Genomic DNA, 72089 nt, shown 5'->3' with positions numbered 1-72089 from the left:
GGGGTTCTCCTCTTCAAACTGATACCCCTGTCACAAAACACTAGTTAAACTGCTGAACTCAAAGTGTTCAGAAACAGATATTGCTGGGTTTTTACTGAAGCGTGACATCTTTACCTTATCATAAGAGGAGCTAAGCAGCTGGTCGTAGTCAGACAACCATGGATGACTTTCTGCATCTCTCTTGGCCATCTCCTCCCACTCCTGCTGCAGCTTCTCCCAGAAATCAACATCACTCTGACAAAATCCAACATGTACATATTGTTACTGTCTGCTTTGTTTGCACCAGACAAGACAAATATATTGATTGATTTCGAGAAAGTTTATAAAGTGAAGTATTGAATGATAAAGAACCAAGAAATCAGCTGGTCAAGAGCAATGGAGGATTTTTAGCTCAATCCACCACAATCAGTGAGTAAGCTAGCAGATAATCAAAAATCCAATCCTCTCCTGGACAGTGAACATACCATACCTAAGCATCCAGGTCCTTTCAGGTTACAAGAGAGAGGCCACAAAATTCAGGAGATAACAGGAAGGCTAATGGAAAGCCGAGCCTTCAACCTCTGTCATGATACGTACAGGATTTGAAAAGGTTGGAAGCTTTTTGGATATCCCCTTCAAGAGGCCCTTTCAACAGACACATCTGTCCCAAAGCACAAAATGTTTGCTTCCCAAAAACAGCTAAAATAATATTTTAAGCATGTCAATCATTTAAAAATTACTTGAACCTAAAATACATATATTAAATCATGGTAGTTTTGATACTGTTTTCAATAAATATTCTATAAAGGCTCCTATTTCAAGCTCAAATAAAGGACAAAAATAATTTCCTTCAATTAAATGTATGCACATATTCATTTTTAGAATAATTATGCCTTGAGATCACAAGATCTGATGCATCAACATATTTTCATGGTCAAATTAAAGTTTAAGGTCCCACTCTAGATCCCAAGGACAACAATAGCATATTTAAAAGACTAATCCAAATAATATTCTATGGATCTTTTTAAGATAAAAAATGCCAGAACATAAAAAAAAAAATCCGTAAAAAAAAAAAAAAAATCCTATGTCAATAAAACACATTTTAAAGAGTATCACTGTTATTAATTAAAAATATTATATTTATAATTACTAGAGTACTGAGATGGGTCAATGTTCAGCAGCAACTCTTTTAAATTCATCCTTGGTTTATGTATTTATTTAACTGCATGTAGGGCTGAAACTAACTTATCATTTTGTAAATTGAGCTCTCAATTTTCTTTCTATTAAATCTCACAGAGGAGAAATTCACTGGTCACATACTATGCCAATATGTGACCAGGGAATTTCTCTGCTGTGAGATCAATAAAGCTCATCTAATCTAATCTAAAATTAGATAGTAGATGATTCATTGTTGGAGATTTAGCCCAGAATTTGAACAAGTCAGTGCGAAACCTAAGCCACCCGAGTTCTAGACGGAGCATATTTACAGACCAAGGAGGATTTTCATATTGATTGCAAAATGTATACCAAATTCTTACTGTTTAGCTTGATTCTACTCTGAAATGACACTTTTTAAGGTCTGAATATTCCACTCAGCAATTAATTGATAAATAAGTTGGCAGTTGTATAGATCTGATAAATTGTACCAGCCCTAACTGGGTGCTTTAAAAAGAGAACAGGGATCATAAATCGAACACAAAACTATATTCATGCTGATCTAAGAAACACTTCCTCATCCCTTTTAACTCTCCACCTATCTGAACACAGAGGCTTCAACAACTTCCCTCCCAATTAAACTGTTGGATTTACATTTTAGTTTCCCATTTTTCCATTCTTCTCGTACCTCCACTGCAGCTTTGGCTTGTTGAAAATCTGGCCCCACTGTGGTGAACTCGTCCACCCAGGCTTCAGCTGACTCCTCTGACACCTGAATAGCAATGGAGAGCAATGACAATAGGTGCCACGAGTCTGTAGGGGCTGGCTAAGCAAACTGTTGCAGGAATGGATGGTGACATTTATAAAAAGGAAAGAAGAGCCAGGAGGTGAATGTAAAGGAAGCAAAGATGAAAGTGAAATAAAAACTATAAAAGATCATTTCTAGTTGTGCCACTACATCTTCCTGATTTCTAATGTTTTTAATAAAAAACAAAGATGCTTAACAGCAAGGATACTAAACACTTAATGTGTCCTAAAAAAAAAAACAGCTATTATTTTTTTATATTAAAAAAAGCCTACTGCTGCTGCTGCGACCACAGAGGTCCTACCTGCCTGACGACTTTGGCCCACTGCTCTGCTTGTTTAGCTTTAACTTTCTCAATCCTCTGATTCTTCTCTGGTGGTTCCAAGGGAAGACTCCCTCCCCCCGTCTTCGTCAAGAACTACGATAAGGGCGATGAGGGGAGGCAGTGGCACACAGATTCATGTTTTGAGGGGTAGGAAGTGGTTAATGGGGATTATTTTTTTCCAGGAAGGGTGGGCAGAATAAGTATAAAGTTAAAGCAACATTCAACAAATGGTAGTTGTTAATAAAGGGAATGGAATATCAGGAGTTTAGGGTAAAGTTAAAATGGGAACAATATATTTAAAAAATTATGCCATGGAGGGTGGTATACAATCATAGCATCAACATGGAGGGCATTTAAATCGAAATTATAAAGCAAAATATAGCATAACATAGAATAAGTAAGAAAATAATGTCTGAATAATATGATCCAAGATAGAAATACTGAGATCATTTTTTAGAATTTGGACCCCACTCTTTAAGATATTCATTTATTCTTAACAGCAAGGAAATCTATTAGACAATTTCTTTAGAAATAGTTTAAGATAGGCAGTCTGCTGCGTCTCAAGCTTGAACAAGTAAAAAAAAAAAAAACTAAAACTAAATTAGCAGCATCCTTGAAAAGAAGAGCTACCTTTAAGTGCATCAAAGAGCTAAATGTAAAGGTGAATCATTAAAGGTTAAACTGTATTTTTTAAGATAACACAGCAAGTTAAAGCTGATGTTGGCAGACATATCAGCAATTTAAATCAGTGAAACAATTTCAAAATTTGCCATTAGCTACAAAATCAAAAGTGATCTAAGCATAGATAATCATCTTTATAAATTCTTTCTTGTTACTAGGTCCAATATAAGAGATTTATATCTATATTCATCTATATTGAAAATACTGACAAGGAATTCCTAAATTGTATGTTTCATATGAAACATTCTTTATGTTAATTAATAATAAAGTATCCCTTATTTTTTGAAAACTAACTGATGAATCAGTTGAGTTATGTTTAGGAGATATGTAAGTTTGAAAAAAAAACAAAAAAACAATAGGTTTCAGGAAAATATTGTGCAAGTTTCAGTAAATACAGAAAAAGTTTTACAAAGTAACCAGAAAGTAAATTGCATGTTTTTAAAATAAATTTTAAGTTCAAGGAAGGTTAACAGTAAAGATTTTGAAACTTGCTTACAGGAAAATGTCAGTAACTATTGGGAAATTTGCAAAAGGTAACTTGTTAGTTCTAGAAAATAGCCTGTAAATTACAGAATATTAATATTTAAGTCCCTTGAAGTAATCCCTCAATTGTAATAAACTAAAATTCGCCAAAGTAGTTTTCAAGTTACAAGAAGGCAATCCCTAAGCTTCCAATAAGAACCTGCATCTTCTGCTCAAATATTGAATGTAAAAAGGATTTCCTTTTTCTTTTAAAGTTAAGTGTTAATTTTCATATCCAATTCTTGTTTTGTTTATATTCTATTGTTTTTTTCATTAAATATATTCCAGAACATAATGATATTTAACAGAGATCCAAAAATGTGCAATCCTCTTTTTATACCTCTAAGAGACTGAAACATCTGCTGCCAAATCAGGAACAGACGGAATATTGGAACAACATGGAAACAAACCGAGCTTTTCTGTACTCGCACAGAAACCAAACCTTCCAAGCGATGATTTTTAGAGATTGTCTCACTGCAAAACAAATTTCATCTCCTAAGCTGTGCAGCCTTGAGATTCATATTACAAGGAGACTTGTGGCTCTATTTGGTTACATTTGTGGAAAATGTTACACAGATGAGTCACTTGACAAAGCCTACGCTCTACAAAAATGAACCAATTTGCTCCCCTGATATGCTGTGTTCCCAGTTTAAAACCATTCCCTCCTCCGTGAGCAGTGACTCATACCTGGTTGAGGTTGGAGGCCCAGTTCTGAGCCTCCTCGGCCTGAACTTTATCTGTGAGCTGTCTGTCTGTTCTGCTCTCCACTGTCACACTGCCCTCGCCAATCTGCCTAATGAATCGCAGGAACTAAACAACAATGAAAAAAAATCTAATTGGTAAGGCTCTGCAATAAGATGAGCTCTATTGCAACAATGACATAAAAAAACATATTTACAAAGATCTATGCAGCAAAATGCAAAAGAAATGAAGAAAGAAATGGTAAAAGACACTGAAGAAAGGATGAAGATATATAGATTGAAAACAGCCAACCTCTGTGTTTTGTAACTTTGGGTCATCAACCTTTGAAACGAGCTCATTGGCCGTCTGCCTCAGTTCATCTCCAGGCTGATACTCCTTCGTCCTGTCAGATGAACAGGAAAATATATAAACATGTCAACATAACTCAAGCAGGAGGTTCAGGAGAAGTAAGACTTTCATTTTCTTGTGGTTATGAAAGCTGGAATAAATGGAGTCAGGCTGAGGACAGAACTGCATTGTTGTTTGATGAATGAGGCCAACGAAGGCTAAGGCTCATATCCTCCACAGCAGCTTTTATTCATGGCTAAATTGCTTTTGCAGAAGACGTTTCTCATAGAGCAACAGTTTCAGAATAACAATAATAAAAAGAAAAAGTAGATAAGGCTAAAACTTGGATGAATGATATTTCAGTGGACTCGTCGATGTTTTCAAGGTTTAGTTTTGATTTTAGATCTGCTACTGTTAAGTCTTTCTGTGCACCTCTCTCTCTTTTTATGTGTGGTGTTTGAGCTCCAGGTTTTTTGCAGCTTTCACTGTAGAAAAGCCATGTATTGTCCGAATGGACTCAGAGAATAGTCTAATCTCACCATTCGGTCTCCTTGTCTCCAAGGTCCCCGAGCCACAGCTTCTCCTCAGACTGCTCCAGATACTCCTCTGCCCAGCGTCCTGGATCTGGAGCAGAAAAAAAGGGAAATGTGGCATTAAAATGGCATCAAATCCAGACATTATACAGAGCATTTTTAAAAATATTTTTACAAATAAAAATCTCTCTTCCTGTTGCTCTACTTTTTAATCAAACCAATACTTTCACTAGAATTTAATTGTTCTTTTTACATTTTATTTGATGTATTAAATTGACTAATTAGAGACATCTTTTAATTATGGCTTTCCCTGAGATGGACCCATCCGCAATCACACAGTTCTGCTATTTATCCAGTACTGATCAGGAGTTTCAGGCATGCCTTCCTCTGTTGATGTATTGCTTATAAATACAGACACAGAGCGAGAGTTGTGTTTTAAATGTCAAATGAGTGTGGTATCGTATCCAAGATGTTCTCCATTTCATAAACACATTGACTAATAATACTATTGTGGTCTAAAGTCTGTTATGCTGCTCGACTCTTTGGCCAGACGGCTGTTTGCTTAGTGTTAGAGCAGTAATTATTTTGATGCTTGTTTTCGAACTTTATCGGGGGGGAAAGGCAACCAAGTAAACAAAGAACATTATAAAGAGCATCTCCACATATGGCAAATGGGGGTAATTGACATCAATGAAAAGGGCTGAAACCAGGGTACACATAAAATGATTGAATTGACATAAAATGTTGAAAAGGGTTTTTTTAAAGTTTGGACAATTCAACTAACTTCTTTTTAGAACTTTCTGACTGATACGATATATGGCGACACCCTGTAACTACAGGAAGGTGCTTTTGAGGCTCTTCTTTAAATTCCAGTTTGAAGAAAACAGCTAAACAAGATCTCACCAACAGATTCTCACAACTGAGCTGTGGATCTCCAAAGCTTGTCTCTAAGTTTTTAAGTGGCTCTAAACTGCTTCTTTGATTGCTATCTAGGTATGAATGTAAGTTTGAATAGTGCTATGTGAAGTGTTCCAAGTTAGTGAGATGTTTTTTTAACTAACCCTGCTTTAAATAAACTTTATTACTGAGAAGTGCTGGGTCCTTCTTCCTTGGTTTTAATGATATTTACGTTAAATTACACACAGGTTGACTATAAACTTATTACATTTCATCGCATCTGAAGGCAGTTGGCTGATTTAGATTTTATTTAGATTCAAGAGAGTAAGAAGATCATCCATCCATTTTCCGTCATGCCTATCCCTACTGGGGTCAAGAGGGGTGCTGGTGCCCATCTCTAGCTGTCTACGGTCAAGAGGCGGGGTACACCTAGGAAAGGTCGCCAGTCCACTGCAGGGCAACAAAGAGATAAACAGGACAAACAACCATTCACGCACACACTCACACCTAAAGAGAATTTGGAGAAGCCAATTAACCTAACAGTCATGTCTTGGACTGTTTGAGGAAGCCGGAGTACCTGGAAAGAACCCATACATGCACAGGGAGAACATGCAAACTCCATGCAGAAAGACCCCCAGCTGGGAATCGACTGGGACCTTCTTGCTGCAAGACTGAGACTAAAACAGACTGAAGTTTGCAGACTTGAAGAGTTCAAGAGGCAGAGTATGCTACATATGCTTATTCTGATCCCATCATAAAGACGAGACCTATATCAAACTGATGGCGACTCAAAAAGCTGAATTGCACATCCACTGTTGCTTGAGGTTCTGAAGTGAAACCCAGATCAACAGAAACTCAGATTACCTGCAGCTTCAGCGATAAATTCCCTCGTCCAATCAGAATCCACCGCTTCACCAAGAGCATTGGTGGCAGCAGCAGAGTCAGACCCTGAGACAAACTCTGCAGCCCAGTCGCCTGAGAGGGCCAGCGCTGCCACATCTGGTGCTATGAGGTAAAAAAAATAGCAAACGTTATGCATCTTAAGGCAGTTTGCTGTAATTTCACCTTATACCTTAACAAATACTTTATATTTTTGTAATTTATACCTTATACCTTAACATATACTTTATATTAGTTAAAGATGGAAAAGTACCTCTCTGTGGAGCTTGTCTGTAGCTCTGTTGGTCAATCTGCTGCATTTCCTCTAAGAGCTGACCCATGTCAAATGTATGTGGAGGTCGAGGTGGAGCTTGAAGAAACTCACTCACAAGCTGGAGCAAAAAGGAGACATTATACGATATCAAGTCTAGAAATATATATGTATATAAAAAATACAGAATTAATCCGCTGTCTGGAGTCAGAACAGCATTGAGCTTAAATCAACACTCACCTCTTCTTCTGTTGCAATTTCAATGGGAGTAGGAGGAATCTAGGAGAAGGTAAAGAAGCCATGAAAAATAAATTAAGTTTATTTGAATAAACTGTGATCAAATGATGAAACAGTAAATAAAAAAGTTTGTGTATCACATAATAAAAAATCAAAAAAACAACAACTCACTGTCGGCGTTGAGCGGTGCCGCCATGCCCCGTCCTCTTTGGTCATGTGACTCTTCAACTTCATGAGAGGATTGGCTCCCCCACATTCTGCCTCCACCAACTCCCGCATCGCCATGGCAACACAAGGATGAGGCAAGGCTAACCAGATCTCCTAAAAGCTAAAAAGAGAGTTTGAATGATTTCACCTGATCATTAGACCTGGTGAAATAATGAGGTTTTTATTTATTCGCATCTTCTTTTTTTTGCCTTGGTGATCATTTGTTTCTTTAGCATGATAAAAAATATAGTTTTCCTATTGTATCTTAGTACAGTTTACATCCATTAAACACTTCTTGCTGTTCATATGTGCCCCCATCTGATTTATTCCCAAGCAGTTTCTACTGCTGCAGCTGCTATGCCCACAAGTGTTCATATTATATTCTAATAGATTATTAGTCAACCAAGAAGCCAATTTTCTCATGGGAGGCAAGATGGGAATTACCATAAAGAAAAGAAAAAAATTGGTATCACTCAAAAAAACAAAAATAAAACATTATCTTTTCTTATTCAATTAAAGAGAAGGGTAGTTAAATAAGACTGATACTTCCTGAATTAATTTAAAAGTCTTTATCCGTCTTATAGCAATTAAAAGCTCATTATTTTTTTCTGGGAACTCTTTCAAACTTCCCACTGGCATTTTGACTAGGGATATTGAGCAATCAGACAGAGATTTTTTTGTAGTTGGTAGAAGAGCTGAAAGAATTAATCAGAATAACTGATTATTGAAATAATCTTCAACTAATTCAGAAATCGATTAATCTTTAACTGAAGTATACAGACTGTAAAACATGCCTTTAGCTGAAAGAGCGATCCCTTTAGAGCAGTAATTTTAACAAAATGATTTAAAAAAATACATAAACATTTTGCTTTTTTTTGTTTAATTGCATGTCAATATGCTCTATCCAAAACTCTTCAAGTGGATACATTTTAGTTTTGCCTGGTTTAATTTCGTTAAAATCTTCTTATATAAGTATAGTTCAATTTAAACATGGATGTACATTCCCCCAACCTTTGTCAGATTTCTATAAATTAAAAATGTTGCATTAATGTCTATTTTATCGGTTGATACGTTCTTATACTCAGTTATGAGACATTTTTTATTTTGTAAAATGAAAAAGTTCTGATTTCTTGTATTTGACCTAATAGCCAGAAAGCAGAGATTTTTAATGGAGACCAGCCAATTTGATATCTGACTGACACTTCTCTAAAATCAGGCTGTAAGACAGCTAATAAAGTATAGTATTGAGAAATTCATAAGGTAATCTTTAGAACAGGAACTCATTATTACGAGTCATCAGGAGAAGGTACACAATAAGTTATGTTTTTTCAAAGTGGACAGAATAGACTAATGTAACTCTGGAGGGTCTAAACCCTGCAATAACAGGCTTGTGTCACATCAACCAAATCAAACCCCATCTGCTGTTTTGCATGACATTCTCTGGCCTTATGTGAGGCATTAATAATGAGGACACGAAGGCCTGGCAGGCACGGAGACATTAGCTGCTTGTTTCAGCTGTTATCAGATCATTCTGAGCTTTTAATGCTCCTACAATATTTTAAAGAAAGGATAAGGCAACAAAAGCAATGACTATTATTTTAGGGAGATGGTCCTCTAAGTTCAAACTTATTTGACTGTTTTTACGTGATAGTAGAAAAGGTTTCCATCAGAGATGCACCAAGAAACGATATTTAGCTGCTCTGGCTCTAACAAGTGGTTGAGAAATCTCCTTTCTATCAGTTAAAGAACCATACTGAATGCAGGTTGTGGTCAGAAAAAAAAGATGTTCTTATCTGAGGACACTGTTAATGGGTGAATGTCAGTGATTTTTTATAAAATAAAGCAAAAAAAAGCATAAAAACATTTAAAAGAAAGAGTTTTCTACAACATACATCACTATGTCTGTTCATTCAGGCTGCAACAGAGACAGAGGCCGTGTCTCAATCCAAACATAATGCAAATTTTGAACAAATTTAAACAATCTTGACAAAATGAAAAATGCAAATTCAACATGTTTTCTATTGGTGGAAGTTAACCAGGCGTGGTAAATAATGTCGTAATGTCGTCTTATGTTAATGTTACGTTTCTCAGTAATTAATAAGAAATAGAAACAGCAAACTAAGGCAGATCACATATTAGTAATTGACCAAGCTTTTTCATGAATGTGTAGCAATCGGGAAAGCTGTACTTCCTTTATTGGGTCAGATAGTATTAGTAATGTTATACGGCATGCCATCCAAGGATGGTGAGAGAGAGAAATGGGAGCAGCAGCAGGAACAGCTGGTCAGTCACGTGAGGTAAATGTATAAATCAGAACCTATTTAATAAATGTGTTTCTATCTCCTCTTGTGTGGATTTCTCTGGTCTAAACCACCATAAAGAGAGAGTTAAAAAAAAAAAAATCATTTTGAAGGAAAAAAGCAAGTTCTGCTGTTTCCATGCGATACATCAAAATGTGCAAAATAAAGGGATAATGGAAACATAGCAAGATAGAGAGAGCAAGACTTTGAACAGATAACAGAAAGGCCCAATGCAACTCAGTAAACTTGGTCTGCAATGTTTACATCCGTTTGTTTGTCAAAGAACATGGTTTGATTCTAAAACGGCAGTGGTTAGTTAAAAACCTCAGAGTTAAAATAAGAATTGTGTTTTTCTGTTATTGTTTTTATGTCTAATACATGGCACTAAAGACTAGTGTGGAGTCCACAATCATTTTGTCTGTCTACAGAGACAGAGATATGGTATGACTTTAGCTCTTCCACCTGAAATAAGCAATTAATTACCTCTTATGGGTCATTAATTAGGAAAGCTTGAAAAAAAATCAATAGAAAATCTTCTCATATCTGTTATTGTTTTTAGGGCTGCAACTAACGATTATTTTACAAATCGATTAATCAGTCAATTATATTTTTCTGATTGATTACTAAGCAGATAACCAAAGGTTCCTTAAAGAAGACTTTTCATGAAATAAACCAGGTGAAACTAAAACTTTTCCACTTGAGGAGTTCTGGAAAGAGTCTACTAACATAACAGCCATTTTTTTTTCAATCTTTATTGCAAATTGTTTACATAATTTTTTACACTTTTGATAAAATTACTGCTCTAAGTGGGTTTGCTCGTCAGCTACAGGCATGTTTTACAGTTTCTATACTCCAGTTAATGATAAACGATTACTGAAATAGTTGACGATTATTTCAATAATCGATTAATCTGGTTAATGGTTTCAGCTCTAATTGTTTTACAGTCTTCTGAAGAGGATGCTTATTGTTGTCCACTTTAATTGTGTGGTTATTAAAAAGATGGGAAATAAACTGCAATGCAATATTCTAATCAGTTTGTTTCCATTCTAAAACAAACAACATACAATTATATATATATATATATATATATATATATATATATATATATATATATATATATATATATATATACATACATATATGTATATATCTATACTGGCAACTGAGCTTCAATTTCCACAATTAATTGTGTGGAATTCCCTGTCAACTATATAAACATGAAGCCCTTTTTTTCCCCTCCACTCATCTAATATGACATAGAGTGCCACTCCACATGTAGACACTTTATTGTTCTCATTGTAGAATGTAGTTCAACTGATCACAAAGCTGCTGCATTATGATTAGGCTCAAACTAAGAGGATTAAAGGAAGATATTAATGCTCACATTATCACAGATAGGCCACAGTGACACTTGTTTATACACAGCAAATCTCCAGTTTTTGTTCTCCATGCCCTACTTTTTCATGCAAACTAAATGTTGAAATGTTAATGGGTGCAAAACTGGCAGTATTCAACCACATTTAAGGTGCTACCTGAAGCTAAGTGTAGCTTCGGATCCAAACAGCAACGTTAGTATCACTTCTATATATCTTACTCTTAACAAACATCGCAAAATAAGATAATATGAAGAAATGTATAAATACGTGTGGGCCGATTTTGTTAGCTAAGAAGCTAAGAACAGAAGGCCATGAGAATCGATCATTCCTGCAGTGTTAACCTCGAGGAGGAGCATAAGCAGGCGGGTAACGTGATGTTCATCTCACCGCCGACAGCTCCGGGTGAAGCCCAACGACGGTAGCTCAGCTCCGGGATATCTATCCACGCCTTGTTCGTCTCCTGTTTCTACTCCGTTAAAATAAGAAAATCTTCCAGCAAACGTCGGACACCTTTAGCGCCCCTTTCTTTATTTACCTTCCTTCTTCATGACCTGTGAAGCCATTCACCCACTGAGTCTGGAGAGACACTGCTAACGTAATGAAGCGTATTCTTCAAACGTTTACGTAAGAGCGTGTCAGAGGACGATGGGCATAAAAAGACGTACGTTTACGTAAAATATGTGCTGAATGGAACAAAGTCCTCAAACGAGCACAGGCACAAAAACACATGGAGAGCCTATCGGAAGTGGCGGTTATTGCATAAAATAATTAAATTATGGTGATTTTAGTGTTGATAATGTCTAAGAAAATTATATGAAAACTTTACACCAATAAAAAAAAAAAAAAAGGCAATGGCCATTTCTGGTATTCTAGTATTCATGGAAAGTTAAGTGGAAGGAAAAAGTGTGGTAGAAAAGGGTAACCCATAAAAAGTAAAACTACAGCTTCTTTTTTTAATTAATTAACAAAGTGTTTGAGTAGGTAATTGGAGAAGATAAAATATTTTTGAGAAAAAGCTTGAGCAGATGGGAGCGAGCTTTGTACTTTTATATGCTGCTTTCTCAACACAGTGGAAGTTCTGAAAACTGAAAAGATAAATAGTTTGAGAAAATAAATTATAAATAAGTAGTTTTATGTATTTTTACTGCAAGTAAATTAGGATTAATTAGGACTGAACCAAATTAATAACTTATTAAATATTTCTCAGCTATTCGGTTAATGATTCAAACAGCTAAAATGTTAACAATAATTTTAAACCTCGACTTTGAAATGTTTTTTTTATACTTTCTTAAGATATTTTTGATGGGTTCAGTAATAGTTTAGTTTTACCTTTTGATGTTGGAAAATATTTAGTTAGTTTTATATAGATTCAGAACTTGATTGTCAAAAAAAAATCAAACCTCTGTTAAATGTTTAAAGTATTAGAACACATTGGCTTGGGACAATACAACAAGATCATAATGCCCCAACACAAATTATGGCATAAAAGAAATTAAATGTATATAAACTTAGTGTTGAAATATCAACATGTTGTCTGTATGGGTGTTTACTTATCCCAGATGGATAGGAAGACATGCATTCTCCATAAAAATCAGCATTTTAGTGAAACCAGATGCTATGTAATAAAACAGGTAGTGAGGGGATAAACGTTGAATCTGATTTTTTTTTCATGTTGAAACAGTCTATATGTGATGTTTTTTTTTTTACTGAAATATTCTCAGTTAAGTAAGTATTCATTTTAATTTGCCTTATTAAAGCTTTTATCATTGTTTGACTTTTTACATTAAAGCAAAAACCCTTGATGTATTCTATTTGAATTGTTTCACAATTAACCAAATAGAAGTACAAGAAAACAAAAGTAGGATATGGTTATAAGAATTATTCCAAGCTTTTAGATTCACACAGAGAGCTGGTAAATACATGATTTAAAAATGAAGAGCATTGCACAACTGAAAATTTGCAGAATATGACCAAGGGCACCGTTACCAGTTCTCTATAGCAGTGTTTCCCTACATTTTTTGACTTGTGTACCTCTTTGGGTATTTTTTCTTACCATGAGTACCCCTCTCAGTCAAAAGTTTGCTGATTGTCAAAAAATGGAACATTCAGTAATTGTTTATAAAATTAAAATTATTTCACTTATTTTTTTTAATTTGGGCATTTTATTCTAAAGCATTGCATAATTCCATCGCAAAAAAAAAAAAAAAACATAAATATGAATATGTTGCCTGGAAGTTAGTAAGGAATTAAAAGAAATACAAGATAAAATCATATTATACACCTGTATTTATAAAACTGGAGCTCCTCTGAGTAACTCCCTTATAATCACATTTAAACTTGATGAATTGGGAACCAAAATTATAGTCAGGCTGACTTTATTAGTTTTGCTTCATCAACACCTGAACCCACGAAAGCTTAGTGTGAAAAACAGCCAATTCCAGGTTGTTCTCTACATCCAGTCTGTTCCTCTGCTTGGTTCGGATGTGTGTCAAAGCTGAAGGGGAACTCAATCATATAAGAAAAACCTTCTTTTTGGTTGATAAAAGCTTGTTTTGTTTTGAAATTACATCCTCACAAAGCAAAACAGATCCCATCCCTATTTTTATATTACTACCTTAGAAATAAAATATTGAAATGCACTCACGGACCAGTAGGGGTATGAGTACCAATTTTTTCTGTCCCGCTTCTACCAAGTGGGGTCGTGAGGGGTGTCTGCTGTCTGCAGGAGAGAGGTGGGGTACACTCTGGACAGGTCACCAGTCCATTATAGGGCAACACAGAGAGAAACAGGACAAACAACCATTCACGCCAAAACTCACACATAAGGAGAAATTAGCCAGTTGGAGTTCCTGTGAGAGGAAGCCAGAGTACCCGGAGAGAACCCACACATGCTCAGAGAGCGCATGCAAACTCCATGCAGAAAGAATCAAACCTGGAACCTTCTTGCTACAAGGCTGCAGTGCAACCCACTAATCCACTGAGCAGCTCAGTATGAGTACCCCTGGTTGGGAATCACTGCTTTAAAAGAAACAGCAGACACTCACAGCTCAGGTTGCAAAATCCTTTGACAGGATGCTTGTTAGCTATGCTTTCTAAAACAAACAGAAAAATGTCCTGCATGAGGAAGTGGCAAAAAGAAAGCTGTTGTTGAAAAATGCCATGAGAAGTTATACATATGGAGGCCAGATAATGCTGTGGAGATGGCTTTCTTCAGTAGACACATAGCAGCTGGTTAGAGTTAAGTAACGGAAAGATTGATGGAGGGAAATACACAAATTCTACCATTGCTTTACACTGTGGTGGAACTTAATTCTCTAGGAGATAATGCCCTCGAAGATGCAGCCAGAGCTACATGGAATGCTTTGGATCAGGGGTAACCAATTAAATCTCACTGGGGTTCGATTAAAGAAATCAACAACCAGTAAAGGTCTGGAGAAATGTTTAATTATAATCCGCTACTTTAAACAGCATTTAACACTGAAATAAAATGCAGGTGTTTATGCATTCAAGTTATACATTGAATTTATAAATAAAATATAAAAAAAAAGAATGTTTTACCATTTTAGATAATTTCCTGACTCCCTTTTTTTTTTTTTATAAAACACCTGAATTGACTGTTTTTTCTTTCTTTCTTTCTTATTTATAGCTTAATGAGAGCAGTGGGCTTTATTCTGCCCTGCAAGGCTTTAAACCTGGGTTTGAATGGCAACAAAGCCATTCTCAAGCACATATCAATTTTGAGCCTGGATCCATATTTATTTTTGATTATGTTCATGGTGGAAAATCCTGCTTCACAGCAGTAGGTTGAACCAAACATACTCAAAATGTGCAGGGTCATCTTTGAGCACGCCATTTCCCTTTTCTTTCACCAGTTCACTGCGCATCTTCCAGCGGTCTGCACTTTCTCTGCTCTCTTTTTCTAATCATCTTCCCCTTCTTTCCCATTGTCTAGCTTGCCATAGGTTTGCCTGCTGTGTCTAAAAGTACGGTAGCTTGCAGCAGCGACCCTGACTGGCACAGCTCATTGTCTAATTTGTATCAGGTGAAGCCTGGTGCCGGACGCTCTGGAGGGCTTTACCATATTAACAGGAGAACCAGCGCAAGTGACGTTTAGACACTGTCATTGGACAACATGCAGTAATTTATAAATGGTTTAAATCAGGTTGGGTCCAGATTAGCAAGAAGGTGGGTCTGGATTCGGACCGTGGTCCACTAATCCTTGACCTCTGGTTTAGATGAAAGCCCATTCATGTATTAGAATGGTCTAGTACAAGTGCAGACTATTTGAGAACCTTTGGCTAAAATTCTAAACCGTTTTTCATAGAAGCCTCACCTATTATATTAATGTTAAGTTATGTTGCAACAAAAAATTGGACATAAACTTAATTATGTAGATGTTTATAGCTGGTAGAGAAGCACCACTTTTCAGCTGCATTTGCTGTTAAAAGTGGTTAAACAAAACACAAAATATATATAAAGGAATGGAACAAAATATTTTTTTTAATGTTTGAATTTCTAAAACACAATAGTTAAAAGATGCAACAACAAAACAAAATTAAGAGAAAAGCCATTAATGAAATTCCAGGTTTCAACCTGACCAAGACACTGCTGTGGGAATTTAGGAGAGCGTTAGATAAATGAAGGCCTGGAGACCTTAGTGAACTAAAGCAATGTTGGTAAGAAGAGTGCAACTCAGCTCCTAAATATCATGTGACAGATGGTTAAAATCATAAAGAAAATGTTGTCGCTAAAGCAAAAACTAAGCCATGGGTGGTCTTAATTCTTTCTCTATTGCTAATATTTGAAAGCTTCATTTTTTGAGAAAAGTGGAGGACATGACAATAAGTTTTTTTTAAAGAGACCCTTAGATTAAAAAGTAACACTTTCTCATGGAGACGTCATATAGTGTTTTTATTATGAATTTTGCAATGTTTTCTGACACTTCTCAATAACAATTACTCAGCATAATCCATGTCAGCATGGTATCATTAATTACAGGTAATGTTCAAATAGTAATGTAGTAATAATATAAGTTTTTAACCAATGCAATTTTTATTCCTTCTTGAGGTGACACTCAAAACAACAGGCTTTATTTTTTCACTGAGAGCCTTATAGCACTGCACATTAATAGGCTTCACAGACAGACAGCAAGAGACACAGAGGGAGAGATTGGGGGAGAAAAGCTGGGAGGTTGGAGGAAGGGAAAGGTGAGGAGAAGCACACAGTTGTACGTTCACTGAACCAAAGATGACAGATGGAGAAGGAAGGAAACAGAAACATAAAAAAAAAAAAAAAAAAAAAAAAAAAAAAAAAAAAGCATTTTATTTTGAAATGTTGAAGAAAACAACCCACCCACCCAAGATGGAAGTATACGAGCTCGACAGGTTGAAGCTCCACAACAATGTGCCCTCCTTATTTTGGTGACGTATAATGGCAAATTCTTAAGTTACAACAATATTACACACAAATTAGGATACACTCATCAAGCCAGAGATGATCATCCTTATCACTAATACTACTCTTTATTATAGGTATCAACATTATACTATTTTCTGATTCTGGAAAGGTGATTCCTTGTATGGAAAAATAAATCATAATCTGCTCCCTCTCAGAAATGTGCAGAAAAAGAGAAAGAGTGAATGCGATAATAAGAACAATAGCAATAACAATAATATCGCAATAGTCATTGTTGTATGTACAGAAAAATTCATTACAATCAATACAATCAAAACTGCCCTAGCTGAGCGGACATTCTGGAAACAGCATGGGAGGTGTGGGGTTATAGATGGTGTTTGCATGTGTTTGTGTGTGTTTGCACTAGAGTGTCGTCGTGTCTAGCGAGTAAAACGATGACGAGTCATTTATAGGGAGGTCAGAGAGGTCAAGGTGCTGTTTTCTTATTCTCTGGTACAAATTGCAATGGTGTGAGGACTCCCGTTCAAGGGTGAATCCTTGATGACTCTGATTTGTAAGTGTCCACACGACACTTCAAGGCTTTTATTTTGGAGTATTGCAGAAGTAGCGCTTGTGTGAAAGGCTGAGGTCTGTGGTTGGTTATCTGGAGCTCCAGACAGAATACTGCAAAGTAAATCAGTCTTAAATTGGATCTCAAAGGTGTTCATCCCCTTGAAAATAGCCAAGTTTTTAGGACCCTGATTATTCCCATTCTTTATCTACATTTTTACTGTGTTGTTTATTTTGTAAATATGACTAAAATCAAGGAAAATTAAGAAGCTGCGACAACCTGGTTACTTTCATGAACCCGGAAAAATCACTTTGTTGAGTAACATTTCACTTCAATTTCAAAATTTCTTCTCTACCTGTTATTGATGGTAAATAAGAAATAAAGCTCAGCTGTCATAGAGAGATTTTATTTGCCTCCCTTGGATACAAATTAAACCTTAGTTTGTAAAAAGTTTTAAAAGCATCTAAATGTATAAATGTATTGTTTAATATATGGGTTTAAAAGTAATTAAACAACCTAATTTCTTTTCAATATTTCAAACTTTTATTTTTTTGGTACTGTGCAACAGCAAAGAAACACCAAAACCACAGTGAGACATGGTGGTGGCAGCATGGTGGAGGGGCAATTTATAATCAAGCAGAGCTTTTTCAAGATGGAATTGTTTTCCAACCAGTTTTAGATGTTCCTCAGCAAAATCTTTAGGCGGCTCAAGATACGACTGACTTAATTTTGACATCAAATTAGAAAAATAAAATAAAATAAATAAATTCGAAAATTTATTAGATAAGGGATTGAATCCCTTATCCAACCAGGTTATTACACATCTCTCACTTTGTTGTACTTTTAATTACCTTGTTTGTTATTTTAATTTTATTGTAGGACAATGGTAGAAAAGGGTTTGAATACACTTTTGTAAAAGGGGATGTTTGCAACTTTCAGATCCACTTTATAACATGAATGGAAATAAAACTGCAAGGAGATAGAGGTGTTTTTTTTTTTTTGGATATTTATGTTACCAAGCATAATGTCTAACCTTCACTCGGTGTATAGAATAGATGACACAAAAAGGGAGAAGAGAGCTTGTGCACAGACTTTTTGAGTCTAATAAAGAGGTTAAAAGATGTGTCAGGATCAAGGATTGTGTCTTTGCTTAAGAATCGACTCAGAGCCTTGTTCCCGCTGACATTTTGCTTCATTCTTTTCATTCAGTGAAGGATAGAATACAATCAATATTTTTCTTTATAATAAAACAGTCCCTTTCAACCAGCATTACACTATACAGACACCATTTTGGGATTTAGAACTAGTGCACCACATACGATTCTGGTGGGGTTTATTTAGGCGGGTAAATTACATTAACTGTATACATTGTGCCATTGAACATTTAGGTGGAGAACAACAGCCTGTTGTCGGCTATAGGTCACATATGGCATTTGAGCGTCAAGAGTATTACGGTGATTGTGTTGTGCGAAGTGTTTGTAAGCATACATTCCTTATACTAGTGCCGTCAGTTTGATATTAAAAGTGTCGGAGTGTATGACTGGGGAGCTGATTTATGGAGAGATACAGTGCGGCTCAGTAGCGACGGGCGTTTCCGTCTCTGCCCTCTTTCTTGATGATGATTCGCTGGTCGTCGCTTGCCTCATCAGGGGATTCCGCTACCTCTTCTTCCTCCTCCTCCTCTCCCTCTCCCTCCGTGTCGGCAGAAACACCCAAACGAGACTCATAGGACTGTTAAAAAAAAAACCCACAAAGACAGTGAGGATTAAAACCAAAATAAATTTCTAAACATCGAAGGAACCCGTCTCTACCTCCATTGGGTTGACAATAATGGTGAGTGCTGAGTCGTCCCATTGGCTGCTGCCCTCCTTAGCCCCGCCCCTGGCGCCTTCACCTCGGCGATGGATGGAGCGAATTCGGAAGACGCCAAGGATCACCATGACAACCAGGAAACCCACGCAGACCATAATAATGACAGTGGCTGCTCCTGGAACAACTGCAATGTACAAGAGCAACAGTTAAATATGCCTTGCTAAGAGAGTCATAGGAAAACCACACAGGCTTTTAGTAAAATTCTTCACAAATATTTGAAAAGTGTGGTGTGAAATTTCACTCAACCCGTTTGCTCAGATACCATAAAGAAAACAATCCCAAAAAAACAATGCAGCCTTCAGTCTCCTAATTAGCATTTGAGTAGAGATTTGTTTGGGAAAACTGATAACCAACCAGCATCTTGAAGAATAAAGCAGAGGAATAAGAGATGTAAAATGTTTAAAGTAGGATTTGGTAATAAAATGATTTCCCAAGATTCAAACATCAATAAGGAACCAATTAATTCATCATTTGATTCAATTGGAAAGAGTGGGGTACAGGCTTAGTGCCCCACTTACATTACCTTACTAATAACTTTGATATTTTTATTGATTTCCACAATGAAACAATATGGCATATATTTCCTTTCAACCTAACAGGGGGAGTTGCATGGAAGAATATAATTAATGCACTAGACAAATCAGCACATGATAATAATAATAACAGAGGATAATAAATAAATGCATCTATTTGTTAGGGCTTGTGCTGTAGATCATATATAAAAAAAAAGAAAATTTAAAAGGAAGCTTCAGAGATCCTCTGCTCAGATTCAGCTCCCAGCATGACAACTATATCCACTGGTTTAAAATGTTCTGGGCCTCAATCAAATGACAAATGTAGCTTCAAAAACTGACGTCATTAACAACTCTCCATCCAATCCTAAGGATTCCTTCTAAGGAAAACAACAACAACAAAACAAGCTACATATGCAAAGTTTAGAGACATACCCCCTAACCTCTTGTGGCTGTACTTAGAGCAAAAGATAAAAACCACCAAAAACAAGGGTGACAAAAGCAACCTCATACCACAGTTTCAATGTTTTTTCTTTTCCTTCAAAATTATAAAATTTTTTGTTGGTATATTGCATGAAAAAAATCAAATTGTATGTTTTTATAATGTGATAAAATGTGAAAAAAAGCTTCAAGGTGTTAAGATAACATTGGCAGCAGTACAAAACATTTAAAACAAACAGAAAAAAATGAATTATCACTACAGTGAGCAAAAGAATTGCAGAAAACGTTTCCTGCTGCTTGAAAGGTTCCCATTACCTGAATGAATTTTGCTCTATACAAATCCAATGTTTTTTTCAATGGCACCTTCTAAATCCTTGAGCTGTGTTATTAACATTTTAGCACAAACAAATGCAGGTCCTGCCAGCGAACTCACAGGATAAAGGTTTCTATTTCTGTGCTACTCTAATTCAGATGCATTAATATCCTGGTGACTCAAGGCAAGTCAAGTTTATGTGTAAAGCACAATTCAGTACATGGACAATTCAAAGTGCTTTATATGAATCAGACATTAAAATAGAAAAAAAATTACTGATTGAAGGAGCCAATTTGGTTTTGCTTTAAGTGTTATTTATAGACTTGGTCATCGGATGTTCAAAAACTACCTGAAATATCATTAAAATTAGGGCACATTTTCTTGTATCTCGCTTCAGATCAGCTGATTAGTTCTTCTGAATTAAATGAAATGAGCATAATTAATATGTTACTACTCTCAGGCAAAATTGATACTGCCTTCCATTTATAAAACATGAAAATGTGCCTGAAAAAAGAAGGCTGAAAACAGCCTTTAAATAAAAGATATCTATTAAACCTTGGAGCCACTCGGGTGAGTGAATCATTAGTGCAGACAGTGCATACGTGTCATGTAGCATAAGATTAGGTAATATTTGTGGGTCATTGCAGCAAAATCTGAGTAGCTGCGATTCAGGCGTGGGGTGTATATGTCACTATATATACCCCACCCCAAAGACTGTAGCAGCTTGGCTTAGTGTTAATATAATATATAATATAAGGGAGACGATGAATGTTAATCAGCATCATAATCCTACTTATTTAATAATGCAGGGTTGATATTTAAAAGTTTTGTTACACCATTTAAAAACATATGTGTGGGCCGGTGTGTGTGTGTGTTTTTTACATGGTGGGGACCATTTTCCATAAATCTTAGCACATTTTGGGGATTGTGTGCTCTAGCGGGGATCAATGTGTGGTCCCCGTGGTTACATATGCTTTTTTTAGGCTTAGGTGTTAGATTTAGGACTAAGGTGTGAATTGAGTTTAGGTTAGGATTATGGTTAAGTATGAACTCATAATGGTTAGTTTAAGAATCACTGTTAGGCTGTAAGAATGTGTTATAAATCAATGGAAGTCAATTGAATGTCCCCACGAGGATAGAGAAACACACTATCATGCACACCCGCAATATGCTTGTGTGGGTGTGCCTGTGTCTTTTTCCTCTGTTTCCACATAAAAAAATCCAAGGAAAGCAAACCACTGTAGCATTCCTCATTTGACGCTCCTCTACCCTTCGGTTCAGCTAGTATACTGTATGCTTCACAGCAGTTAAAACCTGCTCAGTATTTCACTGCATGTTTCTATAAATTCCAGCAAATCTTACGTTTTTTTGTGGCAGCTGTAACTGTTTAAGTGCTGAACTAGTGGAGCGAGCTGTGATCGGTCCATCATCAGTAAGCCTTCCTGCCAACCTGCCTGCTCACCTGTTCACCCTCTGACAAAATCTACCTTCAGGACCGAGTTGAACATCAGTTTGGGTTTCACTGTTTGGTATTCAGCTCAGAGACCATGGCTGCTTACTACAAGCCTCTGTGATGCACTCAAAGTCACACTGGCCTACATGGAGGCCCAGTCAATTCTCAAATCTTTCAGGAGATGCAGTTTTTTGGCATTAGTCATGTAAAACAAGATCAATCACAATTGTAACTAAAGAAACACTTTTAAGCAATTTGTATTTAGTTTTAAAAGTAAATACTGTACGCAATTCCAGTTTAATCATGCTTTCACTGTAAAAAAAAAAAATTTTTGGTATGTTAATGAAAGCTTTAAGGGGTGTTTTCAGGTAAGAAATTAGCCAGAGAATAGTTTTTTAAGGTGACTACCTGAGTTGCGATGTGGGTTTGGCAAGGTGTGCCCACTCAGCTCTCCAGAATGATGAGATGGATGGAGAAACTGCTGCTGTGAGGCCAGCAGGTGGGAAGGTTGGTATAGACTGTCCAAAGAATGGAGGAAGTTCACCTGCAGGAAAAGTAATATAAATAAAAAATAAAAAAAAACACATTAGAAACTTTATAATTAAAAAAGCTACACAGCTACCGTAATAAAGTAGATTCATTATAACTCTTCTCATCTAGACTCAGATTTCCAGCTTTTGTTGCAAACAGTGTTTCTAAAGGTCAAGGCTAAGGTCTGAAGGCTTTAATGAATGTTGTTTGAGCCAAGTTTCTCGTTACCTCCAGAGTCAACTCATTGCTTGTGTATCTGCCATTCATCTCAGAGCATGACAGGCGGAACCGCCTCTCGAAGCGAGCAGAGCCTTTGGCCAGGCGGTATCGGACGGAGCGGAGGACGTCCTCGTAAACAGAGATGGATTCAGCACCTGGAGGAGAAAAGAAGAGGGCAACGCTAAGAAAATATAGATAGAGGCAGTCACAGCACAGCCTGGGGAAAGCATTCATGCAACCTGAGCTGTTTTGCCCATTGTGACGTTGCATCAAAATACTATAATGTACATGTATTTTGTGTGGTGTGGTATTTAGCAACCTTTGGTCTCATTGCATCACCTGCAAACGAGGTGAAACAAGGTGGGGGGCTAATCATGCTGTGGGAATGCTTTTTTGTCTGTAGAGCCAGGAGTGGCAGGGAGCTAAATACATGAAAACTTGCTAGAGCCTGTGAAAGTCTTGAGACAACGTGTGGAGGTTCACATTTGACCGAGACAAAAAAAAAAAAAAAAAAAAATTTCAATGAATAAATCTGGGGTCTGAAGGTCCAATGTCTTGAAAGTCTTAGATATGTCCCTGGCCTAAACCACCTGAACCCAGTGGCCGAATTACCTACTCAGAATGTCAAGGGCTCCCTCCAAATCAAAGAATCCCTTAAGCCATAGCAGATGTGCGTCATGATAAATGCTATCTGAATAGGGCTGGCAATAAGGAAGGAGGTAGGAGGAGGAAGCAAGATGTTCCTATTGATAGTTTAATTTCCATGGGGACCTCCCAATGTTCTCATCTGCTGCAAAGGAGCTATACGGTTGCCCACAGTCCTTTGGGTGACAAACTGCACAGGCACAGCCCACCTCATAGGCTGTGTCCGAATGTCCACCCTAATCACTATATAGGTTACTATATAGGTTAATATATAGTGATTACCCCAGTTTAGATGATTGTCCAAATGTCTAGGAATGTCTGGAGGAAAAAGAAGTGTACTCAAAATTTCCCACAATGCACCTTGAAAAGCAATGATCATCCATGGTCACTGGACAAGCAGATATATCCCAGATTGCTTTGCAAGAGCTCTCCTCCAGAAGCATTATGGGATTTGTTGTGGAGGCAACAAATAACAAAGATGGTAGAGGCACCACGCAGAGAGGTGGAGTTACCCGGTATGTGACCAATGGGGAAAGAAAAGTAGTGCTCATCTGTCCAAATGATCAGTTAACTGTGTTCACTATAAAGGCCACTAAATAGTCCCCCCTCTATATAGTTTTTGAGGGACGTTCGGACACAGACATGGAGTTTAACAAACATATGCTATTTTTTAATGTGAACTCTGTGTGGCGCATGCTAATCTTAACACCTACATATAGTTTGGGTTTTATAATGGAGAGCTGAGTTCTGTTTCAGAAGGCTGTAATTACAGTTTTGACAAGCATCATGAATCTGTCAGATTCAGCACAACAGTTCCCATAATACAACTCTAAATGTCCCCATATAAGAAGGAGAAACAAGCTGAATCAGCTACGTTCTCAAGAATGCTACTAATGAACGGATGTGTTTAAAGAAATTATGCTTCCAGATGCTCTCTACAAAGGCAGACTGAGCTTGAACAATTTTGCACAAAATCATGGGGGAAAAAAAAAATAAAATATCCAAAAGCTAGACATGGTGAATAGGAAAAAAGGGCGCACAAATTGGGCCTTCTACAGGTGCTTGAATTCAAATGCACACCATGATTTTCAGATTTGTAAATACATTTAACACAAAAAAAACCCACATTTTTTTATACTTCATAATTATGCAGATATATCTGTTTCCAATGCATGACATAAAATCCAAATGATGTCTTTGTTGTAACCTAGAAATAGGTAATAATCAAATGATAAGCAGGGCATTGTAGCTAAATCTGACCTTCGCTGTTATTGCAGTTGGTATTTGGTGACATTCTTAGCCCTGTTAGGCAGTAATATAAATATATTTCTTTCTATTTAGTGATAAATAGAATTACCTTTACATAATAACATGCTTACTTCAGTTATTTTTAAATTGCTGTTAAATTGTTATCACTGCCCATCTATAATACTGATAAAATAACTTTAATAAAAAAATTAAATTTGCTTCTTTTTTTATATATATATTATATTATAAATATTATATATAATGTATATCTTAAACAAGACAATATGTTTGCAGGCATTCTGAAGGTCTGTCTTCAGTGACTTTGGCTGCTTTTTCCCTCCTACACTTGATTTAATTGTTTCTTGAAGATTTCCAAATAATGTTTAATAGGGCCAGCCTTAGTTATTCTTTTTCTTCTCTTTAGGTGAGGTAGAGGAAGCATAACAAAAATACACTTTAAAGCCCTAAAGAAAGTCCAGAATGTTTAAAGATGCACTAGATTTCTCTTTATATCTCCTATAAAAGGCATTAGAGGGCAGCAGTACCTGTAATTGCGATGTAAGCAGTAGTATTGATGATTTCCAGTCCTCGTTCTCGCACAACATCCATGTCTACCAGAAGCTCCTCCCTCTCTGGATTCAGTTCCTCTCCCAGGGGTTGCACCTCACATCCATCCAAAGTGTGAGCCACAGCATCAGACATCAGAGCTGAAAGGCAATGCAGAATAGTAAAAGACAAACATAAAAATTCCTGCTTTTACCAAAGTTGAAAGAGGTTGCAAGAAAATTGAACAAAAATCTTCCTGTTTTAGCTCTAGAAAGGGTTAACTCACCCCCGCCTTCCATCCCCTGTGCAGCCGTGTTGACAGCGTGTGACAGTGAACAAACGATCCGGAGCTCAGGGAAAAGGGGAACGCCGCGGGGTCCTTCAAACTCAGGGGCTGGACGGGCCAGATGTGGACCAACCCCAGACAGAGAGATCTGGGGGGCATCAGGTTGAAGAACAACCAGGTAACCCTCCAGCTGTTTCAGGGAAAGGCAGCTTTCCTCATTGAAGCATCTGAAAGAGAATTACAGAAAAAAAAAAAACTCTCAAACTCATATTTTACTTTGGTGGATTGACTAGGTGACTCTGAAATGTTTCGCTTCCTCTTTTTTTTTTTTTCTCCTCTTAGATTGAAATAAGTGAAGTCAATCTGAATCAGACCTTTCTAACAATCAAATCATGAAACAATTCTTAAAATTTTTTAAATCTAATATAAAAAATAGAACATTAATACTTTATGAAATCTTTTTCAACAAATAGTAGGTATCTTTTTTCTGTAGTGCTCATCTATAGCATGTAAACACTTAATTAATACTGCATGTAGGGGAATCCTGATCTCATATTGATACTGGGAATCGGTCAGCCAAAAAAATAAATATCGGAATATACTGATCTGCCTTAAAAAATCTCTAATATTAGAAAGTACTTCTATATACTTTGTGTAAGGAATGGGTCAGTTGTTTTCATACCTGATGTTGAGAATTGTTCTCTGCTTATTAAATGTCATTTCATCAAGACTTTTCTATCTTTACACACTACAAAATAGGTAATAAAAGTATGTATAAGTCATGCTGATGTTGTATTGGGTCAATGTCAGTATCAGTCAATGCTCAAAGATCCAACATCAGAATTACATAGGAAATTAAAACGTTGTATCAGGACATCCCTACTACATGTTTTTTAAGTTTTTTTTTAATATAATGAAGAGTAGATTGCATTTAATTTGAGATATTTATAAACATTATGTCAATGTGCTTTACAAGACAATTGATCCACTTATGTAAATTATTGTTACCCTTACAGGTATAGGGGAGGATGTTCTTTTACCGGGTTGATCATCAAAATAAGTGGTCCTCCTAATTGTCAGTCATTCTGGTGATATATTTACATAAGGCTGTCCTACGTGCTCATCCCCATTTTGACTTACCGGTCGTGAGTATGACAGTCGAAAAACTATAAATCTACAGGGTTGTGCATGTGCATTTTTTTTTTAAAAGTGGAGAGGGCGGTTCTTTTAAAAAATGTACAAACAATACCTTTAACAGAACGTAAGATATCTCCTTTTTTTTTTGTAAATGCAACTAAATGCAACTCAAAAATCAAATTGAGTAGTTAACTCCATCATTTGTTTTTACATTTATGATATGGAGACTGATTAGGTTTTTATTAGCCAGTGCGACTGAGTTAAACCCAGGACAGATAACCCCGCAGTGTGATAGTTTATTTATCCTTTAATTAAGAATTTATTTGTAAAAGAAGCAAAAAAAACAAACCAGTTATTTATTTTTTCCTTTTTTATCAAAAGCTTCTAAAGAACTGTCAATAAAGGAAAAACTATTTGTTTCCCCTCAAAATTAAAAAAACAATGTCAAGTATCCATCAATCTTACTGCTGATCAATTTGCCTTTCTGAATACTGCAGTTAATCCTGGGAATGTTTCTTTGGCTTTAATTTTTTTTTTTAAAGCCCAAAGGCTTATGAGGAGGAGATCAAACCAATGTTGAACATGACTTCAGGCAAGCTTTCCCGACAGCTCACTCCTCCTCTTCCCACATGCGCCAACATCTTTAAACAGCCTGTGACATGCTAAATAAAAACAGTTTAACAGTATAAATATATATTATACTGGCTCAACACTGTCAAGTTGAGGTTGGGATTTAAACTTAAAGCAGCACCACTGCAGAAAGCAAACAAACAAGCAAAACTGAAGTCAGATATGAAAAAAAAACAAAAAACTATATGCCTGGTATGTTTTCCACCGTGAGAATAAAACTAACAAATGCAACCACAACGTTATAAATGGAAATTTCCTGCAAAAATACAAAATAAATGTTAAAATCAATGGCCTATTTCTACAGTTTATTTACCCATTTTCCCTAAAATTCCGCATCATATGTGAAAGGGTATTAAGCTGATTAAGTGGTGTGAGTCTGTGTGCCTTATATCCACTATCAGAGTTAGCAGCTGCTTCTATAGGCCTCTCCAGAAGGGCCTGCTGTTCAGCCATCTGGGTGACTCCTGGGCTCAAATCAGTCTAATCTTCGCACACGTAATAAAATGTGGCAAATTGAAGAAAAAAAGTACTCCTCTGGAGCAGAAAGCAAGGGGGGGATCTCTTGATGCCCTTGAATCCCTGGGATCTTTAAATCATTAGATGGAAAAAAACACCATAAGCTTGAAGCTTGACGTTATAATCATCTTAACTTTATAAAGCTTTCACTTTTTTCATATTTATGATGGTTTTTAAGACCAAACACTTAGACTTAGCCCTGATTTTTCTTTATTTCTTTCCTTGTCTACATAACTACAATTATTACAATATAATTTTATCAGTATGATATCAGTATTATACATTACAAATGAAAAGGTCTGTAAAAATATTTCTAATAGTTACCAACAAGGTACAAATAAAAGTACACCAGATCACTAACATAGAAAGAGGGAATAATAATTAAATACAAGTATAAATCATCAATTCCCTTCATCTTCCAGTTCATAGAAACAAATTTGGCATCTTTTCAGGGTAACCCTTTGATTATTCCATGGTTTAACACCAGCAACAGAAAAACACATTTATTTTAACCGACCAGACCTGGGTTCAAAATCCAACCAGCGTCTGCAGTCCTCCTCTTTTAATTCAAGTATGTTCTGTAACTTTTCTGGTAAATATTTATTCTTAGGTTTAAAGGACCACAGGATATGTCTTTCAGTAAAGTATTTTACTAAGACTGCAATGGCAAAACATAACCAGAGTATGAAACGGTAGTTTTGGAAAAGTGGCTTCTCTCTTCCTTAGTCGTTTTTTTGGTTCATATTGACATAGGATTTTTTTTTTTTTTTTTAAAGGACACCCTCTCACCAGCTTCAGTTGGATCTTTTTCTTTTGTTCAGGATTTGAGACACTTTTATCTCCAGCACTCTCGACTTGACTGTCTTTTTTACGCCACAAAGGAATGTGGTGTTTGAGGCGCTGCTTTATCATTATTTTGACATTTAGAGGGTAGAAATAATTTGAGTTATCCGAACTGACCTAAAACATTGAAAAGTCTAAATTTCAGCTTTATAACCTCTTCATTAAATGAGTCTTATAATCAAGTTGGTGTCTTGCCCTTTTAATTTGTGTCTACATACTGTTTCTAAACACCATGGACCTGCTTGTTTAGAGTCTGTCTGCCTCATGTGCTTTTAATAGTAGTAAACTATATTTGATGCTTTACTTTCTTACTGCAAGTAAATCCTTACAGCTTTATATGTAAAAAAAAAATAATCCAGTTTTAAGAGCTTCCCAGAAACAAATGTTTTCTTTTCAAAAATCAAGAGACATGCTTAGTTTGTGGACCAATTTGCCCTCTACTCTCCCTTTTTCTTAAAGGGGAAATATGTCCCTCTAAAAATTCTCTGCAGTTTGTTTAAGTTTCAGATAAAGTTTTTATTCATTAATGCGTATGTTTACCTGAGGGAAGTGGTGAGCTTGAGGGGACGGACTCCAGGGGTGGCGAAGCGCAGCGAATTCCTGTAAGTGACCTGCTGAACAGCCCGGTTGAAGCTCTCGATGTCATCTCCCTCCAGCACCAGGACAGACTGACTTGGGTTAACGTGGACCTGAGGGTTCAAGTAATTAAAATTTGTACCAGAGAAGGTGCCCTCTGTGAAATCTATTACAGCCTGTGGTCTTTTTTTCACACTATGACACATTATAACCCCAAAAATCTATTTTACTTTTGGTATTTAATATGAAAGATAGTAGATGCTAAATATATATATGGTTTTCAAATTTTCTGAATGTTCTACAAAAAAACCCCCCAAAACTAAAATCTATGGAGAACCTTCTGTTCAGCTGCATTTGCTCTAATAATCCAAAGATAAACTACCTTTGAAAGTCACTTAACTAGTTCTGTAATAGTAGGCCTCTCTGACAGGCAAGCACAATAAAGTTAGAAGGCCTCAGAGGTGTGTGTTTGACATTTTTTTTAAATTATACTGTTAATTGTACCTTTAAAAAACCCCAATAGCACTATGCTGTGTAGCCATTATAGGGTAACTATATGGAAGACGCTCTGATCAGATGACACCAAAATGTGTGTGTCACAAAAACAACATTAAAACACAGTGATGGCAGCATTGTGCTGTGGGGTTACTTTTCTTCAGGACTGCTGAGGATAATGATCAGAGCTGACAGTAAGTGTGATGCAGCTCAATAAGGGAGAGTATGAAACCAGCAGGATCATGATGCAAAACATGCATCCAGAGCATATTAGATCAAAGCATTTTCAAGTTAGAACCTGATAACTAATGTTTAAAGATGCACTCCATCCATTCTGAGTAACAGCTAGTTTATAAAGAAATCCCCCTCAAACAAATATGGATTTAATATTCCAGATAAATTAGTTGAGGAACCAAAGGTACTTTGAACCATTGATTATTGGAAGGTAGTTTGAATAAGGTTTCACATATTGCAGATGTTAAACTAAATTCCTTTCCTAAACTTTGCATGTATGGATTTTTCCTACTACTATAGACAGACCCTGGAAAACTATGCTGGACCTTAACTGTAAACTGCTATCTTGTTCTCGAGGAACTTACCTTTATGATTAGGGGTAAATATTCAGCATTTTAAAAGGTATGGAGAATTTTTTTTCCCAATGAAAAATAAGTGATTGAACAAATTTGGGCAATTTTGTGTTATTGCTGTTATGTGGGGAGCTTTGTCAATGATAAATAGAAAGAATTTAAGCTCTGGTGGGTTCCAGTATGTGGACCACCTATAACTAATTTAAATGACACAATTTCAACTGAATTTACATAAGTTTGTCACCTTGCTATTCTCTGTTGTTAATACTTTTCTTTTCTATCTTCTGACTTACATTTCTGTATGCTTGACTGATAGATGGTGTTTATTTTGTTTAAAACATGAAAGCAATAAATAGACAAATTTTTGCATAACTTCTCAAACGTTTTATAATTTCTCTCCAAAGCAAAGAATGTTTTGTTTAAGGCACTACAGTAAGAAATTAGTCACAAAGTGGCTTCATAAATAAATTTGAAATCTTAATGTTATTCCTTAAAGATCACCTTTTATAAATTCTATCCAAACAAAACTAGAAAATATCCCAAACTTTGGTCTACCTGTATGTTTATCACTATAGCAGCAAAGACAGTTCAAACAACCTGCAGCTCTCCCAGGGCATTACCTTCATCCCAGAACCAAGAGTTTCCAGGTCGCCAAAGTCCAAGCCCTCCCTGCAGGCGTACAGGCACTCCACCACGCTATGAGGCTCCACACTGCCAGGACGCACCGTCACCCCTGACAGCAGGCCATGGTAACCGCCTACGTACTTCACTAAAGAGTGAACCAATATTGAATACTGTAACGTACAGTTATTTGCCCCCTATAGTTGCATCAGCAACAAGAGAGAAGATCAGCTGAGGGTTTGTTTGAAACTTGAAGGTCACCTGAGTCTTTCCCCTCTGGGATGGTGTTGTTTAGTATCTCCTTCTGCTTCTCTTCAGGCTCTATTGGGAAAAACACAGAGAGGCAGAAAACAGACAACACTGTCATACTGTGAAAGACTCTTCAGCAGAGTCAGGTATGAAGAGACAGAAGGTGCAAAGACACAAAGAAAGCAGGGAATATATGGAAACAAAGTATGAATAAACAACACATACATGCAGAATAGAGAACACTGGGGTGGATCTTCAAAAATGCTATGTCTCCTTATTATCTGGCACCAGCTGCCAGCAGGCAGACAGAAGACAATGTGGATGAAACACTGAATGTGTCTGTGTTTGTGTCTTTTCTATGGTAATTGGCTGCCAGCGCTCCCCATTTTAACGAGCGGTTATGCTGTAAGTGGCTCATAGCTGTCTGCCCCCTGTGTTGTTCTGCTACTCTAAATAATTGATAAGTCATTTATATTATTAGACCTTAAAGACAAGACGCAGCTACCGCTCTGACTGAAATGAGGAGCGCGATCTAATATGTCCCTACGGCTCACCCTGACACGCCTCATGGGGGGCTTCATAGAGCGCAGCTGGCCATCTTTGCAACTGATATTTGACTGAAATGACATTTCCGCTCTGGAGGAATGTTAAAATGAAAATGGATCATTAAGCTGAAAAGAAATACATACCCCAGCAAGCACCGATGAGCATCCTTTGACGGGGCGCAGGGTTCGGGATGGCTCCGTTGTCATGGATGAGGGCGGGGTCAAAGGTGACCCCATCCACATATAGCGTCACTGATGGGAACTGGACGCTGAGGGATAGATGATGCCATTCACTGTCACACACCTGTTGAACAGAAAGACAGAATAAATGGGAATTTCAGGAAGACCTGACACATCTGCAGGGACATTTTTTTGTTTGAACTTAAAAAAGAAAAGAGAACCTCCTCTGGGCAGGTGCATTATTATAGATGGATGTTTAGATATATGCGTACTACTAGCATGGTTTTACATTTGTTAGGTACAGTAAACTCTTTATTGTTAGCACCCTCTAAAGGCTCACAAGGTAAATCAGGAAAAGGTGGGAGAAGATTACTAATGAAAAACAAAAGAAAAGGCAAAAATCCCTTTATGTAAATTGACTTCTTTAAATTTGAATTTCCCAACTAATAAGCAGCTCTTTATGTATTATGGGATTAGAAGAATGTGGATATTTCACAGCTTTTATGACATCTGTTCAAAAACAAACCTACCCTTATTTTAATTATATAACTGCAGAACTTATAATGATTATTAAATGAGGATTTTTAAATAAGAATTAGATTATCCCACAGTTACTTCCATTATTTAACAGAGAGTCTTTTGAACAAATTTATTACTTCTGTAAAAAAGGGTTGATGGTTTAAAGCTGAACCAAGGCATGAATTTAAAGTTGCTTTGAGACCCCCCCCATAACCCAAAAAGATTTTTTTCTTTCTTTTTTTTCATTCCAACAGTAAATAAAAAGACAAAATAGGATGGGACAAAAATAAAACCTTGAACTGTAAAGTGAGAAATCCAAGACAGAGAATTATGTTTAGATGTAAAACCCACTGCTATTTAACACATTATTAGATTTCCCCCCTTTGGAAAATTAGAAGGGGTAAACAAATCTGAAAATCCCAAAAGGTTTTACTTTTCTTAATAATAGTTTCCCATATCAATTAACCTGTTGTCCATACTTCTCAGACTACATAGGGAGCCCATTCTTCTAATACTTTGCTATTAGTTTTTTAGACATTTTGATGTTTTTTTCAAAAGCATTCTGAAATTTTGGCTGATTCTCATTTTGTTTTTCATTCCAGCTATGAAAATGTTGCGACCTGGTTAGGCTTTGTCAGTGAAAGACACAGATTTTGTTTCTATTTCTTTAGAGGAAACTATAAATCAAAATGGCAAAGATTTCAAACAAATTATATTCAATATACAGCAAGGTTAAATAATATACTTGTTGGAAAGTTTTTGTACAGAAGGTTTCTTGTTGTGTAAGGTTTTTTATTAATTTCATATGCCGCTCTTGTAAATTAATTAAATACACAGAGTCCTGACATGTTTGATTATTATACTTGATGCTAACGGCGTGCCAGATTTTGTGTAGGTTTAAAATGTATCGTCTAGGGAGTGGCGGCATGGTGGTTAGGGCATTGCGCTTGGACCCTAGAGGTTCTGAGTTCAAGCCCCACTCCCACAGACTGCCACTCTGGGTTCCTGAGCAAGACCCTTAACCCCACACTGCTCCTGGTTGCCGTACAATGGCAGCCCAGGGGATGGGTTAAATGCAGAGAGTTTATTTTGTTTCTCTGTAGTTGTGACAGTGTAATGACAATAAAAAGCTGGGGAAAAAAAGGCTGATGTGATGTTTCCTTTTCCCCCCATGTGCCCTAATCTAATCAGAGCAAACAATAAGGAGATAGGTTAAAAGGTCAGCTCAACTTTAAGCGTTCAGTATGCTGATGTAGGTGAATTATTATCAGTGCAGAGTCTGCAAAACATAGCATTAGATTACGATTTGCATGTTTTCTAAGGGCTACTCTATAAAGCCTGGAACTCAACACTAATCCAGACATTTTGAATTGAAAAAGCTTCCTGGATGGGAAGCGAAACGTCTTCGAACTTGGAAACAAAGTCCAGTGTTTTATTTATTTTTTTAGTTTTTTGGAATGGCTATGACCTGGATGACTGAAAATCTTCACCAGCATATTAGATTAAATAATGTTATTGTTTTGTCATTGAAGCAACATTTCTGTGGTTCTTCCCTAAACAATAGCAGTGATCTAAAAGTGAATAACCTTAATACACAGTCTCTAATTTGTCCCCAACATATATTTGGCAGCCTTGGCTTTATCAGAATCAGTGTTCCTTACCCTATCAGATCTCAAGGTAAAATATATATATAAAGGAGCATAGATATGTATGTCCTTATAATACAAGGCTGATAGGCATTCGTGTGACAGCTGAGGCTTTCCAAAAACTGTTAATCTGCAGTAGATAGTTTTTAATTTCTGAGATTTCTTTATTTTTATTGATGTTTCTTATTATTTAAGGATACGCTGCACGATATGCTGCCAAGATGCAAGAAGGGAACAGAGAAAAAGTAACAAAAATCCACTGAAAAGATATTTAAAAAAGTATTAGTGATATAGCCCACTTTAAGAAACAACAAAAAAGGCTGGATCAATATAAAAACATTTTTTCCCCCTAACTGTAGATCTAAAAACTGAAGCTAAATCAGGTAATTACTTTTAGAAAGAAAGAAGGTGTGCTAGGGGAATACATTCTTCAATATACTTTCCACATTTTACTGAATAGTTTTTGTTAAATCCAAGTTATCATACCTACACACTTGTTTTCTGTTTCTTTATATAAACAGAAGCAAAAAACTGAGAGAATGGCAATTATAAAGATAAGGGTAGGGGGAGCAGGGAGAAAGACTGGAGTAACAAGATAATGTGATTTAGACAGAAGGCTTTAACAAATCTCCTCTGTATCAGCCCAGCTTTTTTAATCAGAGCAACTTCAGACAGTCTGAGACCAAATCTTCAGACAAAACAATCCCCTTCCCTCCCAAAAACAGTCACGCATCAAAGGAGATAAGACCACAAAAACACAGGCTCGGTAAGAAAATCCATGCTTTTATCGATTTTATAAAGTTTACTTCTTGCTTTCATGTACTTTGATGAGCAAATAATAAAATGCAAAAAAGCCTCTGCAGGATCTCTTATATGTGTCAAACTACAGTTTTGGAGGCAGACTTTATAATGAAGAAGCAATTTAGCCATTTGATTTGGATAGTTTGGATCACAGCACATCTAAAAATTACATAACACCTCACTTTGGCCTTGTCAACTGGTTTGACATTCCTACTCTAATATCCTGGGTTTTCTTATGCTCTATTTTTTCAGTTTTGGAACAAGATCCGGTTAAATTTCCAAATTTCCTAAGGATTTACATGAAATTGCAAGTGTGCACTGTATTTTTTTTTTTATAAACAATGTATGTAAATGTCTGTTTTAAGCAGATATTTCATGCTTCACTACAAACCCGACCATATGTTTGAGTCAAAGCCCCTAATTTCAGTCACATCTGACCAACCCAGATCATTCCAGCAGGGTTTAGTGAACTCCACAGGTTTATGTTTGTAGGACAAAAACATTGATTATAAGTTGTTATAGAGACCTGTGAGCTTTAGAGATCATTTTATCTCCCTCACTAACCCGCTCACTGCTTGCTGTTGGCACAAAATCCTGGACTCTCATCCAGCCAAGCAGCCGGCTGCTAAATGTAACTGAACTAAAGCTCATTTATACCCAAGGGACGCAAACCATACAGGTATGAAGGTATAAAACATTGCAACACCACCAGTAATAATTTTCAAGTGTCAGTTTTTCCTACTGTAATAAAAGTATAATGTTTTTTAAGGCTTTATAGCAAGGGTGGCAAGCTGCTTCACAGATACATCAAGGTTGAAAATATTGTGGAACGGATGTCTGAACTTAATCATCTATATAAACATATACGTTTTATAACTAAATCTAAAAAAAAAGCAAATTATTTAAGCATCTATGTGACCAAGGCTAGTAATAAATGCATTGATGGAAAATTTGTTTGCTTGCTAATTGCTGTGGCTGTTGAAATATTTGCCTCTCCTTGTGCAAATGTATGTTTATTTGTTGTCGTTATAATGCAGGACATAAAGAGATGTAGCATGAACAGCAAAAGCAGTCATTTTATCAGACTGAGAGGTTCTTACTGGTATAAATCCTGCAGCTGGAGCCAATTTATAGCATTTGATTTCACATACATAAAGGAAATTATTAATTATAGCTAAAAACTGCTGATGGCTCTCATCATAGCAAGAGAAACGTGTGGGAGATAATGAAACCGGAAACTAAACGCTAATATCTTTATATCGGACTGAAAACAAATGTAGAAAATAGAAGAAAAGCTGTCTGACCGATACACAAATTGAATTCTGTCCTGGTTTTTGTTATCCTTTCACAGGTAGATAATTGCACAATCCGTTAGTCAGACTGCAGCTTCAAATGATGGATGATGCACACAGCATGAAACGTTTAAATTAAGCAGTTACTCTATAAAAAGCCTTAGAGATAAGAGGGAAAATACGTTCAATCTTCATACTGCAGCACGTAACATCAAAGATTATACACAAACCATGCTGTAGAAAGGAAATTAACTACTAAACCTCCCCGGTTTTATTTGATATTCTGGATAGAAATAAATGGGAAACAATTAGAAACAAGGGAAGAAGATTTCTCCAGCACCTGTTCCAGCTTCCAGAGGAACTTGACGGGCCGTGCAGCTGAGACATCGGGCCAGTAGAAGAGGGAAAGGCGGCAGCCGTGGACGGAAAGCGAATAATGAGAGTAGGAGTCATCTGTAGAGCAGAGGAATAAAAAGACAATTGCTGGTTTTATTGCTCCAGAGAATAAAGTCATGCAATTGATTTAAATTGGAGTCATGTGAATTTAAAGTAAAGGTTTGTGTTTTTGTGCAAGGTGCTCATTCAAATCAAAAATGAATTATTTATTTTTATTTACTCTGTAATTTGTTTGATTCTTTGTAGCTTTAATGCAGAAACAGTAAAAAAAAAAAAAAATTTTTTTACTTTGCACAATATGACCATGCATTTAGCCATTTTCACACTGCGTTGCATCAAAGCCATAAATACCTGCAAAACAAAAGGATTATTAAAAAAAAAAAAAAAGCCATTACACACCATTCTTTACTGTGCTGCACACAATAGTTTCCTCGTCCTTGCGATTTGCTCTGGACTGAGTAGTTGAAGGCTGGATGTTGGCGCCACCCCTACGCATCCACAGCTGGAGGGTGAAGTGGTCACCTGACAGAGCGGACACAACTGAGTTGGGAACCACTGCAACGTGATTCGACCCGTTAAAAGAGAAGACCAGAGAAGAATCAGAAGAAGGGAGAGTGGGAAGAGCTGCAGTCCAGTTGGCTGCCGGAGACGGAGGTGGGAGGAGGTCCACTTCGCCCCTGACGGCACCTGTTTTTAAAGACATTTTAAAAATGCCTTAACAAAATGATATATTTATATTTCCTTTTCTCCTTTTTTCCTTTCTTAATGTTTTCTCTTTATGTCATTTAAATTATTATCCCCTTCTAGATTAATTTGATTCTTGGATTTAAACTTCAAACTTACCACAGAGTCGGCGAACAGATCGGTCAGAGTAGCTGTCTCTGTCACATCCCTTCCCAATATGGCCGGTCTGAAGTTCTACGGTGGCCTGGATGTTCCACACTGTTTCTTCGCAGGTCTCCAAATGCAGGCTGGGGAACAGGGGAATGCTGCCTGATCCGGGTGTGTACTCCACACGCTTTGTCCATCCTTAAATCGAAAGGAGTGGATCAGAATTTTACATTTTACAACACGACTCTGATGTTACACTGGATGGGGGGATTTTAAGATCCAATGGATAACATAACTCTGTCTAGAGAACACAAAGCTACATCTGGAAACTTATGCAAAGACTACATTTGAATAAAAACAACACAGAGACATGATATCAAAGCTTTAAAAAAATTTGCTCATTTTGAAATGTATGACAGCTTAGAAATTGTGCATTGCAAAGAATTTCATCATTTCTTTTAACCACAGTCTGTTGATGTTTTACAAAATAAACAAGATATTTCATAGATCTTTCATTTCATACACATACTGACACAGATACTACAAGGGATGCATTGGTCTCTATTTTTTTCTTTGTGGGAATACTTTATCCTAAGATTTGGAGACTTCTTACTTCCTCCATCTTCTTAACATTTCTTTGTTATGAAATCTTTACAGCTTTACTGTCATAACTGTTTCTTCAACTTTGATGTCATTGTAATAGCGTATAATTGAACAAATGAACAAATACAATGTCAAAGTTTATGTGTTTAAGCTGCTAGAGCTGTGATTTTCTTTCAGTTTTCTCTCCGTTTAATGTTGATGAAATTAGCTTTATGCTTTCTATACATTTTGCTCTCAGGGTTTTCCTCAACATGTAGTAGACTGCCACTGAAAGTTATCACTGCTTCGCTGAAGTTAGTCCAATAAGCTCTTTTTTGTGATCCTATAGGCCTTTTGACTGACATCTGGGCTCACTCTCCTAGGGTTCTCACCAGCTCATTTCAGTGCAACAGCTCAGTAAGCTGAAAATTATCACAATTATGATGAAATTAGGCTTTCTCACCAAATTTAATGCCTAAAGGCCACAGAAATAGTGTTTACTTGCTTACTTGCACATAAACGTGAAAGACCTGTCTGAGGCAGCGCAATGAAAACTTAGTGAAAACAATTAAAAGCACCCACAGTGTCGGCCCCCTCCACGGTGGACTGTGCCATCGACTCAGACTCACCCTGAATGTGTTTGCAGGCAGGTAAACATATATGCACCTACAGCTCTAGCAGACAGAGAGAGTAACCTTTGAAGCCAGAAGTGGAGTGAGTACTCGTTTTTTGTTCATATAAGAGTACTAAGTGATTCAGAGTTTAAACATTTTTCTTTTCCTGGGTCAAGGCTATTGAGAGAATACCATTGTCTTTGAATATTCTCTTTGTTTGAATATTCTCTTTGAGTTTTCCTTGAACATTACTTCCATGTCTAGCTGTGTTTTCTTCTGGATGAAGCCAGGGATGGAGGAGCAGGTGAGATGATTGTTTTCCTGATTTCTATAGAAGGAACCCCTGGTTCAGTAATGCTGTGTTAATGTGCATAATTTTTAAGGGAAAAACTACTAAAGGTACTTTTTTTTATCTCCATCAACTATGTCTAGTAGTTTTCTACTTCTAGCTCTGTGATTAGTTGTGTTTCTCCCATTTGGAGCCATTAACAGTCATTGTTACTATTAACTTGGTTTTTCTTTCTCAAAAAAAGTGGACTTAATTCTGTGATTCTATGTTTGACTTTGTCTCTTTCCTGAATAGAGCCGCTGACGGAGCTATAGTCACCATTAGATCCGTTTTTTTGTTTTTTGTTTAGACTTTACAATAGAAAGTATGTCATTTCATGGCTCAATGCTCAACTCTTTTGCAAGTATTTGAAATATGTTTTAAACCCCTTTTGGTTGTTCTAAATGGCCACTGATGCTCACCTAGCTCTATTTCAAGTTTTTTCCCAGTACAAGAAAGTAGTTCCTCCCCACTTTTGCCACATGCTTGCACAGGATGAGGGATTGCTGTAAGATCAGTGGCTCATATAACTGACTGGGTCTCTTTAGATAAATATGTTCTTAAAAAAATGGTATTAAATGATATGATATTTCCTGCATAAGATTGCAGCTAAAACAAAATTAGACAATGTTTGACTGATTCTGATAGACAGATTAACTGAATGTAGATCAAATGCAGTTCCTGATAACAGGAGAGGCTGGTTTTGTAAGACCTGTAGAGAGGATTTTTGTGGTGAATTGGCATGATACAAATAAACATAAGTGAGTGATATATCATTTAATCATCTCCCTGTTATTTTACAAAGCCTTAAGATGATTTGCAACACAGCTCATGGTCTAATGATGCAACCATGATTAAGCCGAATAGCTGCCCACTCATTTCTAACTTTAAGTGGAAATTTCATCCAAAAATTATTGAATGAAACAACAAAATCACACGTCTAACGCCTCCACGGAGTAACTACAGAATAAAATCCAAGGCAGAAAAAGGAGTGAGTACCAGTCCAGCCGGGTTTGCAGGACGGCTTAACCGTGACAACAACCTGGGCATCAGCCTGCGCACGGTTCTTCCCACAGTCAAAGGCGGTCACCCAGAAGGTGTGAACACGCTGCTGCTTGGAATCCAAAGGCTCTGTATTCTTAATGTTACCTAGGAGACAGAAGGACAAAGAGGACACGACATAATGAGAAAAATAGAAAGAGAAATAGAGGGTTAGTCACCAACAACGAGCTTATTCAACTCTGTGGAAAAAAAAACTCCTGAAGCTTCGTGTGTGCTCTAACGAAGTCAGAAGAGTGTTTAAAGCTTCTCTTTCAGACCAAAAAAGAAAGATAAATAACATGGAGCAGGTTAAAAACAGATGGGTTTTTCCTGGTTTTATAGATAAGGGTGAACAAAGTGAGTATCTGTGAAGAGCTGACAGCACCCTGCATGCTGCCTGACAAACCGCAGGTAAGGGGGAGAAGATGCTTTGACACAAACAGATGAAAAACAAAGGGAGAAACAGAAAAGGCGATGCAAAAAACAAAAGAAATGCATCAAAACAAGAACAATAGATCACCGTGTGAAAACAGAAAGAAGCTGCTCATCTTCTACAGAGCCCTTCCAGATCTGGAAAATTCTGCAGAGTCATTCTATTACAGGGTCTCTTCAGCTTCTGGGTCACATTTCCAATCCAGCAACAACCGAGCCCCCACTGTGCAACAAGGGACTGAAAAACCCATAGAAACTAATGAGCTAGAAAGAAAAAAAAAAACTGAGCTATATTAAACCAAACAGCTGTAGAAGAGATTTTGTAGAAACGGAAAACAAGGTCCACCCCCACAAAGTCTATTTTAACACCTCGTTATTTGTACCTGAGGCTTGAAGACTTATAATAATTCTCTTAAATGTTCCACTGCATAAATATTATCTGATTTTTTTTTTTTACTTGTTTGATTGTAAGAGTTAGGCATCATGTTTCATACTCTCTCCACATACTCTTATCACGTATGGAGAAAAATTCTAGATATTTTTACAACGTTTTTTGTTAAAAAAACGCAAAAAAAAAGTCAAAACCAAGAAAAGCCCAAATGGAGGACTAAGGTGCTTCAGTCACATTTAAGTACATAATTGTACTTAACCCTGGAAACTCCCAGGGTTAAACACCAGTCCAATAACTAAACATGGCGATAGAGGATGGAAAGAGAGACAGAAGTAACAAAATAGTGAAATAAACCCACAAAGGGCTGCAAAATTTTACTGCAGCCGGAGCTTCAATGGAATGACCCAGTCAAAGTTTAGACCTACATCACATTGGAACTCTGTGCAACACTTAAAACTTGTTCAGGGACACTTTTAAGATTTTCTTAGGCACTAGTGGCCTTTATTTCATTATTTGTGTAGGCAAACATTAAATGGGATTAGAGAGAGGGGGGAAAAAATGCGGCTGGGCCTCAAACCTGCGACAGCACAGTCAAGGACCAAAGCATCAAAGCATGGGTCACACCCTTAACCCTTGCACCACCACCACACCCAATCAAGGTCACTTTTGATCCAGTTCCAGCAATAAAGAAAAAGTTTAGAGTTAACCCTAAAAAGACTGCAGTAAATAATTTAGAGGTTGTCAATATAAATTCCAAAAAAGTTAAAAAACAATCCATGAGGCTTTGTTTCCGAGTTTAAAGACGTTTCGCATCCCATTCAGGAAGCTTTTTCAATTCAAGCTGGAGAGATGTGAAGATTTTGGAATTAAAAAAGCTTCCTGGATGGGAAGCAGTACGTCTTCAAACTTGGAAACAAAGTTCAGTGGAATGTTTTTTAACTTTTTTTTGGAATGACTATAACCTGGATGGCTGAGAATCTTCACCAGCATTGTCAATATAAACTTTTTTCCTATACATTTTCTTGTTTTCTGAATTTCTTACAATTTACTTTCCCAGCTTTTCCACAACACTATTTCTGAGAAATACTCTTTGTACTTTTAGTACTATTTTAGTAATATTAGTTTACATTTAGAGACAACTTGGTTCCATCTGATTTCATTTAGTTATATTAGAAAAAAGAGGGCTAAAACATAATTTTCCTTCCTTTTTACAAACATGCACTGGTTGGTGTTTGTCCTCCATCACATCAAATTGTAATAAACTCCAATTCAATGTTCAGTTATAAACTAATTAAAAAAGGTTAAAGGGGTGTGAATGTTTTTGTGCAGCACAGTAATTTTTTTTTCCAAAGCTCTTTGAGTGTGCGACTGTAAGCCATCTCACCATCGTTGTCAATAGCAAAGGGCACATTGGGAGTGATGATGTCATAGAAGCAGATCTGGCTGTACTGCGGGGAGCAGTCGGCATCCAGAGCCTCCACCCGCACGATCCTGTCAAACAGACGGCCCTCTGGGACTGAAGCCTCGTAGCGACGCTCCACAAACACCGGGGAGAACTCGTTGACGTCGTTCACACGAACATGTACAGTGGCCCTGAGGGGAAGGGGAGGAGGAGTGGGAGGCCAAGCAGAAGCAGATAGATAATATGATCTCCCTACAGGAAGCTGGAGACTTATTACAGCAGATCTACTGAATGTGATTATTGGTAAAAGAATGACTGGAAAGAGTCTAACTTGTGTGATTTCTTGCTGTTGACTCCATCAGGTCCTTCGCCACAGTCATAAGCCTGGATGGTAAAGCTGTGCTCCCGCTGGCTCTCACAGTCCAGTGGCTCTTTTGACCGGACCAGACCCTCACCGGTAGAGCGATCCAGAACCACGGCTTCAAACTGGACTGAACCAGAGCCAGAGGGGCCATTATGAACCCGAAAGCCACAGATTTCACCTGGGATAAGAATAGCAATACATCAGCATCAGTTATATGATAAACGTGCACTCTCACATACACTTACAGGAGCTTGGATCCGGTTTCTTACATACTAACCAATTTTTATCATCAGCTACCACTTTATACATTTGGTATTGAATAATACTGTATATACTTCAGTGATGGTATCAAGGTGTTGCTGTATTGTAGCTGTGGTTCTATATCAGTTGGATGTGCTGTTATTTTTACATCGCTCTTTGCAGGTGATGAAGCTGACTAATGAAGTTTTGTCAATCTCTCTCTTTTCTCTTCTCTTTCTTTCACCTTTTCTCCCATTTCTTCTAATTTCTCTCTCCTCTTCTACTTTGTCAATGTAGTGTTCACATAACATGAATTATTTCCTACATAAACTATAATAAAACTATTTACATATATAAAGCAAGAGGAGCACTATGGCAAAAGCGGTATTGCTCCACTTGTGAGAGTAGAATCTGTTGCGCCTTTCTGGCATTAAGACAACAATTCTTATTGCCGGACAGGACACTTTAAAAAAAAATATATATATATATATACATAAACGGTTAGACATTTGCTTTTAAATTAAGGTTACATCTTATTTTCTCCTGATTATTATGCGTTATTTATGAGAACAGCTTTTGCCCAGCCTCCTCCTGAATAATGGCTGCTGATTTCCTCTTCTTTTATGAAGCACTCGGTCAGTTCATTCAATCAGGCAAATTGTTTATTATTTGTGTGAAATTACTAAAAATTGTTCAAAAGATTATTAAACAGTCCGGTGATCTATTGATGGCATTTATCAAGCTGATAACAAATGCAGTGCTGCAGTACTGTATTCTAATTGTAGGTAAGTTTAATTAGTATAACAGTGGGTTGATTTTATCCATGGCACAAGGAGTGCTTTGGAAAATATTTTAAAAGGTGTAGGTGTAAGCAGTGATGCATCACAGTGGTCTTAATAAGTGTAATTACATCCCAGTGCTGATTTTGACCCTTGTTAATAACATACTGGTTGACTAGAAAAAAGTGTGGGATTGTCTGGACTTGTGCTTCATTGCTTCTGGTTTGAATGGCGGACCAGCAAAACTTTGTGTCACTCGTTAGTTACATGTGTGAGCCAACAAAGAATAATTGCTACAACCGTTAATTGGATTAATTATGATTAATTGATTACAAAGATAATCGTCGATTAATTCAATAATCAAAGCTGAACGAGCAATGGTCTCAGAGCATTAATTAAGCCAAAACTCTCTGATGAACACATTGAACACCTTACAGCCTGATTGGTCAGCTATTGTACTGATTTAATGAAAAAAAAATGGCAACACATTTATTTGTACTACTGCAATTATTTGTATTTAAAGTGTATATAGTCATGATTGATGTTTGCTTATGCTGAATGTTTGCAAATTCTTCATTTGTGCTAACGACCTTGGCTAATAAAGCTGATTCTAATTTTCCTAATGGAGAACACTCAACTATATATTTTATATTTATTTAATTTTTGTCCAAAATTCTTTGGATAAACATATATAGGAACTAAAATGCTTCAGTTGTAATTATTTTACAGGAATCATTTGGGAAGATACTAGTTGCAGAAAAAATGATTTTGTTTTAAAACAAAATTTCCTTGCAATGTTCTATTTCCCTGTTGAATAAATGTATTAAAAACACTATTATTTGAAATTATGATAATATAATCCTAAACCATGAAGACAGGCTAAAACCTCATGGAGCGATCCTATTCCTGGTGTTGGGTTTTGACAGTGGGAAGAAGCTTTCTCTCTGAAACCACTAAATTATTTAAATATGCAGTCCTTCAAAGAACAGAGAACCTCTGCTTATCTTTGAAAAGACTTGGTCTCTGTGGGATCTCCCTTTTAGACCCACTTGTGTTACTGACCTGTTACTGACAAAGAACATTTTCCTGTTTTGTTTGCCTCTCTTCCTGCTTGTTAAACATCTTGTTGGGAAAAAAAAGCATCCATATATTTTTTAACAGATGCATTTCTTACAAGATGTGTTATGTTGTCTTTTCCATGTTTTGAATAAATATAGTTTATTTATTTATTATTGCTGGATACTAGGGCTGCAACCAACGATTATCTTGCAAATCGATAATTTTTTCCATTGATCGATAAATAATCGGATAGCGAAAGGTTCCCTAAAGTAGACTTTTCACTAAATTATACCAGGTGATACCAAAACTTTTCCACTTGAGGTTTTCTGGACAGAAAAACAAGTGTTTTTATCCTAAAAGCAAAATGTTTATATATTTTTGGTAAAATTGCTGCTCTAAGTGGGTTGCTCTGTTAGCTAAAGACACGTTTTAGAGTCTCTACACTCCAGTTAACGATGAATCGATTACTACATTAGCTGACGATTATTTCCATAATTGATTTATCAATTAATCTGATTATTTGTTTAGCCCTAGCTTGTATACAATAATACCTCAGAGAAGTATAATCTAAATTCAAGCCACTAAATCTCCAAAAAAAACAGAAGTTTAACAATAAGGCATCCAATACACTAAACTTGTTTATATTATGATAAATCTGCAGCAATCTAATGTAGAATAAACTAAACTGATATCTGGAGATGCCTTTTATGTAAGCGTTTATCTCAAAAGTCCTTTATTCATGGAACAGATTAAAAAAACAACTGCAACAGCAACTGAAAATTAAAAAGCTCAGAATAGCAGCAGATTACTATCGGCTGGTGAAAGTCAAAGGTTTGTGCTCAAGCAGCTAATTTCCTCTTCCGTCGTGACACTGGCTCAATATATTTCAGGAAGGCCTGTAGTAATTCAAGTTGATCGTCCATAATTTTACTGAACGTGGTTATTTCCAGGACTGGGAGTGAAAACGTGATCACCTGATTTCATCAGGCTGCAGAGAAGTACAGCGCTTGCTGATTGCTCCTGCAGCAAAGGCTTGAATTACACTGATGGGCTAAAAATAGAGGGCTATTTTTCTGAACACATTGCCTTTAATATTTAGGGAGTCTTTGGGGAAATATTGCTGATGCCAGGAGTATTATAGCCCTAAATGGAAAAAATAAATATGTGTCATTTACTACTAAAAGCCCAATGCAATGAAGGAAACAAAAATAAAACACATCATTAGATCATCACATGACGGCACCATTTATTCATATGAAATTAGATTGTTTCTTTATCTTGGGGGTCAATAACTGAAAAAATGGTCTAGAATTATGATTTTATTTGTAATAAACATTTCCTTAGACAGTATAGAAAATACATACAATAACCTCTTCTTTTGTCCAGCATTAAATAAGATTTCTGTTTTAGCTAGACATACATTCCCAAAATTATTTGTATATAGGAAATGCCAGAAAAATCTTAGATTTTTTTTTATTTTTTATGTGTTGCTTCTTCAAATTCACACATTTATACTTTAATCTGCATCATAGTATGTGTAATCTGCCTTTGAATGGAGGGGCACCTCTGTTATGGTGTGAATGTGTGAATCAACCCAAGAACCAAATAATAAAAAAGGCCTTTTGAAGGTGCTAGCTACAACTGATGAGAGCATCTTATTAGCCACAGTGAACTGGGTCCTATACCCCCATTGGCAGAAATGCCACTCAGAGAAGAAGAAGCCATTAATCCAAAAGCAACATAAAAAAAACAGTTTGAAAATAGACTGTAGCACATATATGTTATTTTATAGATAAATCCTTAGGTCTAATGAAAGAAAAGTTAAGATGTTTAGCCATAAATACAATTGCTACATCCTGATGTAGTGACGTGTGAATAATTAAGATTACACATCTGAACACTATCCTCACTGTTAGAAGACAACTTTTATTGTCATTTTGTAAACAGAGTGTACACAAAAACAAATTTTGTTTTGTACAGCTTTAAGAACCTTTCCATTCCATAAAGTGCAGTAGTGATTAAATGTAAACAGCATGGGAGATAGGCAATATGCAGTATTTTGGTTTGGGGTTATCAGTGTGATGCAGATTTTGTGACATGATTTTGAGTTTTTTTCAACAGTTCAGCTGTCTGATGGCGGTGGAGAAGAAGCTGTTTAGGAATCTGCTGGACCTGCATTGAATGCTGTGAAGCCTCTTCCCAGATGGCAGCCGGGAGACAACGGTCCATGGTGGGGGTGTGAGGGGTCATTGATGATGTTTCGGGCTCAGGACAAGGGGCCCATAACATCATCGATGACAGCATCATGTTGCGCAGAGGTAGGTGGTAAATAGCTCCATTTATTGAGTTTTGTTTGCTTGAGTATTTTACTGATAAAAGTATACTTTTAGGAGTAGTTTTAGTGCACCTCACTTTTACACAATATTATCATGAAATATCGCTACTCTAACTTGGCCAGTAACTTGTGGGTAACTTCAATGAAAAAATAAGAGGCACATTTAAACCTAAAATACAACAGACACAGGCAGACACTTTAAGTTTTACTAAAATAAGTATTTTCTTTATACGCAATCCTTTTTATTTTAAGGTTACTTTTTTTTCTGCTGAGACTCTAGGTGAAGATTATATACAGAAAAAAAATCTTATCAGTGGAGGTAGTTTACCCTGTTCCATCATGCATCTTTCACATACTTTAGGAAATGTTTTCATATGTTACCCTATTCTTCTATTTCGATTCTCTTATATGATAAAACTTGGATTTTGATGAGTGTTTCTACCTGAATTCTTTTTATCCCTCATTTTGTGTTGGTATTTATTACTTTCTTTTATTGTGAAAAAACATAAGGAATTTGTGCATAATGTTATGGTCTGTCTGATTTAGGTCATTTTAAATAGTACACAGTTACTCGGCACTGGAGTAGCCTTTTTACCATGTACTTTTTTTTACTCTTACCTGAGTAATTAATTAGACGGCTGCCTTTTACTCAAGTAGAAATATGTTGAAGCAGTGCTACTTTTACTCAAGTACATTTTTTGGATGTACTCTTCCCACCTCTGATGTTGTGTAGCTATTTTTACAGCAGGAAGGGCTGGTGCATGTTGCATAAGAGATGATGTCATGAGCAAGAAGGCTATAAAACTTGACAACAAATGGGTTTCCCAACCGGACAACGACCCTTAGCAGCTTAGAGGCGCTCTTAATGGTAGTAAATGGTAATCACAATGTCCTAATCTCAGTCCAAAAGATCAGTGGATATATAATCATTAGTGTTTTAAAGCAGGGCTGCATAAAAACCAGAGTCAGATACACCACAGGGGTAATGGATCAATATTTAAGAAAACTTTTGTATGAGGCTCGCAGAAGGAAACTGTTTCTGACTGACCTAAATTGTATCATTTAAATGGAAATGTATGTAAATTTCTGATTTTCAAGAGATTTAACAGTGTATATAAAAAAACAAAACTCATATAAACTGTATTATTATTATTGATGTAGGTGGTATTACCAGCATAGTGAAGTGGAGCATCTTTGTCCAGAGCAAAGAGAGGGGGATTGAGCAGGACGGTGTTGTCGTTCTCCATGACAATCCCCTGGTACTCTGTCTCGATCCATGGCTTGTGCTTATTGGCTGAGAGAAAAGACCGAAGAAGCTTTGGGTTAAACGGAGCAATTACAAGGAACCAATGCATCTATTTTTAACAGTCAATTATATGGGAGGGACATAGTGAGAGTGTGTATCGGTGGGAAAAGAAAAACACAGAGAAAATCATGTGTGAGCACAAATAGTCTGATAACGCTCACAGTTGATGTTTTTTCCTCCATTTTTATTCTAAGCACCCTCCAGCGAGACAGTCCTTATTTGTTTCCATCAAACAGACACTGACAGAAATATTCAGCTCCAATCTGCCAGCTAGAGTGCTCTGCAACAGGCGCGAGTCAGAAGCAAGCGCCTAAGGATAACTCCAGCCTTTAATTGCAAAATAATTATTAATCCTTGAACAGAATGTTCTGCGCTGAGTGATCAAAGGCCAAGGTAATGAGCCAGAAGGATGACGATTTTACACACCGACAACGAGCAAAAACAAAAGGCAGAGCGCCCTCCCTTTTGCTGTCCCTGATCTTCAAAACTCAGAGTCTGCAGAGTTTGAAATCAGACACGGGCACAAGGTTTCAGTCTTTGTTGTGGCCACAGTCAATCTTCTAGAAAATCAGACTGGAACTAATTTTGCAGTCTGAGTGCCACCAGAAGGAAAAGAAAAATAAATAAAAAACACCTCTGGTTATGAATCTTATCAAACCTCTTTTACTTCAAACACAGAGCCGGGCATCATTTGAATTCTCTTTGCCTTAGAGCACCAAAGCCTTTCATATTCCTTTGCTGCTAAATTTAAATATGCTCTTTTCTACTGATGGAAAATACCCGGCCGAGGTATTTTACTAAAGCACTTCTATTTTATAAAATATCTCCTTTACTAGGAACTGAAAAGATATTACATATTTACTTCATATTTATGTACTGTTATACTGTTTGCTTTATCTACAGTATTTATAACACTACAGTTTTGACCTGTCAATCATTAATTTTAATGTAAATTACCCAAGATACCAAATTGGCTTGAGTGGCAGTGATTATTATGTTGGGATAAGGATTTAACTTTGTGCAGAAATTATACTTTGAAAATTAATTTTTCAGGAATTATGCACTGTATGAGAAATTGTTGAATTTCATGGTAACAGTCTTCTTAGAAATCAGTCAAGAAATCATCACTATGAAACTTCTGCATCTCATCAGTGGGCATCAGAGCTAGTAAAACAAAACAAAAAAAAGCAATATCTAGCACATTTATCTATAACCTCTTCTCATTTTCGGATGTTAAACTTCAATGTCATTTTTTAGGATTTTATGTTACTGACCAGCAAAAGGTTTTGCAGGACTGAAAAATACAAGAAAAATCATGCATGGGTTTTTAAGATTTTTGCAAACACAAATCTTAAAAGTGTAGCATTGACATGTGTCAGAATTGTACATAGCTATAATTTCCTTGCGAAATGTAAGAGACAATGTGCTATTTTTTTCTGTAAAGCAGTTTAAGGTTATGTGAGTTACATTGAGGTGGATTTAATTCTGGACCATACCAATATATGATACCATAATACTGATTAATCGATTGTGGAAATAATCGTCTAATTTAGTAATCAATTAATTGTTAACTGGAGTATGGAGACTGTAAAATATGCCTTTAGCATTAGAGTAGTAATTATATCAAAATTGTAGTGCATATATATATATATATATATAAATAAACAGTTTCACCTGTTCTTCTATAAGGAATATTTGGCTATCCAATTATTAAATGATTAATAATTGATGGATTAATTATTAGATTAATGGATTTGCAAAAATAATACTTAGTTGCAGTCTTAATTTGAACCATCATACTGCAGTTCTGGTTGACTGTTTAAGGTGTTTGTCCTGTTTAAGGTTAACACCCTTTTTAGGTTTAAAACTTCCTCCTCTAGCAGTTTTCTTCCATTATTCCTCTATGCTTAATTTGCATCCAAATTCCCATTTAACTCCTGTTCCATACTGATGAAAGGGATTCCCACAGGATGATTCTGCCGTTACCAGGTTTCATAGTGGAGTGCCATTAGGTTTAGGAAGATGTACTATTTTATTTTCCATTACACATACAATTTTCAATTCACAGCTTCTTCATTCTGAACTGGGGGTCCCTGCAAATCATGGGTCTCTTGGCTGTTTCTCCAAATTGGCCTTGCCTATCAATTTAGGCTTACAGCCATGTATTGGTAGATCTACCGTTTTGCTATGCAGGGCATCATAGTCATCATCACATCAGTATCAATACTGTAATGATTGTTTGGCACAAAAAAAGGTAGCTAACATATTCCAAGAGTGAGGATCCTTTGTATACCAGCAACAGAAAATCACACATTGAACACTAATAGGGCCAATGATACTAAAGGTTACACAAAGTGTTGAAGGGAACCTCAATAACAGATGAGAGAGAAGAGTGAGGAAAATATAGATTTAGAGCTCATGATATTTCTATCTCACCCTTTTTTCCTATAGTTCAGCCCTGGAGCCAAACTATCTTCCATTTCTTTAATGATGCATTGAGCACTTCTCTGTCAGTTTTTCAAGGTTTAGGATGTGATTTCTGACCAAACCCTGAATCTTATTTAAACCTCTCCACAGCTTCCTACCTGGCCTATCTGCTGTGTTTTGTCTTCATAATGCTATTTGCTTACCAATGTTTTCTAACAAATCTTTAAGGTCATCACAAAGAAGCTATGTTTACATTGATATTAGATTACATAGAGTTTTATTCTTTTAGTTAATTACATTACTTGTGAAGGTAACTGTTGAACTGAAATTTTATTTGGAGGAGTCATGTAAACGGAGGCTGAATACAAATGCATTTTACACTTTTCGTATTCATATTTGTATATGAACATTGAAAACTACATGTAGGGCCTTGCAATACCCCTTAAAACTTAATCTCAGATTCATCGATTATTTTGTCTTCCATAAGTTTTACAATAAAAAAAGGCCAAATAATATAAACTGTGTTCGATCATCCCCACTGGGAGGTGGTCTTATATTCATGGGCAAAAATAAGTCTTATGTCTTAGTAACCAATGAAAATACAGCTGGTTGTATCACACAGTGAGCTAGATTATTAGTTATAAGGACACGTCTAGGAACAAAAAGTGATGAACTGATGTTACTGTGAGCTATGGAAGCCTAAGAAAATTATTAGCTTAAAAAATACAGATTTTTCTGCGATGGATTGTCGACCTGTCCAGGGTGTACCCTGCCTCTCGCCCGTAGGCAGCGGAGATAGGCACCAGCACCCCTCGCGACCCCAATTGGGATAAGTGTGTAAGAAAATGGATGGATGGAAATACAGATTTTTAAATCTTTATAAACAAAATATCTGATTAATCGATAAAATCGATTAGTCCTTCAGCCGTATGTGTGTTATTGATTATCGTCATGGCTTGGCTTTCTTGTGTTGGCCATTCACATAAAATACCTGCAATATTCTATAAGTTCCCTTTCAGTCAATTCACAACAATTAAATATCAGATATCACGTATCATGGCTGAAGCCACTTCTAATCTCACCTGCTAGCCAAACTCAAGTCTTATTACTCCAATTTTACACTCTTCAGCTCACTGGTTCAGGATGAACACAAAGTAAACAAAAAACACATCAGAAGTCTTTGTTTAGCTCCTGTCCTCAGGGCTGTGGCTTCTCAATTCATGACAAAGACCAGCACAAAGGCTCACCCATGTGTCTGGGGATCATTCTCACTCGGAGTGTGTTGGTGGAGCCCGAACCATGTGTATTCTGTCACCAGTTTCGATGCGCTACCCTGGAGAGATGGGTTAGGTTTTTAGAGAACGTGCTGGGAGAGGCTGCTGTCTCACAGGAAGACCCATTGCTCTCTAAGTCGGGAAACCCTGTTTTGTCTGATTCCGATGAAGACAACCTTTTAGCTGATGTCCCCATTCCTCGCTGGGCAGTCCAGATGGAATATATGGAAGGGTTAGCCAACAATGAAGATGCTCGGTCACAGTTGACGAGGACATGTTCATAGGGACATCAGCATAGACATCCAGGATCTGTCTTAGGACGAAGACAAGTCTTCACTGCATCAGGTTGCTGCCGCCACTGCACCAGAGAACCAGGACGACATGGCCTTTTGTCTCACTATACCACCGTGCAAATGCACAGCTGGACATAAAGTGGCCCTTTCCACCTCCTGCTGAGAAACCATTTGCAAGGTTTTATCTCCGTTTGGAGCCGGCCATGATTAAAAACCGCCAATCCATGTTCCCAGACTTTGTGTCGGAATTGAAATCTTTATGGAGCAAGCCACTCTTCTCCCACGTCATAGTAACAGAATTTGGACAATATCTCGATCTGAAAAAGCCAGACTCGAGACCATACAGCCGAAATGCATTGCATTATTCCAAGATGGGACAGGAGGCCAAAATCCAGCTCCGGCATTTGCAACCTGACCGTACCACCACTTCCACCATAGAGCATATTGTGGCCCTTGAAAATGAGCCCCACGACCTGCTAAGCCACAGAACCACGGCCAATGGTGTGGAGCAAGGGCCTTCCATCGGGACTTTGGAGAGATTTAACATCCCAGAAGAAAAAGATGCAGTCCTCCTAGCTGTCGGACTGGAGGCTTAAGGGTCCCAGGAGCTGGGAGACATGCTCACCAGCTGTTGGAAGGTGACCAAAAGGTGCTTTGCTATTGTTCGGAGTTCCCAGTCCAAAGAGGTGCTACATTTTGGGCTATACCACCCAAGGCCATACATAAACCCATCCTTTATGTATTTCCTCCAGTGAAAAAGATGCTACCTTTGCTAGAAGGGGTACGCAAACAGGGCCTGTCCCTGATTTTGCTAGCACCATGTTGGTCAGCAAATTCATAGTATGCCGATATAATCAGTCGACTGGCAGCAGAGCCCTGGCAACTCCCCACTTGCCAAGATCTCCTCACTCAGGTGGGGGTCAGATATGTCCTCCCAACCCAGTGTTGTTGAAGCTGCATGCCTGCCTGCTGAAAGGTCCACGTTATTAGATAAGAGCCTACCCCCTGCTGTGGTGGCAACAATCCAGAACGCAAGAGCATCATCCACTAGAGGCTTATATGCTCACAAATGGCAAGCTTTTGAGCAGTGGTGTGAAGTTAAGCATGTTGTTCCATTTCATTGCTCAGTGGTAGACATTTGAACATTTCTACAGGAAGTGCTCTATAAAGGCTTTGCTTTTCAACAATTAAGGTCTTCCTAGCCACTATTTCTGCCTGTCATACTGGTTTTAATGGAGTCATGCCAAGCGTTCATGCTTAGACTACATTTTCTAAAGGGGGTTGGCCGACTCACACCTGTGTTTCAACACAGTTTTCCTTCCTGGGATCTTACAGTGGTACTTGAAGCCCATTGTGATCCTCCAATCGAACCTTCGGATTCAATAGATATAAAGTTTCTTTCATGTAAGGTTGATATACTTCTTGTTCTGATGACTACAAAGCGTGTTGGGGACGTCCATGTTTGTCTGTGAATCCTACCTAAATTCCTTTTTCTCCTGATGGTTGTAAAGTCACATTGCGACCTAATGCAGTTATCTCCCTAAGGTCGTACTTTCAGACTAGTTCTATGACTATAGAGCTTTCTAGCTTTTTTCCTCCTTTTACATCTGTAGACAGAAGTATGTCACATCTTGTGTGCTCTGTACGTGCATCACACATTTACAATGATGGCACACAGGATGTGAGGTTGTGTGATCAACTGTTTGTTTGTGTTGCTAACCCTGCAAGGGGGAAAGCTCTGTCCTGACAGAGGCTCTCTCATTGGATTGTGGAGCCAATTTCTCTAGCTGACAGCAGCAAGGGTGTCCCTATGACTTAAGAAGTAAGGGCTCACACCACCGAGGGGTAGCAACCTCGTATGGCACTATTTAAAGGGGGGCTCATAAGTGAAATCCAAGCAGCAAACAACTGGTCTTCACGACATAGATTTGTACAGTTTTATCGTTTGGATGTGACAGCCCCTTCTGACACTCACGCCGTTCTCTCTGCTGGGTCTAAAGTGCTGCAATAGCCTGCTGTGCCTGACCCAGGTCTTATGGCTACTCTCTGGGGTGTTTATATATGTCCCATACTTATGTATTATACTGAGTGAATAGAGTGAAATGGTACATTATGTTATGTATACAACTACCGTTCCCTGAAGGAGGGGAGCGTAGTATAACACGTCTGCTCCACTTCTCAGCTGGGCTCGGTGAAGACCGGCTATCGAACTGAGTAATGTCGTCTCTTGTCGTCATCACATCATATAAGGAGGCGTGGTTAGAGGTGGATTCAGCCAGGATACACAGGGGCATCATATCCCATACTCATGTGTTGTACTTTGTTCCCCTCCTTTTGGGAACAGTTGTTGTAAACATAACGGTTTTTCACCTCTAAGGTGATAAAAAGAGAACATACTTCTCAGTGAATAGATATCTACAGAAGTCCCTCTATAAAAACAATGTTCTTTTTATAAGAAACAGGGAACACTTTTCTGAGTAAAATCAAAACTTCCAAATTCTCTGCAGCCGACAACTAACATAAAAAAAACACAAAAAAAACACAAAAGAGGTTAAAGATCCACACCCATTAGCGATTTAAATTAAAAATCTGTCTTTTTCTGATTAGAAATATAACAGCTATATGTTAAAGGACAGAGAAAAAAAGAAGGTAATCTTTATTAATTATTAATTCCACTCAAAATCATATATTAAAAAAATGCATTGCAGTACTCAATCCCTTAGATTATTTTCTGAGCAGATTTCCATTGATATTTTGACAATTCCTCTTTAGTAATGAGCTCCATGCATTTAGGGTTAGAAGGTTGCCTTACCGTGAACTAAACTCTAGTTCTAATCTTACAGAAGGACCTCCAGAAAACAAAAACACAACTATAAGGTCAACATGTTACTTTTCACTTAAATCTGGTTTAAACCTTTTTTGTTGTTGCATTAATTCATTCTTAATTCCTAGAATAAACTTCATCATTCGGGGAAGGGGGAAATTTCAAGCTTTGCAACTTTGTCATAGTGTAAAATGTGATCTAAAATCATCCACCAAGCTCAGCTAAATATTAGATCTCCGTATTTTTTCCTGATTGAAACAGTGAAGCAATGAATGACAAAAACTACCAAATATAAACACTGCTACCTTTAATTTAAAGAATATAATGAAAAGAGTGTCATGTTGCAGATTTGATAAGGTCTTTAAGTAATTTCAGACATCTCTATCTAAATGTCAGGCTTTCTGAGCAAGAGGAACTCTAATCATTTAAATATTTGAATTAAAATTTAGTAAAAATAAAACTAAATAAAAAAACACCCACTCCATCCACTCCAGTAAGTTTTTAACATTCTGATGAATAGAAATTTTTGCTTGTTCCAATAATTAGTCGCCGTCAACACCCAGGCATAATCACAGCTATTCATCTTCTCCTCCACCTCCTCTGTTTAAACGCTTGTGTGTTTCTTTTTTGGTCATTTATCTCATGCCCTCTTGCCCCCCCTCCCCATGCTCGTCTTCCTCTCTCCCTCCCTCCCCCCACTCCTTGCTGCTACGTTGCATTAATCTGAGCATCAGGCCTGTGGATTACATTTGGGATTACAGATTGAGAGGCATCCTGCTCCATCTCTCTGTCTGTCCCCCTTGGCACTGCTCCTCTTTCTGTCACCCTATCCATCAGGCCACAGCTCTCGCCCGTCAACCCCTCCTCATTTGGCCTCTTCACACCCGCACACACACATATTGTATGACACAACAGGCTCTGCTTCTCCACCTTTCTTTTCCCTTTTCTTCCTCTTGTCACCTGATCTCACGTACCAACTCACCCCCCAACCCACCTCTATCCCCTTCAATGTTCTCACCCTCTCCTCCTGCACGGCAGCGTCGGTTTCATCTGCCCCTCGGCATGACAATCACTTTAACAATGATCTTGAATCACTGTCAATGATAAATCTTCCACAGGCAGGGAAAGGGATCCATCATCACCGAGTCACACCAAAGAAATAAGGGCAAATGCATGCACACCAGGCTGGGGAGCAGGAGGTGCAAAAATGTTTATGTATGCACCTGGTTATGTATGAGGAATTCAAGCAATGCAATACAGGAATCAGTCACTAGCTCTGGATGGAAAAATATCCCCAAAAGGTCTGTGTGTTTCTATGGCAATGCAAACCTTTATCTCAACACTTCACTTAAAAAAAAAATGAAACAAGAGAAAAAGGATGAGAAACTGACCTTTGTTGCAAGTGGCAACCGAAGTCAAGCAAAGGAGGAGGAAGGAGAGAAAATTCATTCTGTCCATCTGAAGAAGGAAAAAGGGGAGGATAAGAGGACAGGGATGAGGAGAGGGGACAGAGAAGAGGAAGGGGTGGGGGGTGTACAGTTCATGCATCAACAACGGACCAGCAGAGGGGACAGTACAGTAACAAGAAGCAGATCAGGCAATTCAGATGGCACTGAAGAGAAGATTTCACAGGGATGTCTGAGCAATAAATCACCATTACAGTGTCATGGATGACAGCTGCTAAACTAATTTGCATGAGTTGCAGGATTGAAGCTCCAGTCCAGGAGCATTTGGTCAGCATGCAGAAAACACACATATACCTGGTCATAAGTGCATGTGGCAGAGCTGCGTGTTTTATCATGGTACCCCCCCACCCCCCGGTTTGTTTAGACTGAAGGGAAAATTACAGGCTTTTATACACATGAAATAAAAATCAAATTTAGAGGATTCTTTTTTTTCCCTTTTTTTTAAATAATAAAATAAACATGATCAAACACATCCATAATTACAAACATGCTATGCGACAATTATCAGCGCAAACTGCGGGCTGACACACATTTCTAACGGGCGTGCGTAAATGCGTAAAGCAGCAGCTTTAAGCAGGAAATGTGGCAGAAACGATGGTTTGTGATGGAAATGTAGGACATTACCGTTGTGGTTGGTACCCTGCTTCTACACTCGCAGCATCCGCCTCTCACGCCCCTGCCGCTTCGCTCCAGATCAAGTCGGCTCCTGACAGCAAACCCAAAGCTCCGCCTGTGGGATGAAGGTGGATGGAGATGGAGACGGAGGCTAGCAGAGAAATGACGCTCGGTGGGTTATTGGGAGGGTGGTATGAAATGTAGGAAAGACGCACGTCCTTATTTTTACCCCCTTTTTCCTCAGTCGGTAGGAAGAAGACAAGTGGTGGGAATATTACGCTGGCATGCCCTCCCTTCCCTCTCGGCGTTTCTTAACCCGCCCACACTGCGTCCTTCTCCTCCTCTAACAGACTGCTGCCCTGGCTCTTTTCTCCTCCGCTCTGACTCAGGCTCCAAACGCAGCGGCGACTTTCCCGTCTTCTTCAGAACTGTCAGCTTATTGACTCGCCCACATCCCAGTTTTATTTGTGCGTGTTTTTATCCGTTTCCACGCATTTCACGCTGCTCACTCAGTCAGTCCCTCTCTGCAAAATGACGTCACTTCACCACGTTTAGCCCTCCTGCCAAAGCTTATTCTGTAAAAGCAAACATATTCAATATGAAGGCATCTTTTCCAGAGGCGTAGCCAGAAAATCCTAATAGGGGTGGCCGGAAGGCACCAGAACCTCAGGGTCAATCTACACTGTTTCAACAGGAATGAGCACAACATCCATATTTTCTAAATAAAGACAAACTATACTTTACTGCAGCCTTTGCTAAAAAAATACACTCATATATTTAAACATCTATGCTGTGTAAATAAAAGGTTAAGTGGACATAATTCTTTCAGGTTTGAGTTCTGGGGCGAACATATTTTACATTGTCATTAACTACTTTTCTCTATTCTTTTTGTGCCAAAAATAATTATATTTAAATCTACTAATATCCACATTTAATGGATTTTTGTAACAATCTTGGTTCTGTTGGTTTTCTCTAAGTTTTCAGTTTCGAGTTTATCTTTGTTTTTCTTTGTTTTCTAGCTTTATTGGTGTGTTCTGGATTTATTTAAGTTTCTTAGGTGTTTCTTTGCTTGTCCTCTGTTGCCCGCTTGTGTTTTCTTTTCCCTTTGCTTCCTCGTCAGCTCTACTCACACCTGCTCCTTATCAGCTCGTTAGTCCTGACTTTGTTCAGTCAGCCTTAAATACACTCCCTCTGCAGTCTCTCATTGCTGGTTCCTCATGATTGTTTTCCCCTGATGTCCCCATGGTTCTGGTTGATGTTTAACTTTTATGTTGGATTTTGGATTCCTGTTTTGTTTAACATTTTTAAGTTATAATTTTTGGATTTCTGTTTTTGCTGCCTGTGTTCATTTATTAAATCTTCAAAGAACTCACCCCTGCCTCTCAGCCTCTGCATTTGGGTCCTCACAAAAACCCCAAACCAAATCGGGACATTTTTAAGTTATTAAAGTAGTTTTTAATCTATGATTTTACTGAAGACTCCTAGATGACTTGCAGAGGCACATCATTTTATCTTTACCCCTAATGATTAAAAATTTAATTCTGAAAATGGCATGAATTCTGTATCTATCATCTTTAATGTTTGTATATTTATCTGCATAATTAATCAGTGTTTCTAATGAAGTAGTTTTTAATATATAAAAACATTTAAATGTTAAATAAGTTTGAAGATTCCCTTTCAGAGTATTACTGTCAGGGTTTGGTTGTGGTTTGAGGACCCAAATGCAGAGGCAGAGAGGCTGAGGAGATTTCTTGCAATTTAATTGATGGAAACAGTAAACAAAGGCAGGAATCCAAAAATCCAACTTGTAAATGTAAAGCAAACCAGAACCATGGAGACATCAGGGGAAACCAAACAGGGGGAGCCAGGGAGAGACAAGGTAGGAAGAAAACAGCAGTAAGAAACCAGAAACGACAAGAAACCAACAAGGAGTGACAGCAGAGGGAGAGTATATATAGCTGACTGAGACAAAGGCAGGGCTAAGGAGCAGGTGTGAGAGGAGGCAACGAGGAAGCCAAGGGGAAAGGAACACGCATACAAGAGGACAACAGAGGACAACAAAGAAAAACCTGAAAACTAAAATATATCCAAATACATCAAAACAGGAATTAAACCAATAAAACCAGAAAACATGGCGCAAAGGAAAGCACAACAGAACCAAGACCATGACAATTACTTCTGCCATCATCTGTATTAGAGGGGAAAAAAAGGTAAGGGTGGCCATGGCCACCCCTGGCCCCCCATCTAGCTCCGCCGCTGATCCTTGCTCTGCTCGATTCCATAAATAACGCATGCTGCATTAAGAGTGTGGCATTTTGTTTCTGGGGCTAATCGTTTCCTGTTTCCTTTCTATACTCCATAGCAATTGGTGGCGGTAATGCACTTCTCACAAGTTTGCCAACTGCTATAAAACCTCATAAGAGGAAGAGTGTGGCATACAGTCAAACTCTCTTCCCTTTATTCTGATGCCTCTAAATAAATTACTTAATTAGTCAATTTAATTCAATTTAGTTTATTTACTAAGATCCGATTCACAACATATGACATTTCAAGGCACTTTACAGAGACAGTTCAACCAGATCAAATGGTCAGATTGATAAAAAAAAAAGTTTTCTACCTAAGGAAAACCAGCTGCATCCAAACATCGCCTTGCAGGAGGCGCTCCTCCTGGATGAGCAGGTGGACATTAGATATTTGATTGCACTTCATCCTTGACTCTACAATAATCCTTCACACCAAGCATGCATGTGGGTACAGTGGAGAGGAAAAGCTCCCTTTTAAACAGAACAAACATCCAGCAGAACAAGGCTCAGTGTGAGCTGCAAAGTTTTTTCTACAAATTTTTGTATCGAGCTGTGAAAAAACAATCGACTTCAAACATTTACAAACATGTACCCTCGGTGAGACCATAACAGCTCCTTCTAGTACACTATTTGTAATTTCTTCTACATTTTTCTCTCTTTAAATGCTGCAACAGCATGCTGTTACACTCTGAAGCTGTGTGGTAACTTTAATATTTTTCATTTTCAAAATGAGTTGCACATTTCAAATATTTAAATTATCCTGACTTTAAGTTAGCTTTTTGCAATGCACACATCTGGTTAACTTTATTTGTCAAATTCTTAGCTTTTTGTTAAAATGCAATTAATTAATTTTTCTGAGTTGCTAGTTTCCTTTGGATCTGCTGCTGGAGGGCTGCAATGAGCTCCAGCTTTCTTCTCAATTGACCGTTACAGGCTAATCAGCGGGTCACACCATTTCTAATGGGAAGGGAAATTTGTTTATCATTTGTTTAGATATTCTTAGTTTGGTTAGTTTTATTAATTTGCTAAATTTAAAAAGAACTTAGTGTCTGGCCAGTATTTATCTGTTTGATTAATTTTGTTTGTTAGTCAGTTATCCCCCTTGTGTGTGATGTCTTGTTTGATAGGTCAGTTTGTGCTTGAGTTCTTTATGTTAGTACCTGAATTGAAGTCTGTTTTGTTGACCACTGTATTTGGGCCCAGTTTTACTTTTTTTTTTTTTTTAACACTTTTTTTTATTTAGTAGTGGAAGTCCCATGTCCTGTTATCTTTTAGGTGGCTCTGATTGCGACAGTGGACCAGCGGATCAACCTCCTGCCTTCTTAAAGACTTATTACTGACTTGCCACAGACCACTGACTGGTTTCATCCATGAGCAACTGAAATTTTACAGATGGGTCAATTGAGTTGAAATTATTTGAATACAGAGAGGAGAGGACACACGCCTTGGGGGAACTGATGCTGATGGTTCTCATGCTGGAGAATTTCCCATTTTTCTTGTCATTTCCAGTCAGTCAGGAGATCAAAAAGAAATCCCTTTGCTGAACAGACAGTCTTCAGACTTCAGGTAAGCCAAAGCAGTTTGAGTCTAGACTAGATTTAGTGCCTTGCTTCCTGCATTTTACATAATAACTTAAGGCGATACAAGCAAAGCAAGGCATATACGACTGGTAAATAACATCAGAACCAACCAGATGGAAATTAAGAGGAGAAAAAAAACAGATTTTTATCATTTAAAGTTCAAAAAAACAATATTCTTCCTTTTAATTATCCACAGCCGTATCAATCATCACTTGAGGCTTATTGGAGTCGAACTCTGATTTAAAAATATGAGTCTATAATCTGTACTGCTCAAAAAACTCAATTGTCTCAGAATCAAGCCTGAAATCCTCCATGTCAATGACGTATAATAATATTTGCCAACACCTCCTGTAGTGTGATCAACCAATGTAGAGACGGAGCTGAAAAAAAATACACTTTTCCTTCAGTCTGCTTTGAAAATGACCTATTTTGTGGAATCCTGTAGAGGAAATCCATACTTCATAACACAGCTGTTTTACTGTCAGTGCACATTTGTTAAAGACAAATGCATGCCAGGACTGCATTTTTAAACGCACATCAAATGTGGTCAAATGAGCACGCCAAAAAAAGTTACAGAGGTCTTCCTTGAAATGCAGTATTTTATTTAACATTACAAAAGTATATTTCAAATCACTTTCACCTCTTAACATGTTTTCTTTTGTACATTTTATTCGGATAAGGCAAAAACAGGAGTCTCTTGAAATAGCATTTCATCAATTAATAATCAGCATGTTCTGTATAAATATTACTGAAATCTGGGCCGTTGCTACGGTGAGGTTTGTCCTCTGTGTGTGAAAGGACGGTGGTAACAACGGCAATATTTTTTTCCCCCTTACCCAGAAAATATGCACATTACAAAGGGGCATATGGGCTATGATCCTTCACTCTTGTTAATTACGGTCTGCTGTTAGAAACACAGGAGCGGGCTGAAGGGTGAAATCCCCAACGGTGCATTTTTTAAATCAGTGTATGACCCATACTCTCACAGACTGGACTTCAGAGGGACCAAAACCACTGGGTGTGATTTATTTGCACATTTGTGCTTTTTAAAGTGAGGGCTGCAGTTGAATCAAAGTAGCTAGACAAAGGAGTGGCACAGAGTTGAAGGACGAGAGAAGAAAACTATATGGACTACAAAGAAGGGAAATGCAGGAGAACAATGCGTCTTATCCAAAAACTACAAAATGTTCATTTTCATAAAACCCTATAAAAAAATCATACAATTTTTTCCCCCAATTACAAATCAAATTAAATCCAGAACAAACGAACGGTAGAAACATTCATTGATTCAAGGCCATTTAGAGTTGGGTGTTAGATGTACAGTGTGTGATTTTACAGTGCTTGTATAACCACTAGCAGCCATTTGCAGAGAAAAAAAAGCCTCCAATCGTCCAAATCTTTCTGCAGAAACGTGTGCATGTTGGATCATGACATCAGGAAGTATTATATATAAATATCCATACAGCTGTGCTTAAACCCTCTATTAAGGGTTAGTGCTGCTGCAAAAATGAGGGTGCCAGACATGGGGCAATTAAACAACAAAAACACACAGGAGCCTAAAAACAGACTCAGAACCTGTGACTCATAAGTGCAATCCCATATCGACGGCATGAAAAGTCTTCTCAAGTTTCACACGTCTTAAATTTACCTCAAAAAAGAAACAAAAGAGAGTGATAATGATATACAAGCAGGAAACTGACTCCGATTGGCTCACATTACCCCATGTGGCACAATGGTAATTTCCTGTAAACATCTCGAAATATTTATAAAACCCAGCCCTCCCACTTAAAAACACAAAAATATATAGAAATTTATTTTTACATGAACATATATTCATATTTATATATTACTAAAGGCCTTAAAATAGTTTGCGTTCTGCTCCTCGAACGTCATGGTTCCCTTTCAGGATCGAGGGTATTCAGCCTCAAACAGACCTGGGAAAAAATGAAGGTTTTAATCACATGATTGGACTGATGCAAACAGCAGATAAAAAGATGAAAATACACCAACAAACCTTTCCAGGGCCCAGAACCAGGTTTCAGTCTTGCTTTTTCTCGCTCCGTTCTTTCTTAGGCACAAGACTCGTACGGAGGAATGGTAGACTTAAATATACCACAAGGAAGAACACATGACCGCAGAAGTAGACGGAAGAATATACCTAGGTGAAAAAAAATATGAAAAAAATAAAAATAAAAAACACCTAAGTTGGTCAAAAATAATTGAATGAAACCCAAAAAGCGCATTTCTTTTTTAGGCAATAATGAAACCACACTAAGGCAGAGGCATTATATTTCTGCCACACCAGTGAGGGGTGTTGTAATGTTGCCTTTGGTGCTTTAATAGTAAAGCATAAAGAAGGGAAGAGCCAGGCGTAAACATCAAACCCTGGAGGGACAAAGAGCCATTTATATAGGGCCTAATTGGCTACTTTGTACAACTAAAAACAAAATAAACATTTAAAATACAGTCAGATAAATCGTATTAGAAGCTAGAAATAGAGTGGAATGTCAGCAGAGGCTGACACAATTCACCAAAGTTGTTCTGGTTTAAACAGCAGAGCTTTTAACCTACATTTATCATTGAAATTGCAAGATATGTATTTGATGACAACCTTTTGGGAATATAATAATTAAGGCAAGGTCTACTCAGTCTACAGACAGAACACACAGACACTGCTGTTAATGGTTAGTCTGTGCTAATCGCAGATATTAAAGAAGACGGTTAAATGTAGATTAACCAATAGCCTTGATATGTGTACAGAAAATATTGAACCCTGCACCTTTACATTACAATACAAACTTGAAGAATATTCATAAAGTTTGTTATGAATTTTCAGAAAATGACGAAAAAGGAAAATCAGTTTGTTTTTCTTACAAAAAAAAATCCACCAAAGAAACCCCTAAAAAGTATGCTTTTAGTGAATAATGAAAATAAAATGTAGTTGTGCAGCTGTTTTTGAAAACTGCTTCACCTCTGTATAGACCAACCTCCACAATCTGTGTGCTAGTATTCCTGCATAGGTAGACTTAACCACATTTACTGGTTTCTTTAGATTTCTTGGATTTTTATCAGAGACGGCATATGGGATGTAACCCTGAAGGTTTATCAACTTAAATAAGCTTGAAGGATAGAACGGACAGCTTCGTTTTGGTGAAATATCAATCCCTCCTTTCAAATAACAGATCTCTAATAAACACCATAAACTCCCATTATTGATCACTTTGTCTCTTTACAAGGTGATTAACAAACATCATAGACTGAGTAGTCAGGTAACTGAATTTTTACAGCATTTACCTGCAAAAGATGTGGGAGTTTTCCTATATAGACAAAGTTGTGTTTTATCCTCACCCTGTTATTTGAAACAGGATCAACATATTTAAGAGATCAAACGGACTGTAGAGGATCAGTCGACGTCTCCCTCCATGATAACGTAATGCACTTTTTGCTTTCTTGTGTGTCGCTCATTCTGCAATCCTGCGTAACCATCTCCAGTTTAGTCCTTCATCATCCAGCAGCTATTCCTTGGCTCAGTCTTTGATATCTTTCCTCTTAAAGGTAGTTTTCGGTTTCCCCTCTTATCGTTCTGGATTTGGCATTCTAGATATTTTAAAGCATTTTGGATCATCTTAGCGGAGATCCACCCCCCTATCTTCAGTTTTTAATCTACGTTTGAGTTATCACGATTGTTCTAAACCGTTTCTGAAACAAATCATTCAACTCTGATGTGCAGAGAGGAATGTATTGTAACAGGCACATACAACATCTGCTAGCTTCAAATAAGTGCCGCCTTATACAGCACAGAATAATTAATCTCACTGATTTTGAACTGCTATCACTTTGAACATTGCATATATAGTTCTTAAACATCGATAAGAGCAAAATTTAAATCAAAATTGGATTTGAATGATCTGTGATTCTTTACTTAACATCTATTTAATACCAAATTATTTATTTTATCTCAGGAGCTAACTCATTTCCATTTCCACACAACCTGTTTTTATTGCTTTCTAATTTAAAGCTTTTCTTTTTGTTAATGCAAAGAAATGGAAAATATTGTTTTAAAGCAGTATCGTTCTGTTTATTTAAATATTTAATTTGTTCAGTAGGAGTTCTCTGTGTTTCTGAGTAGCTGACCTTATCTAATGTAATAAAGCAGCAAAGCATCATAAATAAAAGCATAACTCAGTTTAATCTGCTTCCAATCAGATTACAGAAAGATTAGCTGTTGAAGCCTCCAACAGTGCAGACAATCCACAGGTTAGTTTTATGGCAACATTTAAAACTAGGGAAAGAAAAACTAAACTGCTTCACATCTTCATTTGCTTTTGGACCAGTTATAAAGGCATAATGTATTTAGAATAAAGAGGGGGGAAAAAAAAGACAGCAACATCTGGTCATCCAACCAACGTCGTAAAAGAGGAGAAATTCATTCAGAGGGAAATCCCGCTGCACCCTGCACGGTATAAATTCTGTCTGTCTGAAATATGTGCTGTCATAGCAACATATTCCTCCCAGCAAAGCCCTTTGTGTTCTTATTTACAGCACACCTCTGAAATTTAAAGAACTGTTTTACATTTGATACCCAAAGCACTCCCTGAGCTGAATAGAAAATAGAAGCAAGGTAACATAAATAAATAAAATCAGCTGAGTTGTGTGGCTTCAGGAGAAGTGCGTTACCTTGAGCCATTTGTCATAGGTGAAAAGGCAGAATGGCACGAGAGGATACCCCATGAAGAGCCAGTGAATAAACTGCTGAACTACGTAGATGAGGGGGTAGAGGTGGCTGTTGGCCAAGTTAGTCAGCAGGGGACTATCCCGCACAAGAGCCTGGGCCTGTTTACACACACATAAACACACACACACAAAATGCATATATGGTTAAACACAGCAAAAATACTATTTCATATACTGATGGCACATCTTACACCAAAAGGTACAAAACAATCACAGATAAATATATATTTTTTGTGGATATAAAAATCAGCATGTTCTGACTCAATCAACGTATAGAGGTAACTGCTAAATTTCAGTTGGAAAGGTTTTAAGGTGTCTTATTCTTAAGAACATTCTTTGTTGGCTGTTAATCGCTTTAAATCGGATCGATGAATAAGACCTTAAAACATTCCTAAAATTATTAAAAGAACAAGATTTAGTTTTTAAACACAAAAAAAACTAGACACAAGTAGATAACTGGGCTTTCTCATTCTAGTAAATAGGAACCAAAGTAACAACGGTATTTTAGCAGCCAAGCTTTTTTTTTTCACCTGCTGCTAGAGTAAATAGCTCACATACAGGTGTTCTGATAAGTGCTGATTATTCTCTAATGATGCACTGGAGATGTTTTTTTGGGCTGCAAGACTGGTGCATACCCTAAAGCAAGCTTCTGGCATAATTCTTAAGAGACCGCTGATGACTGAGAATCTTCACCAGCATTTGACAGCTGTTTTGCATAAATGGTAGAATTAATTTCAATCTTCTACTTTCATGGCAAAAAAATACTTTTATTAAATGTGGTCAGAACCATTTAGGTAGCTTGATGATGGACACCTTTATCCTCTCAAAAAAACAGTGAAGTGTTCTCTGGGGCCCGAATCCTGGAGGAACGCCCAGAACTGTCAAAGACTGAAGCTTATATTCCATATTTTTTAGTATGCAACATGACCACTAGCTTTAAAACAATCCCACACCTCAATATCACAAATGCCATTTTAAAAACTAGTGCACCAAGATCTTAATTGTCTATATTAGATAATCTAGCTTAAAGGAAAGGAGGTAGAGAGAGAAAAGTACATTTGGAAAAAGCTGCAGGCCGTCAAGTAAACCCAGAAAAACTGTAATGAGGACCATGAGCATCCTTATATAGGGTTTCCATAGTTAAAGCAGGCTTGGGGGTTTTTTGGAAAGCTCTGACCTCACATTGTACTAACAATCTTATTTTTCAAGTTCATTGGAGTTGCTTGCTGGGTAACCATTTTCCCCTGGGACAACAGTGGTTTAAATACATTATCTAAAAAATAAATTAATGTGAGATTTAAGTCTAGTCATTTTTCAGCTCACACTCTTTTTTTTCTCTGTCTTCTAGTTGCCCTGATTTTTAATGCATTAAACACACAATGCATTGTATGTTGTCAGGGTCAGGTGTGTTGCATAAAACAAATGTAAAGAACTATGGATAAAGACTATTTAGAAGAACATAAAGAAATCAGGGGTAGCGCCAATGTTCTTTTAATAATGCATGGTGTCTCTTAATTCTGCTGTGTAAAAAGAATACCTGCCGCTCTACGGTAATGATGAAGAACTCCATTGAGAAGCACAGGATGTATCCGGAGTGAAGGCCGTGCCAGATGGTTAAAAAGAGCAGTGTGGCCACATGAGATAAGGTCTTATTTCCCAGGAACCTCAGCCGCTTAAACACATGTCTGAAAAGAGGAAAAAGCCAATGTCATGAATCCTCCTTCAGTTCATAAATCTGAACAAAGCAGTCAGAAACACTTCAGCTGTCACAGTGACACGAAAAAATTCACCTGCAAGTTGTTGTTGCATAGCAACTGAGTTCATTAATAAATTTGAACTTTACATTTTGCTATTAAAGCTTCCAATGTCGATATAAGAAAGGCTTCAAGTTCACACATTATGTTCTGTTTCAGACCTCCCACACGGACATAGCAGTGATGACAGGCTTCTACATTAGCTGTAGGGCCTGACAAATAAGAGGTGCGGTTAGAAAGACTCAGACATGCCTCAGTGGGCATCAGACAAACCGCTTGTTAGATAGTTACCGGCTTAAACTCCCTGAGAAACTTTTTTAAACAGAGTTTCAGGATTGTTTAACAAAGATTTTATATTTTTCCAAGCCAGAAATGACTTAAACAAGAAGACATATCTGGACAAAATTAGAAGCCTGAGGAGATTGTTTGTACCAAGCTAACATCTGTTAGACTGAAAATACTCTGTTGTTTTTATATGTTAAAATATATGATCAAATATTGTCAATCACCCCTATCATAGCGACTACAAGGGACTGTCAGTTCTGAAGGCTATGTTTTAAAGCAAATGGAGGCACTCCCTTTTAGGAGTCTCCAAGGTCAGGTGCAAATAATAACTTGTCTGTCACTGATAGATGGTTTGGTTTACCAAATGAACCAAACAGGCAGGTTGCAGCTTCAGCTTTAAAGCATCTACAACCTGATTTGAAATGGATATCCACAAATCACATGTGGTCAGATCAAGATTCAGTTGAACCAATGAACAACTAATACCAACGACCATTCCTAATGGCACAGGGGAGGATGGGAAAGAGGAGGATGGTCCTCCATGTGCCAAAAAATGCAGCTTGCTCAGCTTAATTCTCCAGAACGGATGAGACTGCAGGGTAGGCTTCAAAAATATTTACTAAAAACCTGAGCGAAAGCCTTTAAGCTTTAAATTTCAGCCTGTTCTTAAAACATGTTTTGAGAGGGATAAATTATTATGACTAATTGCTATAAACAATTTTTTTTGGGCCAGCCAATTAAGCATTATGCAATGCCTGATATATCTCAACATTTTTTTCTGTAAAAATGTAATGACCATCATTCACAGAAAGGTTTGACTGCTGACATAACAGGCTTTTCACCATCAGTAACTATGTATTTAAGTTGGAATATTATATATGTTTACCACTGACTCTAAATACAAACTAATTAGAAACAGATTCTGTTCAGACTTCTGCTTCAGTTTTCTACCGCAAGATTAACAGTGGGCCCAAATCGATCATCCCTTTTCAGATGTCTTGGACCCTGTTCACTGCATCAACATTGTGAGCTGCTTTATTTCTTAAAATAATTAAAATCAAGATAAAGAGTAGAGGGACTCTTTCGCAAAAGCACATCATTACTGCACTTCAGTTGAATAAAACCAAAAAGTAGTTGGTAAATTTGCTCAAACTGATAAAAGCTCATGGGAAACTGGAATTGGTCATTATTCTCCCCATATGTGTTGCTGGAATTTGTTCATCTTTGTTTTAGAAGATAGAACAAGCAAGAGTTCACCGTGAGGTTTAGAAAAAAACCTCCTAATAATTATGGATTATAGATAAATAAAATGAACACTGATTGTTTGAAGTTTTAGCTTCATTTCAAAGTTAATTTGGGTCTGTTGATTTCTGCTTTGGTATAAGCAAATAGTTAAAAGATCATGGCAATCAATGACATGAATTCTGGGCTTTTAATGATGACCAAGTTGCCCCTTTTCACAAAGTGGAATGTGTTAGGTTTACTCTTTATACAGCATGTGCATTGTTATTCTGTTAGCCAGATTAGACGGAGTAGAAGGCCTTCCTTCATATGGTGGATGTCACTGTGTGCACGGAGGTCATCTAATCAGGACAACCTTCGTGTCTTTAGAAATACACAGGATATGGGCACATCTTGGAGCTGGTCTGATAAAGGGGAGCTATCTGTAATTCTTGGGCATAGAGGCAAGATGCATACAGGTCAGGGCATTGATGGCGTGTCAGTTTCTGATACGGACAGCTAAGCATCCACCTGATGCAACACTCATGAGGTATAAGAAGGAGGAGATGACCTTGTTCGGGGCTCAATCTTTGCTCAATCTTTGCCGGACGCTCGCTGACGTTTTTTGAGCCCACAGCTGTGCTAACCCTAAGTAATTTCTCTGTCCTGTAACGACCTGACCTGGAATAAACGCTGTTACTTTTTTACTCCTGTTTTATAGTCCTTTTCTTATATGGTTTTACCCAGTTTGAGTTAAGAGTAGTAAATAACTTGCTCCCAGGTAAAGAACCGGTAGGGAAGTTCCAAGGCGCAGACGCTTCAGGGGGACCCTCACTTCTATATTTAACAAATGGTAATACCTCAGTGGACTTTAAAATGTGGATTTACAAATCTAGATTTAAAAAACATTATCTCCAAAACAAGCCAAAACACAGACAGACAGACCCTCTAACCTTTGATTAAATGCTTCTAAGCAAGTTGAAGAGAAGCCACACATTCTTGTACAAATCAACAAATTCCTTGGATATCAGGGCAGATATTTGACAGTTCTTCCCATCAGAAATGGTGGAATTTATTTAAAATTATTCAATTTCCAGGCACAGACCCAAACTTGAAGCATATTTTTGAAATTTCAAGTAGACTTGAAACCAGGAACATTCCAGAACCTTGCAGTTAGCTTTTTTTCATCTTTTTTACAATCAGTCTAGTGGATTTCTGGTATTATAGAACAGCAGACAGAATTAGTTACACTGATTTGACCACAGAAGTCACCTTCAGTGAAGGAAATCTAGTTAGGATGTTTAGGAAATTCCTAGGAACAACGAAGACTCATTCAGTCCAACAAAAAGGTGCAAAAAATTCTGTCATGAGAGAAACACAGTACACCTGTGTTTAAGTTTCCGGCTTACCCCCTCTGCAGGTGAAACACCCTCTGGAGATATGGGTTATGATTAGACAAAGACTAATACTTTTGGGCCAAAACAAGAGAATATTCTGAGGACTCAACATGAGAATCTCGAGACTAAAATCACTATTATATGTCCGACATAGCAGAGGTAGCTTCCTGTTGATGTTTGTTTTTACTACCAGTTGCATTGATACATAAAATAAAGTGAAACGAATAATACAGGAATAGGTCTTCCTCAAAATATCTCAAATTTACATTAGATCAACAACTGGACATTTCAAAACTTGAGCATAATTGTCGTTTTCAACAAGATAATGATTGAAAACAAAAATCAGCGCTGGTTTAGGAACTAATGAAGGAGGCTTAGATTATCCTTCTGGAATGACCCAATCCCAATTCAAAAACAAAGAACAACTTGCTTCAGTTATGTAAATAAAAGTGATCTACTGAAACATTTTGGTTTGACTCAAAATGTTAAACAGCCAACTCACAATAGAGGACCTATTTTGGACTTGGTCATCAGTAAAGATCCAAATCTGATCTGGTGAACTGTAAAGTGTCTTGAGGTGACATGTGTTGTGAATTTGGCGCTATATAAATAAACTGAATTTGATTTAATAAAATATTTCTAATGTTGGGCTGCTCAGTGGCGCAGGTTCAAGGTTCGATTTCGGGCCCGGGGTCTTTCTGCATGGAGTTTGCATGTTCTCCCTGAGCGTGGGTTCTCTCCGGGTACTCCAGCTTCTTTCCACAGTCCAAAAAAATGAATGTTAGGTTAATTGGCTTCTCTAGATTCTCCTTAGGTGTGTATGTGAATGGTTGTTTGTCTCCATGTTGCAATGCGATGGACTGGCGACCAGTCCAGGGTGTACCCCGCCTCTCACCCGTAGACAGCTGGAGATAGGCACCAGCATCCCTCGCGACCCCGCTTGGGATTAAGTGTGTAAGAAAATGGATGGATGGATGGATTTCTAATGTTCATCTAACTGATGTTGGCCTATCAGACCACTCTGTTTTTCCCTCTGATCTAACTACCAACAGAGATGTAATAAGGAAGCGTGTTATCGTGAACAGTACAATAAATAACTACCCAGGTTTATCCTTCTGCTTCCACTTTACCCTCAATAGATTGCCTGGTTGATAATGTCCATTTGAAAGTTGCAGATTTCATTGTTTCAATTACTCCAGTTAATGTGAAAGTTGTCTCTGAGAAAATTTGATGCTCCAGCAATGAAAAAAGAAAAGACTCCAGGTTCACTATGAAATCTATGAAGCCTCTTCATACCAGTAGGAATAATAAAAAAGAAGGTACAGCACATTAGCCCAGTTCTGAAGTCCTTGCACTGGCTCCCTGTAGCTCAAGTAACAGACTTTAAAATCCTTCTGTTAGCCTATAAATCACTGAATGGATCAGCACCGTAATACATGTCAGATTTGTTGTCAGCGTATCAACCACGCAGACCACTCAGGTTTTCTAGTTCCAGTTAAAGTTAAAAACCCATTTATTTAGAGCTGCCTTTAACTTTGACTGGGGTATTATTAGTTTAAATTTGTGGTCAAACTGTTTTATTTGTTTTATTACCTGCTTTTAACTGTAATTTTATTTTATTCTGCTTTTATTTTTTTTCCATTTTATTGTTTAATTTATATAAAGCACTTTGAATTGTACATGTACTGAACTGTGCTATACAAATAAACTTGCTTTGCCTTGCCTTCAAACCAGAGTTCGCAATATTAAATAAACTCTACCATTACCTTAGTCTAATAATCCAGAAAGTCAGCAATAGCTTACTGTAAACAAGTGTTGCTTCTGTGCATGTGCTAAGGTGTAATTAAACCAAATATCAATGTTTCAATTTATTCAGCATTTATAATAATAAAAAAATAATGATAATAAACTGCATACTTATTTTTTTTTATCAGAATGTGCAATAACAAATA

At 37.3% G+C, this 72089-nt stretch overlaps 3 protein-coding genes across 9 annotated transcripts in view; all 3 read right to left on the bottom strand.

Moving 5' to 3' along the window:
• Positions 1-11860, bottom strand: part of pex5 (peroxisomal biogenesis factor 5) — a 15896-nt gene extending 4036 nt beyond the window's left edge. The window contains exons 1-11 of one of the 3 annotated variants that reach the window (XM_015370829.1): positions 11732-11860; positions 7485-7641; positions 7317-7355; positions 7080-7197; positions 6791-6931; positions 5036-5120; positions 4461-4551; positions 4155-4277; positions 1823-1906; positions 115-234; positions 1-27 (exon numbers count right to left, since the gene is read on the bottom strand). The exon at positions 1-27 is cut by the window's left edge and continues 117 nt beyond it. In XM_015370829.1, coding sequence (XP_015226315.1) covers positions 1-27; positions 115-234; positions 1823-1906; positions 4155-4277; positions 4461-4551; positions 5036-5120; positions 6791-6931; positions 7080-7197; positions 7317-7355; positions 7485-7598 — 942 coding nt within the window. In that variant the 5' untranslated portion in view covers positions 7599-7641; positions 11732-11860. Of the gene's footprint in view, positions 28-114; positions 235-1822; positions 1907-4154; positions 4278-4460; positions 4552-5035; positions 5121-6790; positions 6932-7079; positions 7198-7316; positions 7356-7484; positions 7642-11583 lie in introns of all 3 variants that reach the window. The other 2 variants (XM_015370828.1, XM_015370830.1) reach the window with 2 other exon arrangements.
• A 5390-nt stretch (positions 11861-17250) lies between these two features.
• Positions 17251-57396, bottom strand: clstn3 (calsyntenin 3). 4 transcript variants are annotated; one of them, XM_015370824.1, is made up of 20 exons: positions 57079-57396; positions 56873-56978; positions 56174-56240; positions 47830-47952; positions 42213-42423; positions 41864-42072; positions 39615-39764; positions 37104-37289; positions 36660-36947; positions 36205-36317; positions 31571-31730; positions 30894-30953; positions 30632-30780; positions 28894-29042; positions 25228-25454; positions 24941-25102; positions 22512-22657; positions 22161-22296; positions 18973-19157; positions 17251-18892 (listed from the first exon to the last, which is right to left on the bottom strand). In XM_015370824.1, the coding sequence occupies exons 3-20, from the start codon at positions 56238-56240 to the stop codon at positions 18737-18739; spliced, it is 2877 nt and encodes a 958-aa protein (XP_015226310.1). In that variant the 5' UTR covers positions 56873-56978; positions 57079-57396; the 3' UTR covers positions 17251-18736. The 4 variants fall into 4 exon arrangements, with proteins under 4 accessions (XP_015226310.1, XP_015226309.1, XP_015226312.1 ...); XM_015370823.1 differs by having other exon boundaries at positions 56873-57014; positions 57093-57396; XM_015370826.1 differs by having other exon boundaries at positions 57093-57396.
• A 3919-nt stretch (positions 57397-61315) lies between these two features.
• lpcat3 (lysophosphatidylcholine acyltransferase 3) overlaps positions 61316-72089 on the bottom strand; it is a 29507-nt gene continuing 18733 nt past the window's right edge. The window contains exons 10-13 of one of the 2 annotated variants that reach the window (XM_015370683.1): positions 67018-67165; positions 65424-65579; positions 62761-62904; positions 61316-62680 (exon numbers count right to left, since the gene is read on the bottom strand). In XM_015370683.1, coding sequence (XP_015226169.1) covers positions 62785-62904; positions 65424-65579; positions 67018-67165 — 424 coding nt within the window. In that variant the 3' untranslated portion in view covers positions 61316-62680; positions 62761-62784. The remainder of the gene's footprint in view (positions 62681-62760; positions 62905-65423; positions 65580-67017; positions 67166-72089) is intronic. The other variant, XM_015370684.1, reaches the window with a different exon arrangement.

This window comes from Cyprinodon variegatus, unplaced genomic scaffold (genome assembly GCF_000732505.1).
Source record: "Cyprinodon variegatus isolate N-32 unplaced genomic scaffold, C_variegatus-1.0 Scaffold48, whole genome shotgun sequence".
Taxonomy (NCBI): Eukaryota; Metazoa; Chordata; class Actinopteri; order Cyprinodontiformes; family Cyprinodontidae; genus Cyprinodon; species Cyprinodon variegatus.
The sequence above is the reverse complement of the archived record's forward strand: the minus strand, read 5'-3'. Positions and strand labels throughout refer to the sequence as shown.

Excerpts from the sequence above, each read along its gene's own strand:
- clstn3 (XM_015370824.1), bottom strand. The coding sequence starts at position 56,240 with ATGGACAGAATGAATTTTCTCTCCTTCCTCCTCCTTTGCTTGACTTCG. Across the intron at positions 39,765-41,863 it reads CTTTGCTATTGACAACGATG|GTAACATTAAGAATACAGAG; the intron begins GTGAGATGGCTT and ends TCTGTCTCCTAG. Across the intron at positions 30,954-31,570 it reads GCTCATCGGTGCTTGCTGGG|AGCCTGAAGAGAAGCAGAAG; the intron begins GTATGTATTTCT and ends TTTTCCCAATAG.